We start from the raw sequence: 72,089 nt of genomic DNA, 5'->3' as shown, positions 1-72,089 counted from the left end.
TAAAACTGCCATTATAGTTTATGGTCACTATGTTTTTATGGCCATGAAAGCCAGTTCAAAATCCAAATAAAAACCAGTTTCGTCACACTGGAGGCACTTCTCCACCATCATCAAAAATCTAGGCATCTATATTATCTACCAATTTTACCCAATAGATGTAATTGCCAACAGATACCAGCTTTTTCCAGAAATCAAAGCCATTCTAAAAGGAACAAGAGGAGACTCCACTGAAGATACGTGAAAAAATATAACAAGGGCATGTGCTGAAAGGAATCTCTCAGGAAAAATGAGAAAGTAAGTCATGTAAATTCTACCTAGATGACTGACTCTCCTTAAGAGCCCAACCCTTAGGGTACGGGTTTAAAAGCATAAAGCTGTCAGATACACGTTGCTCCTGATGTTAGCCTGCATCTCCTCCCTACACCGGTATCTGGGAGGGAAGTTTACCCTGTGATAGATGTTCCCTTCCTGCTTAGCTCTCCGTTCACTCTTCATCAGCCTCCTGCTTATCACGTAGTTTCTGAGGCTGTGGAGCCAAGTCAGCCTTCCGAGGGAACAGCAGCCAGCTGAGGAACAGAGGTAGCCATCTGCAAAAGCTTATCTGTCTGGGGGAATGGATATTTACTGTCAGTCGAGTCAGGCGTGAAGCACAACATACATCAGCGGTGGTGGCAACGTTATTCATATAATATTTAATAAGTTTATGTCATTGGACCGAGTTTCATTAGGACTTGTTGCAATAAAACGACAACAATTCCTCCAGCACAAGGGCATCCAGCTGGAGGATACAGACTGTTGATTTAATGTTGGTGGAAACACAGGAGCCTAGAAGCCAAAACAAAAATAAGCCTGAGCAGTTTTAGAAAATCCCGCAGCCAAAAAGGGGCCAAGTGGACAACAACGAACACAGGCAACCTAGGAAAAGCTCATCTCACATTCAGTCATTCAGTTCACAGAGGTCCACCGAGCAATCACTATTGCAAAACAGTTGAGCCGATCTTTTTCCTTGGATTTTAATTAATAGCCTGTGTCTTCCATGTGGATTTTGCTTTTCAAAAAAAATGTGTCTTAAATACAAAGGCTGATTGGCACAATACTGTTTTTCCGTGACAGCACTTGACACAGTGCTTGGTATCCTATTTCCTATTTCTCACCAGTTTTTTCGGGTCTTTGCCAATGTTGGAACGTGACAGAATGCAGGAGTGCTCTAGCTTAAATAAAAAGACTTGGGTCCAAATCTCATTTTTTTGCTCCACTGTATAACTTGGGTAAGGTACCTAATTAACCATTCCCAACTCAGCGTAAGAATAAATATGCAAAAGTATACCAGCAATCAACAATTTGAAGATAGAAGGGTGAGAAAGATATCACCATTTAAAATAATTATTAGTTACCAAGATATAATCCAATTCAAAATACGTACAATTTGTGTAGATAAAAACTATGAACATCTCTTGAGAAATATAAAGAAAATAAGAATGCTTTTTCTGGTTGAGAATATTAATTCTTTGTAAGTTACTTTGTGAATTATAAAAATTCTAAAAAACATTTTTAATGAATTTTTAGAACTTAAAATAATTTTAAAGTTCATGTAAAGAATAAATAAATAAAAATAGGTGAAGAACTTTGGGAAAAACTCATTATAAGGAAGTTGCCCTATGAATTATAATAAAATATTATAAAACAAAAATCACTAAAATAATTTTGTGCCAATATAAATATGAAATATGGTCATCAATATTAATTTTGAGTAGTAGAAATATGAATGATTATTATGTTATTCTATGTTTTTTATATTTAAATTTTTTAAACATAATTTAAAACAGCTAGTAAGAAACCATAGTTATAGTTTAGAAAATGAATGAATGGATATAGACAACCCATATAAACTTTAATAAATGTAATAATTTAATATGTAATAAAACTAGCATCAGAGAATAGTGATGAATTGAAATATTCAAATTATGTCACTGATAAAACTAACTTTTATGTAGAAATGGTTATTCAGATTCTTCACTCCATATACTGAGATATATTTTAAGTTGCTGTCAGAAATTAATGTAAGAATAAAACTTTAAAATATGAGAAAATTCAAAAGAATGTCTTATTTCTGAAGGAAGAAATGTTTCCTTACCATAAAACTAATGGAAAAACTAAGCAACATTTTCATATATTTTAAATACCTTTATGTTTAGAACTTCTGTTTATCAAAAATATAAAGTTAAAAAACACAAAACACATTTGGAAAAATATATGGCACAACACTATAAAAAAGGAGAATTCTCAAAATGTAAAGAATTCATGGAAATCAAATAACAAAACATTATCTGAGAATCAGCAATATGAGAAGTGGACACCGCGAAAGTAATTAAACTAGGCCACTAAACCGAAGTGAAGACGCCTTAGCAGTTTATGTGAGGAAACCAAAGGAAACTTAAGCCTGAGTCAATTCCTGTAAATGCCTCAGGGTAAGAAATCAAAACTTAAGGATAAACAGTCACAAACAGCCAAGCAGGCTTTTCCAAATAAGGTAACCTTAAGCCAGAGCCAATCAAATTATTTCTTGCTTTGCTTCCCTGTCTTCTTCAAAAAAGCTTTTCCCTGAACTCAGCTGGTGGAGGATTCTTCACCACTTTGGGTTTGGCACTACCCAGTTTGAATCAATGTTTGCCCAAACAAACTCTTCAAAATGTCATGTGTCTTGGTTTATCTTTTGACAAGACAAATAGCCAATTTATGGAAGAGGAATTTCGTGTGTCTGATGGAAAGGATTCCACCTCATTTGTCATTTTTTAAAATGCAAATTGAAATAACAGTAAGCTATTGTTTTCACATAGTGAAAAACAAATATTAATCATTTTGGTAAGGGAGCCAGAACACACACATTTTTCTACAATACCTATCATAAGAATTAGTATAGCTTTATGGGAACAGTTTGTCAGTTTTAAGAGCCTTACCCTTTTGCTCAAGTAATAAATAATTCTAGAGATCCATTCTTAAAGAAATGGTCAGAAATGTGGTGAAAGATGTATATACAAAGATGTTCATTGCAGTAATATCAATCATAGCAACACTATCCAACAGTAAGAAAATGGCTATCTAAATTATGGTAGATACAATGGAAAGCCAAAATGTAATCATAGACATATATCTTTTGATAAGGAAAGGCAGACGCAATATACTGTTTAGTAAAACTAAGTATACAGAAGTAAAAAATAGATTGTAATCTTAATCATATAAAGCCAATCCCCAAAGTTTATATACTGTATGATTTCACTTACATAACATTCTTGAAATAACAAAATAATAGAAATAAAGGGCCTATTAGTGGTTGCCGGGAGTTAGGGATGAGACGTGACTTTAATGTTCATCACAGCTGTGTTTATAATAGCCAAAACCTGAAAGCAACCCAAATGCCCATAACAGGAGAGTGAGTGAACATACCGAGGTATACCCAAACAAATAGAACACTACTCAGAAATGAGAAAGGACCACTGATACACGCAACATAGATGGGCCTCAAAAACATTGAAATAGAAACCAGATTTTATTTACATGAAATCCAAGAGGCAAAATTAACCTTTAAAAGCAATCAGGGTGGGTGTGGAGGACTCAAGAGTAGAAATGGGTCTGTGAGAACTTTCATAAATAATTAAATTATCCGTATTATCCACAGTGGTTACAGAGGTCTACATAATTGTCAAACTCACTGAATTGAACACTTAAAATCTATTCTGTTTATGTCATGTTAAGTATATATTCATTTTTTAAAAAATGTAAGTGACAGGTGAGGTCAAGTGCAATCGCAGTATGACTTCACCTTGGTGTTTCCACACTAAGAGTTGAGGACTGTTGCCTCCCTAAACCTCCTCCAGGATTTGGATAACTCCAAGTTCGCCCCACAGCCCTTGAGTTATTTGTTTACTCAGTAAACATTTCTTGAATCCCTATTATGTGCCAGACACTATTGTAGGCATGTTCTTCCCTCCTCCTGGTATTTCAACGTTGGTGGAATCTGGAGGGGCAGTGTGCTTGGGAGCAGTGTCCTGGCTGTCCTGACCCAGCTCATCCTCACAGACCCAGAAGAAAAGACTGAAGGCATTAAAAGAGCAGAAATCGAGGGCTGACAAGCACGTGTTGCCCCAGGTCCTTTTGTTGTGACTAGTGATTAACTAGACACAGGTTAGTGAATATATTACTTCCTTCTGTAATACATGCCGTGACTGACCACACCCATTAGCCCTGTAGCCCCTTTAAAAACACAACAAAGATTCCACATAGGACTCCTGGCCTGGAGAAGAATGTCAAAGGTACCAGGTCCTGATGTGGAAAGAGAGAATGAAATTTTCAAAAGTTTCTTTGCTTCGTCTCCCTTCTCCCCCTTTTATTTACCTTTCCTTGTTTTCTTTCAATTTTTTTCCCTTCCCAAAACAAGTTTGTGCAACCTCTCATTTCCTGCCTTGTGTTTAAAACATTTTAAATATCATAAAATAGAATCTTATGTCCTTTAGAGGGCTTTACTCCCCTAAAAGAAAACACTGACATATGAACCCATTTTTTAAGTAAATAAAACCATACAAGAAGAGTCCCAATGGGAAAAGAAAGTATAAAATACAAGTTTTGAGAAATAAGACAAATCAGGGAAAGTATAGATGAGGGGAAACGGTGACCTTCTGTCAAAATTTCAAATGAGAAATGGAAAAGGGTAAAAACTATGAATGTCATTGCAGGCAATAAGTCATCAACAGGAATAGCAGCAATAAGGATGCACTCCCATAGCATGGAATAATTCTAAGGTTTAGAAGCAGAGGTCACATCTAACAAGAACAAAAAAGCTGCCAATGAAAACTACAAGCCTAATATTATCAGTCATCTCAATGGGTGCATGTAAAATCAGATATCATTGAAGTTTTAGGAAATAAACACCAGGAAAAAACATGCCACGATATTATTAGAAGCAACGGTTTCTTGACACTTGTCTGATTCACATATTTGGCAGGTAAGTGTCCCTACAGGACATGGCACAGGGTCTTAATGAGTTGCTTTGGTGATTAGACAATAACTGAATCACAAGTAGGGCCTAAATTTTCCAGCTATGGGTATAGGGACCCAGCTCCAGACCTAAGAAATACATCTTGTATTTTAAAAGATACCTTTAAATTTAAGAGTTCTCTAAATTATTTCATGGATCATCTTGAGCTAACAGCAGCTTAAATATCACTTCCCATTACATCAAACTAGCCTCCCTTCGAAGCAATGCATGCTTGATCTTTGTTGCTTAGTTTTTCATTTGACTCCAAGGTCGTTTAATATTGAATTTTTAAAATAATTTTGTGCTGTTAGGATCCATGCCATGAATTCAGAAAAGACAAATCAGCATACGATTTTTAAAGAGAAAAATCAGAAGTTTATGTTTTAATATGTGGAATACAATAAAGCTATTTGCAGATCATAATATGAGTATTGATTTATGGATTAGATGTCGTAGATAATCGTGCAAAGAGCTCAGCGGCCCCCAAATCATTATATAGGAGGCAAACGGTTTGTTTAGAATCCTCTTGGCCATGCCCAGCAGGAAACCACACCCCGAAAAGGGACAGAAAGCCTGCCTTCATAAACTCACTGTTTCACATACCAAAGATGGGATCATTTAATTTAACAGGAAACACACATTAGGCTAATATAGGAAGGTAACCGCACCTGTGATATTGAGAGTGTTACCACTCAAATGATTGAATGGAATTCTGGCCCATGCCACACAGTGCCAGCCTGTAACAATGGTGGCACGATTGTGAAACTGATATGCCATGGAAGACCCAGATTAATTTCATCTGTCCCTAAGGGTTCTTCTCTTTCTCTCTTATCTATGAGCACAGACAGTATTAAAAATCAGCATCCCAAAACTGGCTTACTAGCATTTGTGAGAGATATCAACATCATGTCAACAAAGATCGTAAGTCCATCAAAGTTGTCGAAGTGAGTAATTTAAGAAAAAGTAAAGGAGCTGTAATAATAGGGTTATCACATATATGTGTGAGTCAGCTCAGCACTATCCTATTTTGCCTTCATAGTGAATAATGTATTTCCACTGGTTATTGGGAAATAATCTATTTCTTAATAATTTTCTATTTTAAAATTCCATATTTTGTAAACTTGAATAAAAATGGAAAGATATTGCTGCATAAGAATGATCAGAAATAGGGACTGCTTTTTGACAACTATAATTTCAGAGAAATGGTCATACTTTAGCTTTGTTAGTAAATTAGCACGAACACTCTACAAGACAGAAGACAGTGGTAGAATAACAACATTGCAAGGCAGAGGAGGGCACCTAAAACACACTAACTCAGATTGATTTTTCTAGCATTCTATCAAAATTTATATATTAGTCTATAAAAGCTTTGATCGTGGCAAAATGCTTAAATGTACATTCTATTTCTTTCCTATGGAAAAGGCAAGGTTTTGATATAGAGAGATTGAGTTCAAATCCTGGTTTCCCTCTAATAAACTGGGCAATTTTAAATAACGGAGTTTTCTGAGGTTTGGTTCTCCCACCTATAAACAGAGGTAGTAACCCCTCCTTCAGAGGGGCAGCATGAAAATAACCCAGTGCTGGATGGAAAGTAGACACTCCATGGATGGTAGTTTCCTCTCCCCCGCCCCCCCCCACCACCGGCTAGGGATCAAGGTGTCTAAAACTTTTATGACTCCTCCACAAAGTAAGGAGTGCTGCATGCAATGGACACTCACTAATTGCTGAGGATGACATTGAAAACGTCTTAGCAAGACTGTGAATATGCAGACTTTAATCACTACTGCTCCCATGTAAACTGAATTTCTACAACATGATTACAACGATAGATCCACAAAAAGGATTAATGATCAAATTGAGGAGCAGTACATATTTATGGCTTATACTGAAATAAATTTTAATGGTTTTAGGGGAAAAATCTCTGAACTGGGTATCATTGATCAAGAGCTCTCCCTCCTCCCCCATTTTACTTAACTTATACCTAAGTTACAACTTAGAAGTAAATTAAATAATGCCCAAATATGCAGGCATACAGTGGACTAACAATAGAATTCCATATTGATTTGTTTGTCCAAAACACATAAAAAAGCAAATCTTATGGAGAGCTTTATGCTGTTAATAGCTTGCCTAATCACATCATTTGGAATACAACACTTTCCCTACTTTAAAGTGAGTGTGAAATCAATATTCTCTCCCTGCGCTATCTGTGCTGTGAGCACATGGTGCACTCATCATTTTCTGAAGTAATTTCAAGTCAAAATTGCATTGAAGTGCCACCTACATTGGCTTCATTCAGTCCTGCCATGAGATAATTGTTACAATATGAACTGCATTTGCATACATTAAAATACAGCAGAAAAAGTTGCCACTCTGCATGCTAAATAGTGTTTTTCTTAAACTCAAATATCTCAGGTGGTTCCCTTTTATTCCCCAAGCCCCGAAGTGCATTTTTCTACATTAAAAATTGCCTTCGTCCAGGCAATTATTTGCAAAAACCTGAACCAACAGTAACACCTTTGCTTCTTTGTGATATTGTCTCTATTTTTCTATGTCTGTTTCCAAGCTGCAAGGCTGCCATGAAAGCTGGATCTTTCCTGCCTTCGTATTCTCCTGACGCTTCCCTTTCACCTCAAGGCAGCCTGCTCTGTGGCAAAGGGCATGTGCTAATGATCCAAGTCGCATGTGAGAATATAAAGGAAAAAATGAAAAGGCGATAATCGCATTAATGAAATGAACAGGGAGGTTTCAGATAGAAGTCTGCAAGGCTTTGAATAGGAGCTCTGTTATCATTCACATACCTCTTCTGCTCCTTACCCGAGCTCCTGCCTGCAGCCTGCTTGATCCAGGACCACAGGCTGGTAGATGCTGCTAGCGTGAGATAGCACCAAAACCCACCCGTGGACACTGCTATTCATTAAGTGCACGGTTCTATATTTTAAACCACACCTCTGACTGCAGCTGGGTGTTTGCCTAATGGTAGAAAATTGAGAGTTGATGCAAATGAAGGCAGTTCCCCAGCAGGGAAAAAAATTAACTTATGGGACTTTGTGGTAATCGGTGGTTCTCAAGGTAGCTAGCACCCATGGTGCTCTTTAGGATGTAGGTCCATCACCCAGACGCTGAGTCAAGGCCTCCATTCTGATTACTCAGAGTGGAGGTTCTCCCGGCAGACTGCTCACTCGATGCCGTCCCGTGACTCTGGGAAGCCATCATTGTAAATGGAAATAAGAAGGGTCACAGCGAGAGACACAAGATACACTGTAAAACATGATGATGACATCACTCGTCACTCTTCTCCCTTGAGTAACATTCGCTAGAAACGGTCAAACACAAATCGTATTAGAGCATATACCACATCTAACTTACTCTGTCTTATGAGCACTCTAGAATCATGAATATATGGAGTTGAATGCCTGAGTCCCTGGGGAACCTAGTCCTATGTCCCATAGAGAATGTAACCTCCTTTCTCTAGTCTCGGTGGCTTCCAGCCAAGACAAAGAGCTTGTTCTTCCTCACAAATTCCAGCTTGAAACTGGAGATTTAAAAAAAAGTGGAGGAGATCCTCTTTGATGATTTCTCAGTGGTTCGAGACCACTGCTTCTCAAACTTGGCTGCACATTTGGAATCATATGGGAAGTTTTCAGAAATACAAAGGCCTTGGATTCCACATTCAGAGATTCCGGTTTACGTGACATGGGACACCTAGGCAAGGATGTACTAGACGATTTGATGGTACAGAAAAGCCCAGGAGCCACTGCATTGTACCGTTTTGGTTCTCAGATGGGACGTGTGTGCATGTGGCTCACCTGGGGGTCTTTTAAAATGCAGGCTTCATCTAGTAGGTCTCCACGGGTGTCTGAGACTGCAGGCTATTAGCAAGCTCCCAGGTGATGCCAACGCTCCTGATCTTCGGACCAACCTTTAAGCAGGAAGGCTTTAGACCCCTTGTAATGCAGGCAATGAGATCATGAATCCCCTGTATCAATTACCCGAAACCTTACCACAGCAGCAACCCATTCTGGTGAGTGAATAGCCATGGTGTATGCAAATGGCGTGCATGTACATGTACATACAGTTGAAAAAGACTGTCACTAGGCAGGCTCTAGGGGTTTTAGGCTAAATAAAAAAAATGCTACTGAGAATAGTCATAAATGCAAAGGCATTACTTGGGTGGTAATATATGTATCATAGTGCCTTTTGAAGTCTTATGTTTATGCGAATGACAAGCTCACCCAACCCATTTTGGCTCTTAGCCCCACAACTTTATCCCCGCGTTGCCAGTTCCAAAGCAGGATTTCATTTCATCTCATTCCATTTATTTATTTATTTAAATTTAACTGTTGTTCCAGTACCGTTTTCTGCCTTTTACTCCCATCCCCGCCAAACCCCCCAGCCCTCCTCACCTCCCTCCCATTTCCACCCCCTGTAGTTTTTGTCTGTGTGTCCTTTACACTTTAAATGGCATCTGCCTATCAGACTCCGACAGCCTCTCCTACCTTAATACTAAAATGCATATAGAGTATTTTATATCTATTAAATTATATAAAGGATTTTTCAAAACACAAAAATTCGTGTACTAGTGAAATCTAAAAGTGACCATCTATGCTAGTGATTGAGGAGAATTTACTGCTAACTAAAAGGTCAAAGGAGTCGGATTATGAACAAAAATACAGGGCTACCATGCTTTACCCCAATAACAATAGCTTCCCGTGTGCCATGTGCTTGTTTTGATATTATACACATGGTGGATCAAAAGTACCTTTACAGTTGTTCACATGAAAATAATGCAATAATTAATAAATAATAATACAAGAATAAATTCTGTTTCACATACAACTGTAAGCCTACTTTTGTCCTACCCTATCTCAATTTATCTAAATTGAGATAGGTGGATAGATAGATAAATCCTTCCAGACAGATAGATAGATAGATAGATAGAGGGCATATATAATATCTATATCTGTCTTTATCTCTAGCTTTCTCTCTACATTCTCATTTTATCCTAGAAGATATATCTTTACTACACCCATTTTGCATCTGAAAAAAACTGAAATACAGAGAAGTTAAGTAACTTGCCCAAGATCAAAGGCTTAAAAAGTGTTGAAGTCAGAATTGAAGTCCATATCTTCACGATCCTGATCTTTGTTTTTACCCTCCCTGTTGTGATGACTTTCACAGAGAGTAACCCCCTTTATGTCTGAAAGAAGTGTGGAAGCTACCCTGACCTTTCCTTCACTGTTTACCCCACACTTAGAAAAGCAGATTCTGTAATTTCCAGGGTTCTGAGTTGTCCCTCTAGGTACAGCAATGCTTTCTGAGACAATCAAATGGTTTACTGGATTCCCCACCTTCAGCTTGTCTAATTCCTTTAGAACACTTCAATTCCAAGTGGGCAGGAATCAAGAGGATTTAGGTGGTTGCAGGATTTCTAAATCAATTGTTTCCAGCAGGTCCCAGACAGACTGGACGTGGGGACAGGAGCAGCCCTGGGGCCCCGAAAAGACGTAGAATGATTGCTCTGAGGGTTTCTCATCCAAGGGAAGACAGGCAACATAGGAGGATTGGTTCTCAGCGTGCTGCCAAATGATGGAAATAGTTCGAGCCTCTGACAATTGAGGGACTTTGTTTTCTCTGGAGCCTCTGGTGTCTGCAAAACTTCAGCAGCTAGAACCTCGATTGATTTCTGAGGTCTGAATGTACTGCTGCTTCAGAGTACAGAAATACCAGAGAGAAATGCCAAGTCAATGGCTGATGCCAGAAAGACTTCTAAGATGTGCTTAGAAAATTAAGCCAAACAGTTTGAGTTTGAGTTCTGTCCTGGTGTCCAGGTGCTGAGAATTATCACAGTCAAAAATTAATGGTATTCACACTGAAATCAAGACTCAGCCATTGCTAATGATAACTCATTGTAACCCAGAAATAGACAGCAGCAGTCTCGCTGGGTTCAAAGTTCATCTTTGGAGCTGATGATAAAAATAATTCTAGATGATAAAACATTAGACCCTTGGTAATCAAACACAGAAACAAGAGAAATGCTCACTACCATTGTTGGTTTTTAACAAGATTTTATTGATTTATTTTAGGGAGAAAGGAAGATAGGGAGGAAGAGATAGAAACATCAATGTGCGAGAGAAATATCAGTTGGTTGCCTCTCACATGCACCCCAACCAGGGATCAGACCCACAACCCAGGCATGTGCCCTCACCGAGAATAGAACCAACAACCTTTGACTTTGTGGGACAATACTCAACCAACTGAGCCATGCCAGCCAGTGCTACCTAGCAATCTTACCCAACACACACAAAAATAAGAAGCAATGTGTATAAGCATTGCTAAGGAAAGGAATAGGGAAACTGTCTTGATAAAAATATGTATTTTCAAAATAACTACATTTAACATGTTTCATAGTGAAAGGCTGAATACTTCTAAGTTCAGAAAGAAAACGACTTAAGGCTCCCATCACACTTGTTAAGGAGAAGCAATGTAATACCTGGCTACTCAAAGTGTGGTCCAGAGACCAATAGCATGGGTGACACCTGGGGGCATGTTGGAAGTGCAGAATTGCAGGCTAAGTCCTTTAAACTGAACCAGAGTCTACACTGTAAAAAGACTATCAGGATCGTCCTCATGCACATCTGAGTCGTGTACCAGAACAAGCTTTGGAGCTAGACAGCCTTGGGTTTCAATCCCATCTTCACCAGTGTGTCCGTTTGGGCATGTCACCTATACTTTCCGGGTTTCAGAATCATCCTCCAAAAATGTAGAGAAAACTGTATCTCCCTGCCAGGTTATCCTAAGAGTAACGATAATGGACCTGGTAGCATCATGCTATAAAAGGTGCCAATGTTATTAAGAATATTCTTTTATGAAGCCTGAGACATATCTCCTATTTTCTTTATCATAACCATAACTTAATAGTGAGTATAAGTGCAAAGGTGTGAATGTGTAAAGAGAAAGCTAACTTTCCCCAAACTGATGGAATAGAAACAAAATCAAGAACTCAGGTCTCCTGAGTGCCAGACTATCACACACCGTGTTTGACTTCTCTAGACCCTTATCACAAAGCTCACACTCCCTGCTACCCAAGCTCTTTCCTGAACTGCTGAGCTATATATTCCTGGACATAATATCACAGTCATGGGTAATGTTAGTCTATGTGTACATAGACATAGTACGACTGTCATTTCTAAAGGCCAAATTGAGGCCTGCATAGGACATCTCCCTTCTCAATCTACCTCATTTGTCTTCCCAAACTAAAAAAAAAATAGTTCCTTATTTCAACCCTGTAGCCTGTTGGTTTACAAGTTGGCCCCCATACACAGAGGGTGGGGAGAGACTGGAGAAAGAGGCAGGTCACTCCAAACTGTAGGTGATGGCTTAAATAAACAAGGGAACTTGATTATGAGGGTTGTCTTCCACCCCAGGCTACCAGAACCTTAGAAGTTTATATAGGGGCCTTAACAGAATTTGGTCATGTACACAGTCCATATGGTCCCCAAAACTCCTTCCTTTTTCAAGCTTAAGTCTCTGAAACAGGTCCTAGTGTGGGAAGAGTGGGCAAGGTGTACATTCCAAGGACAGAGGAGGGGATGTGGGGCTTTGGCCTCCCCCACATCCAGCCTGCTCATCAACCAGCAGTCAGGCCTTCTCGATGACCTTATCCTACAATGACTCTGAAAAGAAATGCAAAATTACTTAATCAAAGTAAAAAAAAAGAGGGATGTCACAAGTGGAAAAGATGTGTTCTAGAACCCGCTTCAGCTCTAAATAGCAATGAGGAGACCAGAAAAATGAGTTCCATCCTTCATATTGGTCAACAGCAAAGAATTAATGAGACTAAGGAGTCAGAACAGGGCTTCTTACTTTTAATTCCAATTTTTCAGGAACCTTAAAGTCATCATGTTCTCTGCATGTCTGATTTATTACCTTCCTGCTGCTATTTTAGCCATTGTGCCCTTTTTGTCCTTAATGAGGATAGAGAACATTTGGTCACCAGTTATCTTTGTGAAAAGTTCTTGTGTCCTTATTCAATCATCCTTCAAGTTTGTCTTCAGCAGCTTTTCACAATTTTATCTTAGGAACAAACCGTTTTTCCTGCTACCTTCCACTCACACAAGATACCAAATCCATCTCCTCTTTTTATACTTGCCTTAAATCCCTTTCATTCCATGTTCAACTTATTCTGAGCATCTGAAAATGGTGATTTAGAAAGAGCTGTACACAATTTACAATAGCCAAGTGCTGGAAGCAACCTAAGTGCCCATCAGTAAATGAGTGGATCCAAAAACTGTGGTACATTTACACAATGGAATACTACACAGCAGAAAGAAAGAAGGAGCTCCTACCCTTAACGATAGCATGGATGGATCTGGAGAGCATTATACTAAGGGAAATAAGCCAGGCAGTGGAAGACAAATAAATACCATATGATCTCACCTATAAATGGAACGTAGTCAACAAAACAAACAAGCAAGCAAGATAGAACTAGAGACATTGAAATAAAGAACAGCCCTGGCTGGTGTGGCTCAGTGGATTGAGCACAGGCCCTCGAACCAAACAACCACAGTTCAATTCCCCGTCAGGGCACATGCCTGGGTTGCAGGCCAGTTCCCAGCAGGGGATACACGAGAGTCAACTATCCATTGATGTTTCTCTCCCTCTCTCCTTCCCTTCACCTCTAAAGATAAACAAATAAAATCTTTAAAAAAAGAAATAAAGAACAAACTGATAGTAACTAGAGGGTAGGGTATAATGCGGGGAAGGGGAAAGGGTCATCTAAGAACACGTGTAAAGGACGCATGGATAAAACCAAAGGTTTGTAAGATCAAGGGTGGGAGGTGGGGAAGGCTGAGGTGGGGAGGAAGGCTGGGGGAGAAATGGAGAGAATTGTACTTGAACAACAATAAAAAAAGAGAGAAAAGAAATAGGAAGGGCAGTATAGCTCTCATCTGCCGCTCTAACTAGGTGGCTCTCTTTATAACATGGAGGGACGGCCTCCTGGCCGGCCTGACACTTGATCCTGAGCTGTGCCAGGCGGTGCCAGGGCCCTTCATCACTTCTCAGTGCTGTGAGAAGTGATGCCCCAGGACAATGCCAGCCCTGTGCCCGTCCAACAGCATCCACAGTGACAGGAGGAAAACGAGGGCACCACAGCAAGTCTACATTAAAAAGCTGCATTTGTGTCCACAGAAATAGTTGCCTTTATTCTGAGATTACATCTTTCTTACTTCTGCTTTTTGGCAAATACTCTTTCTTTTGTTAGCATAGTGTAACGACATTGCCCCACTTCTTAAAAGTTCTTGCTTTGCAGAATTAAAATGCTGGCAACTCTTAGTCAACCTTTTTATCTTTGCTATTGGGGGGTGTTTTGTGTGTGTTTGGTTTCTTTCACTGCTCTGTGAAACCCCAGTCTGGGTGTAGACCTTAAGAGCGCACACCTTGACCGTGATGGTCAGAACTAGATAAGAATCGCTCCCCTGCTTCCTATAGATGAAGTAATCCCAGGCAAGTTGCTAAACCTCTCTAAGCTTTCATTTATTCATAGTGCAATGGAAATAACAATGCCTACATTATGGAAAAAGAAATAAATAAGTTAGTGTATGCTAAGTACATAGTATAATTTCTGGCACAGAATAATTAATTAATTAATAGTAAATATCATCATTAGTATACTCTCCTGAGGGGTACTTGGCCAAACACTTTTTAAAAAGCTGCCATCTGTTGTCAAGGTTTCACTGTTTTTCTGAAAGACTAACATCCTGTTAAACCCGGGATCTCACCTTCGATGGGAGGGCAGCCCTACAGGACTGAACTTCATAACTGGAGTAGAGCCAATGTATTAATCATGGCTTTTATTTTTCATATTTTAATATGCTCTAGGGTTCTGAGGTCCTTGTGGATCACAGGAGGGCCCCTACCCGAGCAGCTAATTCCTAGCCCCTTTGACATATAAGTCAACCCATTCAAAACCCATAACTCCAACCATTTCCTTTGGTTGAATCTCAAACACCAAGCCAGTATTTGTCCTGCCCTAAACCACCCCAGGGCCAGGTATGGGACAACTAGACCACTCCTATAGCCTCCAGCTTATTGAAATTACTCAGAGGAGCCAATCCTAGATGTCCACCTTGTCCTGCCTCACCGTCCTTGCAGAGACCACAGTAAAGTTTGTGTCCATGCTTTCCCTGCCCATTCTGTCCCCAGGACAGACGCCAGTGGGCGCTTCTCTATGGGGCCCTGTGGGCCACGCCTCCTGTTTCAAGGGAACTGTAAAGGCTTCTTCCTTCCTGGCAAGTGTCTCCTGATCTGCTGGCCTCACCATACCTGACTGACACAAATCCAAGAGACATTTTAATACAGTCAGCAAGTCGGGCTTGTCCCAGCTGATTCTTTTGGGCTATCTACCCTCTTACATTTGCATAAAAAGGTGCCATGGTCAAAGTGCTGCTGTATTTCTTACTAATAGATCACCCCCAACTCCACTCCAAGTCCATGCGGTACTAGATGTGAACACCCAGCGTGACTAGAGAATTGACTTGGCTTAACCTCCAAGGATAACTTCCGGGATTCGGCATCATCCTCGTGGGAAGTGGAGCCAAGTTGAGACCTACCTCTGAATTGCAGGAATAGGGTATTCACTTCGGAGAATTTTTGAAAACCAGATCTCAGTGATCTTACAACTGTCTCTCTATTTTCTTGGCATCAGTGACAACGCAGACCAAGCAGCACACAGAGGAGGAGAAGCCTGGTCTCTGTTAGGAACGCAAGCCACAGTGGAGCACAGTTCACATTTTGCTCATTTCCCGGCAAGAACTCATTTCTTAATATGACTTTCTATGCTTTGATGACACTACANAGTCGGGCTTGTCCCAGCTGATTCTTTTGGGCTGTCTACCCTCTTAAATTTGCATAAAAAGGTGCCATGGTCAAAGTGCTGCTGTATTTCTTACTAATAGATCACCCCCAACTCCACTCCAAGTCCATGCGGTACTAGATGTGAACGCCCAGCGTGACTAGAGAATTGACTTGGCTTAACCTCCAAGGATAACTTCCGGGATTCGGCATCATCCTCGTGGGAAGTGGAGCCAAGTTGAGACCTGCCTCTGAATTGCAGGAATAGGGTATTCACTTCGGAGAATTTTTGAAAACCAGATCTCAGTGATCTTACAACTGTCTCTCTATTTTCTTGGCATCAGTGACAACGCAGACCAAGCAGCACACAGAGGAGGAGAAGCCTGGTCTCTGTTAGGAACGCAAGCCACAGTGGAGCACAGTTCACATTTTGCTCATTTCCCGGCAAGAACTCATTTCTTAATATGACTTTCTATGCTTTGATGACACTACAGCTTCCTTTCAGTTCTTAAGTTCTGTGATTTTATGCCCATTACCATCGTTTTGTTTTCTCACCAGTTTTGATAGAGTTCACAGAGATAACATTAGGACATATGAGTCGTTATTGTTAACTAACAGACAGGAGTGAGAATAAGCAAAAAAAAATGTGCATTTGTTCCATTCAAAGAAATAATTTCATGAAGTTTAGATTCTTAAAGCATTGTTTCTTCCTATACCAATGACTCACCTAGGTAAAGTCTTCCTGTCCAAAATAAAAGTTCCTGGCAACCACCTAAGAAATTGCTTACTCTACAGTCAGACAATCCACTCCCACCTTGACAGCCATCAAGAAAGATAAAATGAAATTAAAAAAAAAGAAAGGTAAAATGGAACAGAGAATTTTAGTGGCTCTGAATTCCTCACTTTGTTGATTCATTCTGGACATTGACAAGAATAACCTGCTGGGAGATAGTGGCTCTGAATTCCTCACTTTGTTGATTCATTCTGGACATTGACAAGAATAACCTGCTGGGAGACCCCAATAAAAAGGCTGCCTTTACAGACACTTTGCCTTTCCCTTCATTTATAATTGACTTGAGCTTGTCAATAAAGCTTTCCAAAGGCCATTCACCACAATGGTCTTAGACAAGTATTTACATTCTTTCCTCCTCCCCTATCAAAAGCAAGACTATTCTTGCTACCTTACGGGGAAAAAATGAATAGGAGTAGAAGGCAATTGGAAACAGAGCATAGCTTTTCTATGCCAGTACGGTTTAAAAAGTTTCCTGCTCCAACAGCAAGACATCCTGGACAATAAGAACTTGTCCCGTGTCTTCGGCCCACTGTAGCTCTTGTGATGTGGTCTAAAGGAATTTCTAAAACAGAGTCCCAAAGTTCTTTTGCTCGTTGCTTCTCCTGCTGTGGCTATTATGTTGAGTATTCCATGGTGCTTTTCTTCTTCTTTTTATTTTTTATTTCTTTGGTAACAAATGAAATGAGGAATTACTGGACTAGGGCCCAGTTCCCCCCCCCCGCCAAAAGTCCATAAAACAGCTACACCAGCAAGCACACCCATTGTGCTTGTCTTGTCGGTCATCGTCACCATTTCTCACCATTTCTCGCACCCTGTCACCAGACACAGAGTAGCTCTTTTCTGTCCTTGTAATATTTACTTTATTTTACCTCACAACATATGCAGATAAAGATTAATTATACCCAGACTATGTAGTGTTGATCTTTTTTTAATTAGTAGAGTTCACTGTGCTTAGAGAATATGGCGATAAAATAGGATAGCATATGGATAAAATGATTAATCCATCATAAAATGTGTATGTTTCTCACCCCCCAAGAATTTCAGCTTAAGACACTTTTGTCATTTGAACAATTTCGCCTTGAAGTATAAGACAAGACAGCAGCTAATGTGAGCTAAAGTCCTGAAATTGCCTTAGCATCACTCGGAGGATGAAAACAACATGGCCTGTTTTTAATCACACTCAAGGTGTTTGTCCTATTAATCTAAAAATTAAACATGCAAACATGAATTGCACTGATGAAATATTACTATCTAGCATATTAGAAAAAGAAATAAAATTACTCTGGATATGAAGTTATGTGTGATGAACCCTTCTTGCAAACTCTTGCATGGTGGTTTCCCAGGTAACTGAGAGTCTGCAGATGTACAAACTAAAATGCAGATGTGTGCATTTCAAGGAACTAAATCCAGTTTTCATTCCTAATGAAGCCAATTGATGTTCAGCGTTTCACACAGAATACCGTGTCTCTCCAAAATGGAGTAAAAATCTGATCTCCTAAACATGAACGCTATTTGAAGCTCCTAAGCTGAATACTATTTGAAGATTAACATTTATTTATTCAATCAAATTTGATTTTTAAACCCATACAATATATGCTCTCCATAGACTGGCAACTAATGAACCACTAGGTAACCTTGTTGTCTGGTATTTCACCAGGGGCCCTGCTGAATCATCACCTTATAGGTTGCATGCCAACTCTGGAACAAACACAAATGTGTATTTCCTCTCCAAATGCCCCACTTCTGCCAGGAAACTAACAGATGCACCAACAAATGTTGCAAGTCTGCCTGTTAAACCTGGAGCTCATTGAATTTCTATTGCATTTCCCCAGCACAAGTGCATTTGGAGCAAAGAAAGAAATTAAAATGAAGTCAGGTGTCATTCAAGAAAATTACAGTCCCACGGAGGATAGTTTTGAGTTGCAGCTTTGAGTTGCCATGCTGTGCCTTTCGCAGCTGCCTACAGTTCTTGTCATTAATAATCAGTAAATAAGATCTGCAGGTGGGCCTAGGAGGCACCCGAGCCAAGAAGATGGTAGTTAGGGCTTCTGTCTCTAAGATGGGTGGCCAGGCTCATTTGTGCAGCCCAGCTTATGTTTCCACACAAAAGTGCAACCCTACTTAGCATAGCTTCAGGGAAGCTGCCACAATATAGGCAATGCTAATTACTGTAACCAACTGGCAACGATGCATCCAAAATTAAATGGCCTGTGACTGAGCAGATGAACAATTTTTATGGCCCAAAGATCAGGGAACAGGGATAGTTTGTTAAATTAACTGACAGCCTCTTTGGTCTAAGTAGGTGAGTTGAAGTCCCCGGAAAGCTGCTTTTGCGTGCAGTGGTGCACAGGAGTCTCTCCTGCGTAAGTGCCGTTCCCCCTGCAGTTTTATGTGGGAGCACCGCTACATTTAGTACATAAAACCCCCCAGTTCAATTCATAAATGACCAGGAGAAGCTATTCCGAATCCCCGTGGGACTGATCTTCCACACACAAAGGTCTGATCCCTTCAAATGTACCTGGAACTGATTTAAACAGGTGCATAGAGAGTTTTTGAGTAAACCTACAGAACCCCGCGTGAACGAAAGCTTCTAACTCCTGATTTCCAACACTGATCACACTTAGAAACCAAGCCCTTCACTAACCTATCAGAAGCTGCTGTAATTATAAGTTCATTCCCAGCTGTTAATACGCATCCAAGTCTTTCCGAAACTAAATAAATAGATCCCATAGAGATCAGAGCACAGCCTCAAAATTTTCCAGAGCATTGGTTTTAGCAAACAATCGTTTTCCACACCATAATTTAAGCCAAGATTCCTCAGCTTCAGCACTAGCAACATTTTGGGCTGTACAATTATTTATTCCTGGGGAGTAGGAGAGCAGGGTGGAGGGCAAGACTGTCCCATGTAGTTTAAGGTGTTAATGAACATTCCGACCTCTGCCTGCTAGATGTCAGTAGCAACCCTCATCCCCACGTTGTGACAATGAAAAATATTTTCAGGCACTGTCAAGTGAGCCCTGGAGAACAAAATCACCCTCTGGTTGAGAATCACTGGCCAACAGTTTAACAAACATGAAAGCTTATGATGCACCAGACCCTGTGAGGTGAGGGATAGCGAGTGAGTAAGAGTCAGGTTGGGAAATAACTTGTTCAAAGCACAAGGCAGCTGTGGCATGGAGGGGAGTGTAGTGTAACAAGGGATCCAAGCACATAAACAACATGTCAACAATATACGACCGAGGCTGAAACAGAAGGGTGTACAGGGTGCTGTGGAAACACAGAGGAGAGGCCACTTAACTCCTAAAGGTCCGATGTGAGTTTCTAGGGGAAACTGTGAACCAGGCTTGAAGAATGAGTAAAAGTCAGCCAGGTAAAGAAAGAAAGAGCATTTGGGGGGAACCCTGTTTGAAGGAAAGCACAGACACAGGAACAACAGTGTGTGAACACAAAAGTGTGAGCGGTGTGAGATAACTACATCCAGTTCTAATCGGTTCTAGTCACGGATACTAGTTTTAAAAGCACATTGAGGGTAGGGGGTTGGAAAGAAAGAGCATTGGGAGGTAGGAGCTGAGTATATCATGTTTTTTGATGTTGTAAGGAAGTGCTTTCTAATTACTAATTCAATAGACATTAGTTTACTGTGAACCAGACATTCAAAAGGTATATGTGAGACCCCCTGCTGTCTAGGTGCTCGCAGCTGGTGGGGTATGGGAAGTACAGGTGTAACCCAGGTACGTTCTAAACTACGAATGAGACTCAGTTCTGCGTGTTACTCCAGCCTCTAGAACTTTCCCTTCATGTACTGAATTTCACTAGCAAATATCAGAATTGCCAGATTTGTAAGACAGCCTTACAGAGAAATGTGGAGAAAGTGAAGACATACAGCCTGCAAGAAACTTAATTTTGTTGGGAAGATAAAACTCATAAAAAGATCATGAATCGTGCAACTTTAGAAAAATGCCAAAGAGGGACAGACTGTTAGAGCAGCAAAAGAGGCAGAAATCAGGGTAGACTTCCGTGGTCAGGAAAGAACTTGAGAAAGACACAGGATTTATTCTGATCTTAAAATACGGGTAGAATTAAAATAGTAGAAAGGGGGAAACATTTTAGAAAATGGGAGGAAATGGCAAGTATAATGACACCGATGTTGGCTTGTGCCCGGCTTCGCAAGGACAGTGAGGAGACACACCCGGGCAAAGCGATGTTTCTGCAGGGAGAAGGAGCTGCAGGCAGACAGGAGCAAGGTGCGGCGAACCTTCCAGCTGGAGGAACGGGGTGGAGGGTAGGGATGAGGTTGGACAGTGCTTGGTGTTTATGTCTATCATTGAATGACAGATAGAATGTTGATAAGAGTTAGGGGGAGATACATGGACGATGGCAAGGAGATGGGAGGTTACATCCAGTGTACACCCAGTGTGGTTGCATTCCTATTAGCTTTAGATGGTCTTAAGTGGTGGGTGAAGGGGATGTTCTACTTACCCACAGCTTTGTGGGGTTTTTTTGTATTTCATGGTAAATGTCATTGTGCTAACATACTAATTGCCACACAACTTACAAGAAGGTTTGTATTTTGTCAAAAAAAAAGTAAAGCCACGCTTCAATATATGTTATACATCTGCAACTAAATGTCAAACCTCTGGGAAACGACTTCTGCCATTCTCCTCCACTCATTCTGGCTTCAATAAAATGACATCCACTTTTCTCGGCCCCACAGAGGAGACAGTAAATAATGCCTCCCATCCACAGATGCCTCTGCCCCACGCCCCTTAGGGACTGTGTTGCCTGCAGCCAGCAGACTTAGGTGTATTCCTGCCTAGAGCAGGTAATAATCCAGCTGAGTAGTTAGCATCCTGAGGTTTAACTCCTTCTCTCCCACAGGCAGATGTGGTCCCCAAATTTGGGTGTACATAAGAATTGCATGGAGTCCTGCTGCCTAGAGATTGTGACGCAGAAAATAGGAGATTGGAGACAAAGATCTGTTTTTACCCAGGTGGTTCTAATGTAGAAACATGTTTTTAGAAAACATTTTAGTTTTTTGAAGGGTATTTTCAATATCTTTCTGGAATTTAAGTCCAGTTGTTCTTAGCTTTGACTTCTTATCCTCTCTAAATAAGCAAGTAAATTTATCAGACAAAAGGCAACCTTGTTGCCTCTAAAGTGCTTGGGTGATGACGCGAATGAATCAGGGTAGTCAATACTTTTTTAAAAACATCTTTTAAGGTTTTATTTATTTTTAGAGAGAGGAGAAGGGATGGAGAAAGAGAGGTAGAGAAACCTCAATGTGTGGTTGCCTCTTATGTGGCCCCCACCCGGGATCTGGCCTGCAAACCAGGCATGTGCCCTGACTGGGATCGAACCTGTGTCCCTTTGGTTCACAGTCTGTGCTCAGTCCACTGAGCTACACCAGCCAGGATGATAGACAATACTTTTAAGTCACTTGAAGTGTCCTTCAAGGAAATCTGCTACCAAAAAACACAAGGCCCAGAATCAAATATTCCATTCCTACATTAGTCACATTTTTCAAGAGATACAAGGGATTCTAAAAAGATGTCTTTCAAGGTCTCTGCTTTCACTGAATAGAAAATCCTCAAAATCCTTTGAAGTGGGTTGAGTGCCAGTTATAGGTGATCTCACGATCTGGTGACAGTTCCCATAGAGCTCTTGAAATTTAGCCGAGAGTGGGCAAAAAAATTGGCCTCGCTCCTGAACTTGAAAGCAAAAACTCCATCAAAATTGAAAACTTTTGCTCTGAAAAAAATACCTTAAGAAAACAAAAAGAGAAGCCACAAATGAGGGAAAAATATTTGTAAAGCCTGAGTCTGACTGCAGGTATATCTGGAGTATATACAAAACTCTTACAACTAAAAAAAGAAGGCAAGCAACTAATTTTAAAAATGGGGGAAAAATATTTGAACAGACACTTGACCAAACAAGTTATATGATGGTCAGAAGCACATTAAAGTGTCCTTTGGGGAAATGCAAATTAATGCCACAATAGCTACCGCTACACACCTATTAGAGTGACTAAACTCACAGAAGCCTAGCCGTACCAACTATTGGAGAGAACGTGGAGCAACTGGAGGTCCCACCCACTGCTGCTGGGACCGTAAAATCATAAACACTGTGGACAGCATGTTGGCAATTTCTTAAACATACAAACAAGCTAAAGTCTGTCAATGGCAGGAGGGTTGCTGTGTAGATAGTAATGACATATAAGACCTAAGAAATGCAAAATGAAGCCTCCTTTTCTTCTTGAAGCAAGAAGGAGAATCTACTGGCATTTTTCCTTCCTGGCAAGTGAAACACAGCACGCCAACCAGCGGAGAGGCCTGCCTTCTAGTGTGTGTCTCAGGATTGGCCTGCGAGGCTCCAAGTCCCGGAGTTTAGCCTTGCAGATTTCATGTCACTCCCCCTGGTACCGAGCACGCCTGTCCCTGGCCACAGCATGCCAGCGGAGGCTGTCAGTTGCAGCTGTTTCCCAGCTGTTTACAGCAGAGCTACACAGCTTCAGGCTGAGCTTCTGTGCGTTGTCCAGCCATCTGGTCGGATTTCTTCCTCCCATCCTCTATAAATCTAATGATTGTTTACATTTTGATGCTATTGGGAACGCCATAAAGTCTGATAGTCTCCTTAAGAGTTGAATTAGCTCTGTGGCCCCCAGAGTGGTATTAGGCATCCATCCCTCTTGGCGTAAACTGGCCTTAAGTTTAGGTCACGCAGCCCAGAAGGCATAGATGGCCCTTAACTCTGCATTCTGGGTGGATTCCAGGGCTCACTGAGTCGAACCCTTGGGTTCACTCTCGGGGCACGCCTGTTTTATTCACTTTGCTGTTCAAAGGGCACATGTCTTTTTGTTTCTAAAATGACCAGAGCCCCGATGAGAGCAAATGCTATAATCTCATTGGTCCCCATCTCCATCTACCAAAACCTCTCCTCAGCAAACCCGACCATTCTTCTAAGCCCATACCAAGGGAATTCCAGGATACCTTTCAATATCCTAGCATATTGAGGTTTGTCTTTTGTAGTCCTGGCTGCATGCAGCATATAGGCCATTCTGCCTTTTTATTCCACAATCCGATCCATTTTACACATGGTTGACAGGTCAGGTTTTCTGAAACGTGACTCTGATCGCACACTCCTTTGGTCGGAAATTTCCATTGGCTGCGAAGGGCTTGCAGAACAAAGCCCGGGGTCCTGGGGCCTCTATCACTGGCCTCAGCCCACCCGAGCCGCCTCTCTCCTGCTGCCCTCACCCAGCCTTTGCTCCAGCTGAACTGCACTGTGGGTCGTGCCTTCATGTGTTCCTGTCTCCATGACTTGACTGATGTGTCGTCTCCACACAGAATGTCCTTGCCCAGACTCCACATGCTTGTAAAAGACAGGTTCAAATGGCATTTTTCTATGAGGTTTCTTTTATACCCATTAAAAAAAAAACTTTTACACCATCCAATTTCCATTGCTACTCTTAATACTCTTGCCATTTTATTTTATTTTTAGGAGTTATTTGTGCAGAAATATCATCCTCCTGTTGAGCTACTAGCGTTTTAAGAATGGATAAAAGCCCATATTCCATTTATTTTTGTTCACCATGTCTTGAATATACTAAGGAATTAACAAACAATTCTTTCCAAGACGAGCTCCCTCTTGTCCTCCAAACAGAGACAACTGGGGCAGAATTTGTGAGAATTTGAGTCTTTGTCCCAACGTTGACTAGTTCTGTGTCCTAGGGCGGCCATTTAGCCTCAGCTTTCTCAGATGTAAGAGTAAAATGATATCATTTTCCCCGTCTTCTCACTGGGTCATAATGATGAGCTAATCAGATGATGTGTTGATAGAGCTTTGAAAGCTGCAAAATTCCACACAAGGCCTACATTCCCCAGAGTCGGCATCTGGTGTATGTGTTTGGAGTGCACACATTTTTATAACCGCATTGGAAACTTCAGGCACATAGAACCATTACAAAGTTAGAGTAACCCAGTGATTTCACACCTAGTACCTATAATGCCAGAGAAGCTTGGGAACTTGCCCCAAAATGGTGTCAGACACACAATTATAAGGAAGCCTAACTCTCAGTCTTTTGCCGTTCCATTATGCCATGCACAGTAGACACCCAGAAATACTTGTGGAACCAGCTAGAGTCCCTGGCATTCTGACTTATGGTTCAAAAGGCACAACAGACTGAGGATTCCCTTGGAACTTATATGACTGAGAAAATCATATCAAAATAGTAGGTAGCAGTAGCACACGTTCTGGGTCCTACCTTGTGCAAAGTCTCAACGCCTCTCTGAGCCTCCGACAGAGTGTAAACCCTAAGAGGGTGGGGACTTTGTGTCTTATCCATTGCTGTGTACCCAAACCCAGATCAGTGCCTGGCACCTATTAACGTTCAGCGTGTGTCTGTTAGATGAATGAATGAACTCCAGTTTTCTCTAAAGTAAAATAGCAACAACCTCACGAGGTTGTACTACTGCGATTTAAGTGGACAGAAGCCCCAGAACTCTTAACAGTGACTGGAATCCAGGAAGTGGAATCCCGCACACTGGCCACTGTTACTACCCTGAGAACAAAGCTCTCATCATCCCTTTCCATCGGAGGTGGGGGAAAGGAGAAGACTCCAAAACAATGGATTCTCTAACCTAAACACCCAGCCTCGGTCACAAAAGATTGAAAATCTAGCGAGACTCTAAAAGCATATTCTGTCCAATGTTGACTTCCCAGCTATGCCTCTACCAAACCAAGCATCGTCACTGAAGACCAGAGCTTGGAACAACTAGAGACAAACCAAGCCAAGGAACAAAAACTCTAACCGAGGGACTAACGAGGGCTCCCTGATGCCATGCACTAACAGGACATGTCAATTGCATTTCGTAAATTCGAGGAACCCCTTTTTGCCTACCAAATACCTCAGAAATTAAATGCAGAAGTAACTACATAAACTGGGCAGAAATAGGGCATGTAGGTTATACTCTTTTTGTATCAAAGGGAGATTTTATTAAATGCCACATGTATACCCACAGCTGATGACTGAAGGAGCATATTAAGTTACTTTTTCACAAATATTCACACATAGAAAATGAAAACATAGTCAGTGAACTATTTAGGCCAAATGACAGCAACAACGCATCATCATACAGGATAACCAATCTTCAAACAATATAATAAAATCTAATTAACAATAATATTGAATTTGACTACATTTAACATACCCTTGAGGATTCTAGAGGCATCTCCAAGACCCTTACAAGTCCTAGAATCATCATTAAGTTTTTCAGTTATAATTGTGTGATATTCATAGTGATTATCCAAGCTTCCTAATTATTTGAATTCTGTATAATAGGTATTTGTTATATAAGTATATAAAAGCAGGCATATAAATGGAGGGTATAAAAACACATATGCTATAAACATAGGATAAATACAGAATTTATACATTCCCTTAAGGCCTCGTTTTTCTTTTCTAGAGCATTGCCCCATGTTTCCATACAAAGCAGAGCATATTCTAAATAAAACGTTTTCAACAGTTTAAAAAAGGGCTTTAGACAGTACTTTAAAGGTTTCCATTTAGCATATGTTTTGACTCCTAACAACTTGTGCTTTTGTCCTTTTAAAAGTTTATTTTAAAACAATAATGTTTTATCCCTTGCAGATCCAACCATCTGAATAATGGGTAAAATGACAAAATAATGACAAAGCTACTCAAACATCAATGAATTCAAAATTCATTTCTAACAGCATCCTGTTATCATTCAATGAGATTGCATCTTCTGGTGATAATATATGAACACGCTAAACTTGAACTTTCCTATTTCATTACTGTTTAGATATAGATTTTAAATCAAGAGACAAGAGTCCTTCATGGAAAGGTTTGCAAATTGAAGTATACCAAGATATATATATTGTTTTTCAAAAATAAATTCCTGCAACAACAACAAAAAAACCCCACCTGATTTTAATTCTGAGCTTGTCCCACAACTTAGTTATGCACGACAAATATAAATTTAATGTTTACATAGTGTTTATCCTTCCAGGAAGAAAGTATCTATGTTAAAACCACAAAACTGACCCTGGCTGGTGTAACTCAGTGGATTGAGCGCGGGCCTGCGAACCACGAGATCGCGGTTCGATTCCCAGTTAGGGCACATGCCTGGGTTGCAGGCCGGTTCCCAGTGGGGGACTCTTGAGAGTCAACCATACATTGATGTTTCTCTCCTTTTCTCTCCTTCTCTCCTTCCCTTCCCCTCTAAAAATAAATAAATAAAATATTTTTAAAAATTAAAAAGTCTTTCAGGAAAAAAAACAAAAAAATCCCCACAAAACTGAATCTTGAGTGGACTTATAAAATTCAGTAATTGCCTCTGTATTTCACCACCACCACCCCCTTGCTGCCCAAGCTAGGAATTCTGGAATTTTCCTGACTGCCTTTGGCAGTCACAGAGCCAAACCCTTCCACCCATCTCACTAACAACAGAAGGCTGTCAGTCACCCAGCCAGTTCCTCTCTACGCACACAGTTACCACAGTTCTCAGAGCTCTGAGGCGCCTAACTGTCCCCTTCGGCTGATGGGTATTCTAACTACTCTTTCCTGGTGATGGAAAAACTTAGCTGATCCTTATCCTGAAAGAGACTTTCTCCTTAGGGTCAGACACACAGCCCTGTGTAGACCTCACAGCTTGCCCAGAATAAGCACCCCATAAGCGGTGGCTGTTATGGCTATGCTATCTTACTATATTTGATCGAGTTTAAATGGATCTCTAGCCCCAGAGTGAGTCAAGCCCCTTAAGGACAGACGCCATGCCTTGCTCAGCATAACATCCTCCAGGCATCACACACACTTTTTATAACATAGTGTATTCTTGACAAATGATTGTTGAATGAGCAGCCACTGAAACATAAGTTAGAAAATCCATTTATGGCATTCAATAGCTCTGCAGTTTGGCTCCCCCTCCGAACCTCAATTTTCTAACCATAAAACCGGAAGAATGGCAGGCTATCAGAGCTGTTATAAGAAACACATAGTACACACTCCAGAGATGTCTGCTGAGCTGAACCACTATTCTCTTCAATCACCTTTCTCGGCTCTGCTACAGTCACGTGCCTGAGGAGGAAATTCATCATAATAGTCTGACCCGTTCCTTTGCTTTGCCTCAGTTGTTTGCAAAGCCAGAGCAATAAGGCAGAGATTACTTTTTGAAAACATAAAATGTTTAACTATATGCATCATACAGAGGGAAGAAGAGGAAGGAAGAAGAGGAGGGAACGAAAGCGCCAAAGCTTCTTTGGTTGGTAACATACTTTCTTGCTTGGGGTGGGTGGGCTGGGGGAGGGAGGACCAGAGCATCTATTTGGCTCAAGTCTTACCTTTATCGCATGACTTAAATTTTGTCTTTTAACATTATCCCGAAAAATGTAAATACTTCATCTTAGACACACCTGCTATTAAAAGGAGACATCCATCATTCAGTCTAAATAGCTATAGTAGGGTACTATTGCTCAAACTTTTTACCATAAACCTCAGTAAAATATCTATTTTACATTACAGCCCAGCACAAAAAAAATATTTATCACTACCACAGTAATGAATTATATATTTGTGTCCAATTGAAAGTTTCTTAGAATGTTAGTTGCAGCCAGGACAGATGGAGGTAAAGGGGAGGGCATGGAAAAAAGTGGAGAAAATCAGTGTAAATTACTGAGGCCCTGTGGGCTGGAAGGGAGTGAATACAAATCCTACACAGAGGTTTTCAGCCAGTTTACCCTGGCTGGAGGGACAGAAGGTGAAGGAGTTTTTCACAGCTTGGTTACCCTGCTCTTCACCCACTAATTGGTTTTATGATGCATTAACGGGAGATGAAATCCACAGATTGAAAACAAAAACAAAACAACAATTTTATAAGATAGCTGTGCCTATAATGGCAGGAATTAATATTTATAATGAATACTATAATTATTTTTGGCAACATGAAAGTATATTGTATTATATTTTTTATCAAAGAAATTCATGTGCTAAATATAAATTTTCAAAATGCACAGTATTTGTGATATGATACTGGCATTATTTTCATTTTTAATATACTGAAGAATATTAAAAATAAATAAAAACCAGCAAAAACAAAGTGGCCCAGGCTTTTGACCTCTGAGAGGTTCTTCTCACACCCAATGACTTTAAACGAGGAAACTAAGTCGCCCCCTGAAAGTTAAACTTGCACATTTGACACATCCACTGGAGGAAAACAGACACTCTCTGAGGCCCAAAGGAGTAAAGTTGACTACAGCTAATTAGCAATAATGGCACATTTGCAGAACAAAATGAGGAAAGTGGGGAGCCACTAAGGCACAGGGACCCATCAGCATGTATACATGTGTGCATACCTGCACACCCTCTCATTTTCTTCAAAGATTGACATGTTGCTGCAGAGTTGAATATGCAAGAGGTTTTCCAGGAAGTGCCCTTGTGACCAAGGCCTGCAGAAGAGACGGGAAGGAAGTAGGACTGGGTCAAGGAAGAGTCGAGCTCGGATGCTGGCCCCTCAACACCTCAGCAGATTCCACGGGGAGCTCTAGACCTAAATGGCCCAGGAGAGTTGCTCTTCATTTACCAGGCCTTTATATCCCTACTTCCATCATTTACCAGATGTGGGCCAACCTAGGAAGGATATGACCTTGGTTGAGATAGTTCTTCCTCTGTAGCTGAGGCAAAGCCTGAAGGCGTGGGGGTTGAAGGATGTCTCAACAGCTAGGACACCAAGAGCTTTCTGAAAAAAGGAACAGAGTGGGTTATCTCTGGCTCTATGACACGTGTGGTCTGAGAAAGGGCTAGCACAGGCTCATCTTCACACACGGACAGCCCAGAAAGTCTCCCACAAAATGAACACTTAGAGGGCAGGCTATTCTATCAGTGAGGAAGGACTAGGATTTGTGGCCATTAAAATAAAAAATTTTAAAAAGGCGCTCCAAAATCTCAGTGGCTTATAACAGCAAAGACTTATTTCTAGCTCACATTTCAAGTCTGTTGCACAAGGTCTGAAGCTCCACTCCAGTTGTCTTCACTGGAGGACCCAGGCTTAGGGAGTACCTCTGCCAAAAGGCTTCCAGTACCTGTGGCAAAGGAGAAGGAGAAGGAGAAAGCAAGCACAGGTGCGCTCCTGAAGCTTCAAATTGGGAAAGAGCTGCATTACTTCTGCTCACATTTCACTGACCAAAGAAAGTCACCTGATCCAGCCCGACTTCGATACAACTCTGAATAGAACCCTTTTCCAGGATGTGGAAGAGAAACTGATTTGGTGAACAGTACTAGGATTTACCACAGCTAATCACCATTTAAGTTCATGAAGTCCAGAAATGATGGGTGTTATCACGAAGTCTGTAACTGCAGTGAGAGAAAATCGGAGATTTGTGTGAGGCCGTTAGGGGTGTGCTCACGAGAGCTGTGGCTGAATGCATTGAGCAGCTAATACACCAGATGAGAGGGCCAGGCAGGGCAGGCCTTCTATGCGCGCAGGGGCCAGAGAACAACTGGATGTCACTGTAAACGTAATCCATGGCAATAGCTGCAGGTTGAATTGTGTCCCCAGCCCCCAAGTTCATATTGAAGTCCTAATCCCCATATACCTCAGGATGTGAACTTTTAGAGAAAAAAGGTCACTACGTATGTAATTAAAGAAGTTAAAATGAGGTAGGGCAGACCCCCGATCCAGTATGAGAATCGCCCTTATAAAAAATAGAAATACGGACACAGACATGCATGCAGGGAGAACGCCTGCCATGTGAAGATGAAGGCAAAGGTCAGAGTGATGCTTTTATAAGCCAGGACACACCAAAGGTTGCCAGCAAACTACCAGAGGCAAGGGGAGAAACATGAAACAGATTCTTCCTTACAGACCTCAGAAGGAACTAGCCCCATTGACACCTTGATTTCAGACTTCTAGTTCCTAGAAATGTGAGATAAGAAATTATTAAGTGCTGACGAGGTTGTGGAGAAAAGGGAACCTTAGTGCACTGTTGGTGGGAATGCAGACTGGTGCAGCCACTGTGGAAAAGAGCGCAAAATTTCCTAAAAAAAACTAAAAATGGATCTGCCTTTTGACCCAGCAATTCCACTGTTAAGATTATATCTGAAGAACCCTGAAACACCAATCCAAAAGAACCTATGCACCCTGATGTTCATAGCAGCACAATTTACAATAGCCAAGTGCTAGAAGCAACCCAATTGCCCATCAGTAAATGAATGGATCCAAAAACTATGGTACATTTACACAATGGAATTCTATGCAGCAGAAAGAAAGCAGGAGCTTCTGCTCTTTCCGACAGCATGGATGGAACTGGAGAGCATTATGCTGAGTGAAATAAGCCAGGCGGTGAAAGACAAATACCATGTGATCTCACCCTTAACAGAAACCTAATCAATAAAATTAACAAGCAAGCAAAATATAATCAAAGACACTAGAATTGAGAATAGGCTGACAGTGACCAGAGGAGAGAAGGGAAGGGATTATAGGGAAAAAGGGTGAAGGCTTTGCAGGAACAATTATAAAGGACACATGGACAACGACAAGGTGGGTAGAAACAGGGGAGGGAGGTGGGGAGGGCTGGGGTGGTGGGGAAGGGTGAGGGGAAAAGGCAGAAAACTGTACTCGAACAACAATAAAAAAACAAATTAAAAAAAGACATTATTGTATAAACTACCCAGCTTTGGTAATTGGTTATGGCAGCTGTTGTAAACAAATACAGCTGTTACTGAACTCAGCCTCAGCGAGCAGTAACACTTGTCCACTGCAAGAAACAAATTCAATTACTCTATTAATTTATGGCGAATTGGAGTGCTTATTTGCTCATGCCCTTCCCCCCCCACCCCCACCCCGCAGTAACTTCCCGAGTCACGTGGCTGTAGCAAAGCCGCCACGCCTTCACTGTGAAGCCAAGCTGGAGAGTGAGAGGACTCTGGGTAAAGTGTCCCCAGACAAGTGTGATTATTTAACCATTAAATTACCACAGCTTCCGAATTGTCTTGTGGATGTGACAATGCAAAAGTGCTCACATAATGTCCTGCCTTGTTTGAATGGCAATCAGACCCTACTACTCAGAAGGAGTCCACTGACGGTGTGGAGGCCCCTTCAAGTTTCTGAGAATAGAAGGCCAATGGGCTAAGATAGGGGAATGAAGACAGTGGAAGTAGTTGGCAGAGTTAAAGGTGAGAGAAAGGTGCTTTTATCAGGATCCCCACAGCGGTTTATGAGACGATATCATCCACCACCTGCTCTGTGACGTGGATGCACCTTTTCCTCTAGGTTGAATTTAAATACTGTATTGCAGAAGGGGTCATTCCCTGGGCACAGTCCACAGGGCTCCTGCCCATGGCCTTGCTATTTTAGATAGATCTTTCTGTTTCTTGAAAAGAAGCATTTTGTGTGATGGTTTGAAAACACCATTCGTACATAAACACACACACACACACACACACACACACTTGTTCTTTAGAATCCTAAAAATAAATGCTCAGATAAGTTACCATACCTTCTAAAATGGCGATATGGAAATACCAATAGGACGAGATAGAGACGTAGAGCTAAAGAAGGGATAGACTGCCATCGTTTGCTGAGATTCACAGTGTGCTCAGCACTGTGCCACACGTGACTAACGGGCCTTCAGTCTCATTAGGGAGATGTTTTTCAAAAAGGCAGAGCCTAGTAGAGGCATCTCCACCACTGGGCATGGCTGAGGTAGGTGCTCGCCTTCTCTATTCCTGCAGGAATTAGCTCACTAGGTAACTGGTGATTTCTTAATACACTTGCCTTCCTGCATCTAGACAGTACACTTGACCGGGACAGGGCCGAATCTTTCAACATTTTAGCTTTAGTCCTAGTGCTTGGCCCACAGTAGATGTTAAATAAAGATTTAAAGAGTAAATGCATGAGGTAAAAAAAATGGTTGATCTAGATCATAAATGATAAAGAACTTGAAAGCCAGGGGGATTACGAGGAGGCTGGAGCAGACAGGGAAAGCATCATGGAGGAGATGAGACTGGAGCCTTGGTCATAATGAATGGTGTGAGGGGCCAGAAAAAGGAAAGTCATCGATCAAAGAGCAGGGGATGGCGGTGTGGGGAAATGAAGCCACAGCTCAAATAACACGTGTAGTAAATGACTCAGCTGCTCCAACGAGGACTGGGGGAGCTGAGTGTGACAGGAGGTATTGATGCCTTACCTGAAAGAGGTAAAGCAACTAGGCGGGACTCCAGCCAGCTGCCAGGGATGCCAGTGCCAAGGGCAGGGTGATTTTGTGGAAAGGGTGTCCTTGGACAGAATACAAATATTTATAGGGCTTCAGTAAATAGCATGAAAACAGGGGCCTGACTTAGAGTTCCAGGGGAGGATCTCACCTTGGAAGGTGTGCCCACACCTAAATTAAGGGTGGGAAGAAAAGCGATGTGTTCAGTCAGGCAACTTAAAGACAGAAACAGTCAGGGCCTCAGAGGTGGGCACCCTGTTCCGCTCCTTTGGCAAATCCCACAGCCTACGAATGTTCCTGTTAGGATGTTCCTGGAGGTGGTAGTTCCTTCATTTACTCTCTAGCAACAACCAGTTGTGAAGTACTGCTTAGCTTTAGATAGAACTAAAACATCTTTTTAAAATTACCTAATGTAAGATATTCACTCAACTTGCAACATTTTAAAATATTTAAAATCATAACTTTCTGTGTCCCAGTCCCAGGAGCTAACCACCAATAAGAGCACCACAAGGTAAATGACTGTAGAAATAATCATTTCAGGGTGGGCTGGAAGAGTTGTGTCATTTATACAGTGGCTCAGTAATAGTACAGTGACTGGCGCATCATTGGTAGTCAATAAGATATCTGTTGAAAGGCCCTAACTGGTGTGGCTCAGTGGGATGGGCGTTGTCCTGCAGACCGAAATGTCGCCAACCCAGTCGTTCGCTGGTTGGGGCACAGGCCTGGGTTGTGCGGGCTGAGTGTCTGGTTGGGGGCATGCCAGGGGTAAGCGATCAATGTTTCCCATCCATGTTTCTCTCCCTTTCCTTCTCCCTCTCTTCCCCTCTCTCTAAACATTCATAAATGCAATCTTTAAAAATTATACTTGTTGAAAGAGTAAATGCAGGCAGGGACCTTGTCTTATAGCTATATACTCAGACCAGTGTCTGAGCCCATAAAAATTATATTTTGGTGGAATAACTTATAACTAGTTACGCGTGTTTATTTCTTCTGCAACCCTGACCTTGTGATTACACACAAACTTGATGTGTGGATTCCATATTAAAACCTCAGCTGTTCCTTAAGGGATCAGGATTTGGTTCCAAGACAGTGTAGCATAGCTTTTCTACTAGAATGTAAGCTCCATGGGACCGAACTTTGATTTACTTGTTTTTTAATGTCTTCAATAAAAATACATTGAGTCAATGAATGCTCATTTCCAGCAGCCTATTCTAAAAAAAAAAAGTGCAAGGAAAAGCCGAGTTCCTCGGCTGTAATAACAAACGTACCATCAGACCTTTTTAGTTCATTTCCAGCTGGTGAGAAAATGGTACCATGTGAAGAAGACATCCATGCAACTGGGCCAGCACCTCTGATTAATTTTTAATCCAACTTTTATGAGTTTTCTCAGTGTTAACCACAATCCAAGTGGGGGTGTATACATTTAAAACAAAACAAAATGAAAAGATTGTCTTTCAGGAATGAAAAATAAATGTAACTTGAAATCAATATTTATGAAGTTGTGATTAATTGACTGATGACCAAATGATTGCAAAACGTCTGTCTAAACAACTACTCAAATTTATTAGCTTTGATCAAAAAAATTAAAAAACAATCTGAACTGGGTCAATGAAAGAATAATGCATTCCTAATCAATTTTTAATAGCACTTAAGATTTTGTATTTTTTTAAACTTGCTTTTAAATAATTTATCATAAAAATGATTCTGATTTAAACAAGGGGTAAAAGGTGTTCCATAGCTATGGGATGGTTTTCTTAGAAAAGAAATTCAATTATGACTGACTTTTTATTACTGAATTACTTTATTAATAATAATACATCTTGCACTTAACACAAAGGCATTGGGCCAACAATCCCAGAGTGTCCCAAACAGACCTAGGATGTCGCTCCAATACGAACGTTACCTGGTGGTTTACCTTATCTGTGCCTCACCTTCCTCACCTATGATAGAAAAGACCTCCATGAAAAACCCCAGGATCATTTCTGGTTCTAGAAGTTTATGATTCCAAGGACTTAGGAGGTTTAGCCTGTCCCCCATGTGGTGTCTGATAGAACTCCTCAGGTCACAGGACTCGCCCTAGGCTGCTAAAGCTTTGAGAAAGTGACAAAGCAGAAAGTCAGGGAGACATAATCTTTGTTTTCCTGTTAGAGTAATGGCAACATTATTTAACAATTTTGGTCAAATAGTGACTATTTATAACATTATTTGTTAAAAAGGGGGGGGGGATCCTTTTCACAGAGCAGAGGGAAGACATAGTGTTCAGCCTTCAACCACCTGCATTATTAAAAGCAAAGCCTGGGAATGGGCCTGGAATCAATCTGGACCTGGATGGAGTCCTAATCAGCTAGTATTGCTAACAATATTATTTAGATGTGTGTATATGCGTGTGTACTCACCCACAAAGCATTAGTAAGCAACAGATGTATGATACTATTTGTGCTTATGCATACAGTGATATATGAATTAAAATGTTTGTAAGGGTATGCTCTAGAATATTAATAGTGATTACCACACAGAATGGAGAAGAGAAGCATGAGTGTAGAGGAACTTCTACTTATTATTTTATACATGATTGGGCAGCTTAATTTTCATAAGGGGGGCCTTATTATTTTTATACTTAGCAAAAACAAATAGTCTTCCACTCTGAAGTGAAAAACAAGGAAAGGCAATATTTAAAAGAGCCTGGGCCTATTGAAGGAAAGTAGTTTGTAGCTAAAGAAAATTTAGTTTGTGAAATAGTCACTTAATACAAGATTCTGGATAAATCAGATACAATCCCTGACCTCAAGAAACAGAAAGTTCGTTGTGGGGGCCAACACATAAACAACCCACTATAATGCAATGTGATCAGCACAGAAATAGACACATGGACAGAGCATTAAACAGTACTGAGAAGATGTACCGATGATAGCAAATGTGGAAAGAGATGTTGGAAACACTCTAGAGTTGTCACATTCTACCTAAAATGTAGGTTGTGTTTTTTAAAGTCTATCTGTGTGACTGAGTGTTAACACCAATCACCAGGATGATTAGCAAGAAATGAACTAGTCCCAGCAGCAATGAAAAGGTCTTTTTTCAAAAATATGTCTTCGACACATCTTCCTGCTACACTGTTTCCAGGGATGGATGCCACAGGCAGAACATTCTCAGTTCTACATCCCACTCAGAGAGTGGGAATGGCAGGTCCTGAAATACCACCTTAGGGGTCAGAAAGGTGAGAACAGGGAATGGGCAGGATGAGAACGTAGAAGAACACAACAATAGGGGGAAAGGAACACAGTAAGAGGGGAAAACTTTAATGGCCTTGGGTAATGGTCTGGAGCTTTCTCACTCTGAAGCCTGAGGTCTGAAGCCAGGAATGTGCAAGATGCATTAGTAAGCATGTGGCTTCTAGTCCCCATATGAATGTGACTTCAAACAGCCAGGAAATAGCCAAACCAAATGACTTTCATGCAGGAACTGCGAAAAAGTGACTATTACACAGACGATCAATATGACTTTTTTGTCCAGTTCTCTAATTCCAAGCACGTGATAAACTCCCATACCTAGAAAATGAAGTTCCTGAGATGGTTGGAAGAATTCTCACTGTCACCCATGAGCATGTGTTGAACTGGACTTGGGCTTCTTCAAGTTAACTCTTATCTGCTCCAATATCATTACTGTCTGTTCCTTTTATAGACCTGATAGTAGGCATACACCGACATCATTTAATACACACTTTCACACACGTTTTACCAATGAGGAAGCTAAGAGGCAGAGGTTAAATAAATCCTCTGAAGCCAGGAGAACCAAGAAATTGTCCCCACAAGGATTTTCACCCGCTTTTAACCACGAAGCTGCTGCTTGTGATTTATATTGCATCTTTCCCCGAAAGATTAGTAAATGCAATTCCATTGGTTTTGTTTCTAAATTCCCTTCCTCGTTGATTCAATTTGCATAAATTGATCACACTGGCTCTTCCTCACTCGGAGCTGCAGTTCAGTTTCAAATGTGTTAGACTCAAGATTCATTTAGGAACTTGCGGAGTTTTTCACTTTCGCCTGAAGGAAATGGAAACAACCTCCCAGCATTCTCCTTCGGAGTTCAACAGCACTGGGGCACGTTGCATCTCCAACCGCGCACCTGAAATGAAGTCTTGGAAACGCTTCGAACTCCAGCGCGTTAGGGGAGTGAGGGTGGTTCACCCTCTCCACAGACTTTCTCACCTGCGGATGCAAATAAGCGTCTGCGTCTCAGACCCTTCAACCTCATTTTAGGTAGAAACCCCACAGGGGCCAGCCGTGAAAGCGCGTCTTCGAGGAAGCTGAGATTAAATAGATCCGCAACGTTTCAGAAACAGATACAGAGACAGTCGCAGTTCGTTGCTTTTCAGTTACATTGCATCGTCTACGAGTACAAAGAGAGCTGAGAGTGGCAGAAAGTTTTTTTGGAATATTAAAATGGAGAGATCTTTTCTCGTTTTGTCTGCACTGACTGCTTGCTGACTTGAGTAGGGTTTTATCTTTAAACAGAAAACTCTCCCCCACCCCACCATTCGGGAAAGATGGGGAGATTTAAAATTGCCTTTACTTATTTCTTCTCCTCTCCCCACTATGACTTTTCCATCTAAACTTTCAAGATCCTCGATCCCCCAGGGATCGAGGGGGTAGTAAACTGCCTTCCCCTCCATTCTCACAAATATTGAAGCTTCAAGCTTCCGAACGGGGGGGGGGAGTTGTTTTGTTTTGTTTTGTTTTGTTTTGTTTTGTTTTGTTTTGTTTTGTTTTAAGTGAAAGGGATGAAGGAAGGAAGAGAAAAGCCTGGGCGCGCGCACGCCTCCCGAGCGCGTTTTCGTTTCCCGTCCCGGCGGGCCGTGGCCCTGCCGGGCCGCCGTAGCCGGCCTCGTACCGCCCCAGTCGCTGCGAGGCTCCGCGGGCGGCGGGACTTCCGTGTTGGCGGGATTCTGAACGCTGCCATGGCTCACACCGTGCAGAACGTTACATTGTCGCTCACTCTGCCCATCACGTGCCACATTTGCTTGGGGAAGGTAATGGGTGATTCCGGGCACAGCTGCTGAACGGGGTCGGGTGTGAAGTCGCCCGCTGGAGTCCAGGGCGGTCTCCGCGTGTAGCGGCGAGACGGGTGAAGACGCCCACCCGGTTCTCCGGCGTTGGGAGGCTGCGTCCTGGGGGACCGAGGGAGCGCACGATGATTGATGGGTTCATCCGTGCACCTTTCGGAGGGGGTGACGGCGGCCTGGGGTCTGAAAGAAGGGCGGCGAGGCGGCCCTGCCACTCCGGCGGCCTCACCCGGCCGAGGCCGGCGTGGACGGGGGCTTGGTCATTAAAGGATCGCAGCAACGTTGTCCGCCCCCCGTGAAAGCCCCGTATCGCGCGTGGTGAAGTCAATGAAAGCACATTTCCTGGAGACCCCGCTTGAGATTTCTTCGTCCCCTGCACAGCTAGAGTGTTCGTGTTCGCGTTCGCGGCCCTGCAGTGCTTTTCCATTTCCAAAATCATTCTCCTTTGCCTTGAGTTCCTTTTGCTCTAGGTTCAGCATTAGAAAAGCGAAAAGCACGTGCCGCTGAATGGTGTTTAGAATGAGAGATATGGCCTTTAATTCCAAGAACAGATCTGTCTCGAGACAGAATCCCCTCTCTTTGTGATGCAAGAGGTGAAGCCTAAAGCTTGAAATGAGGTGGAGAAAGTAGTTCTGCCTTCGACCTTGGCCAAAAGGCCGAGAAGCAATAGAAAAAGCAGCTCTGAATTCGATCTGGAGTTTTAAATATTCTGATGCATTTGTCTCCACTTTCTTTTCCGTTTGTGTCTCTCATTCGTTTTTTACAATAGCATTTCTTCTCCGTCTAGATCCAGAAGAGAGAAGATTCTGTGAACAATTAATTTTTCCCCCCACTCTGAACTGTTGTCACCTGTGTGGGGTGTGTTCACCCCAGATTTAGGCTGCTTCTACAGCCACAGGTTTAGATTTAAGAAATACAAACTTCAGCCCTGGCTGGTGTGGCTCAGTGGATTGAGCTCGAGCCTGCGATCCACACGATCGCGGTTCGATTCCCAGTCAGGGCACATGCCTGGGTTGCAGGCCAGTTCCCAGCAAGGGACTCACGAGAAGCAACCATACATTGATATCTCTCTCCTTCTCTCCTTCCCTTCCTCTCCAAAGATAAATAAATAAAAAAAGGAATATAAACTTCATAGAGCAAGTATTTGTGTGCGGGCCAATATGATCGACTGCGTTAGGTGTTTGGAGTTCTGTGTGAATTTACTAAATTCAGGAAATAGTAGGAAGTCAGACTTGGGAGAAGTTAATAACTCTTGATGCCAATCGGTGAGATGCCAACAAAGTAGCAAATGTGATGTGAGAACATACAGGTGGGGGGTAGCTTGATCACTTCTGACTGGAGAGATGAAGGATGCTGTCTTGGAGGGTGGTACTTGAACTGGCGGTTGCTACCACTGTCTAGTATGTGGCTGGGAGGAGGAGGAGGAGGAGGAGGAGGGGATGTTTTGTTTGAGTCTACATTTGGCCCTTAACGTGAAATCCCCACAAAGATGTGTTAAATTCTGAGTGAATTTCCTCCAACAGTAGCCTTAAAGGCTGATAAAAAGGATCCTTGGGAAATACTTTTTAACTGGCCTTAACTGTATAGTTGTATCTACTTTCCATTAGTTAATCGGTTGTCTTTTGCTATTGTATTGAAAATGTGTTCTGTCTGGTTGATTTTCCCATACCTATGTATTTTGTGTGTTTAACAAAACTTAGGCTTAATGGAATATAGTGACTTGAAGATTACAGGATGCTTTTGTATGTGTTTAATTACTTCATTTACACATCTCACCAGGGCTGTGACAGGGAGTGGGCAGGTTTCCCCATTTTTGAAAGAAGAAAACTAAGGCTTAGAGTCTCTGAACCTCTATTGCTGATGCTTATCTTCAGTACCTTCTTAAAAACTCACTTTAGCTCAACCAGGATGGCAGACACTTTTGGTATCTCTTATTTCCCTGTATTAGTTAAGCTTTATTCTAAAATTAAATCTGATAATAAAAGATTGACGATTTGTAAATAGGCATTTTTCTCCTGTCTTATGGAAGCAGAAAAGTGTGGTAATTTTAGGCCTGAGTTCTATGTTCAGACTGCATGAGTTCCAATCTAGGCCCTTCTACTTACTAGTTATATGACCTTATATAGAACAAGTTGCTTAATCTTTTTCAGAGCAGTTACCTATAAAAGGGGAATGATAATAGTATCAACACCCATCCTTGTGGTTATCAGGATGGGTGATAACCACATAGATACAGCAATCCGTGTGCCGTGTTTAGCATAAAATCTGGCACATAATACTATTCAACAAATGAATAGTATTCCACTGTGGGCGTGGAGGCAGGCCATCAGACTGAGGAAACCAGCCTTTTCTAGCAACTGTTCTTCCCAGGTGCTTTGTGAGGCCAGTGCACTCACTAGATAAAGTTTTGCATTCCCAGCAGAGTGGGACCTGATTGTCCTGGAAATGGCCACAGTTCCCAGGGGTTTTCAGGGGGTTTTAACTGGGTCCGTATGACTTTTGCCTTTTGCAGAGCTGAAACATGTCTCATCTGCTTTTGCTCCTCTCCGCCCCACAGACACCTCCATTTATGGGGTTCGGGAGATGACATGCCTGCAGTAGCACCAGGTTCCCAGTGCCACTTCACCTTCCCCGACACAGCATGTCCGCTGCCTCTGAGATCTGCCTTCACGTGCCTCTTCCAGGTCATCATTCTGGTGCTGCCCTTATCATCTGTCCCAAAATCTCAGCATCAGCAATCTTCTCTTTTGTTCCACAGAATGAAGGGGCCATTATTTCTGGAGTGTCACTGTGGGGGGAAAGGTACATAGTGCTTTAAAGGAGATGGGGGTGTGGTAGACCTTAAATGTGAAGAAATAATATAGATGCTGATTGGGGTGAGGGGGTAGGGAAGAATGGGAGGAAGGTAGTAGGGATAGTCTAAGTATGCAGATGGTTAATACTTTGTCTTTTGAATGCAAATGTAGTATTCAAATATAGGAAAGTTTAGACAACTTGCACGTCTGCCTCAGTTTTAAAGGTGGATTCTCTGGGCCTCAAATGTTTAGTAGCCTTGCCAGTGTTGTAAGTAAGAGCTCTGTGTGGCCAGAAGAAGTTAAGTGCACAGCCTGTGCGATGATTCATGTATAACATTTTTCTTGCCTATTTCTCCTTAATTTTTTTCTCATATGTTGAGAAAAACATATGAACACATTTGTATTCAGGAATGATCTGAAATCATCTGGCCCAAAATATGTGTTTGGTGACATTTTGATCCTGCCACTAGAATGCTGTAAACCAGTTTAATCTCAGATAATGCCAAATATTTATCTCTTCAGTTAAGATTCAAGCAGTGAAACCAAATTGTTGTTGCATGTAGTACTTTTCTGCCCATCTTTCTGTTTTGCCACGAGTGACAGCTAAACATGACCCACAATCAGTTTTATTAAAATAGGAAAAGTTACAGGTTTGTAGGGTTAATCATTCTGCACCTGGGGCTGTCCCCTGCATAAGCCCACTCCAGTGGGAGAGCCCACTTTCACATCTTGCTCTGTTTTCTTCTCCTCCTCACTAGCCTCAGGGGCATGACCCTAAGACACCACTTCCACATGCTTACTCCACAGGAGTTTGGAATTGCACATGTCACTTACCCTTGCCATTGTCATCTTGCATTTTTTATTTCATAAGAGTACTGTTTTATTGGCAAAGATCTCATTTGAGATTAAATTAGATACAGAATCTAATAACAGGCAAATTATGACCTTATGTAACCTGGGAAGGTCTTATTAAAGAACTTTATGTGTGTGTTTTGGTGTTGTACTTAGCAGGATCTGATTGAGGAAGAAGAGTGGACAGGCATTGAGAGAGGGAATAGATTCTTTGTATTTTGCTCCTGTAGGTTACAGTCAACTGAGTAATCTGTACTATAATTTGGTTTAGTACTTCTTTCTCCTATATAGGTTTCTATACTCCTAAGCCAAATTTATCATCTGATAAGTACTTGATCCAAAGAAATGAATTAGTCACCTGTTTCAAAGACCCAACACAGTGACAGGGACAGTACCAGATATTGAACACTGAAAACGATTCTCCTGTAGATGACATTGCCAGTGGCTCTCAGTAGACAGAGTCAAGTAGTCTGCCTGCTTGTTCTTGTGTATCATTTTGACAGATTAAATGGAAAGATTAAACTTCCATTTTCTCAGTTTCACAGTGGCCATTGACTTTTTGCTCCTTGAAATGCATTTCGGAGCATTATCTCAGGCTTTCATTTTAATATATCCAAATTGACTTTTGTTTTAGAGTGTGTGAGGCATTGTGTCAGGTGCTGTAGACGAATACAAAGATAAACAGGACACTGTTGCTGCCCCCAAGGATCCTGAAATCTAATCCTGAAGGCTGCGTGTAAACACTGTCCTCAGTACAGCACAGCACAGGAAGAACTGCCCATTAAATCAGTGCATCAGGAGCACCCCTATGAGGATCAGACAGAGACCCGGCACTTCTGTGAAGGATTAGTGAAGGCCTGACACAGGAGATAGCATTTCATTTTCATCTTCAAAGGTGGAAGGGATTTTATTTTGATTGGGGAAGCTGGAGCCCAGCAGGATAGAGCAAGGTGAGAAATGAGAGCACAGTAAGCTGAGGGAGGGGTGTAGAAGGGGACTAAATGGTGATAAACAGGGAGCCTCTGCTATTGGTAAGCTTTTCGGTGAGCATCAGGTTGACCTGTGTGGTTGAATTGCAGGTTATGGTAAGTATTGAAATAGCAGATCAAGGGAAATAGTTATTTAAGAACCAGATTATGTTGCTCTTGAATGCTATCCTTAAAACTGAAGGGCAACTCCAGAGTTACAGTTTTTACCTTCAGTCATAGTTGATAGGCTTAAGTGATTAATGTATGTGGGAATCGGTTATTCCAGGAACTGGAATGCATGACCTCTGTGACTCAAGGTAACAAGCAATTCAACCTTTGTGCTCTAGGAGATCTGCAAGAGATGAAGATGGGATGGAGATGGTTTGTGAGCCATTGTGCTCCAGGGAGGGAAGTCTCAGAGTCAGAAAAAGAATTGTTGATCAGCAGATACAGAAATACTAGGAAAATTTAGACAGTACAGGACTCTTATCTGATTAACCTTTTCCCAAACCCCTTACTACCCTTTCCTTCTCCCTATAGAAAAAAGATTTTAAGCAACACCTGAATGGAAAGTGTACTAGGTTAAACTATAGTTTTCAGAGGCAGAAACTGATGGCCCTTGTAACTAAAGGGCTTAACTGAGGTCCAGCAACTCAGTAAGTGGCAGACTGGAGTTGGCCCCAGGTTTATTTCTCCATGCTTACCCTCTGCCACTTTGTGAGGTCCACTTACAAAGAATTCTTGGAAGTTGTTGCCATAGAAGATATGTTAACACCACATGATGTGTGAGATTAAGAAAGAAATAGAACAATGTCAGATAAGATGACCAAAGACAGCACATTAGAGAAAGCAGCTGCACCACCTTCAGGGTTTTGACTACAAGCATTTGAGTCTGTGATCCTCTTCCCATCATACCTCCTCTCTAGCAATATGCCAGCCCTACCCAGGCCTGTCCGTGGACTCGGTGACTCTCTCACGCTTTCACTGGCATTACTATTCAAGTAGTCATTTCCCTCATTAGCCATGGTCATTTATTATTATCAGTTCCTTGTCTCTCTTCCTCCTTGGCAAAACTGCTACTCTTACTTTCCGTCTGAACCCGAGTGGCTAAAAGTTGGTAAGAAAAATACACACCTAATGTTAATGGGTCTTTACATTCAAAACCACAGACCTCAAATTGGAACTCAGCAGTGCTTGGCAGTCCCTCTCCATGTCCCTAGGACGTGTACTTTCTCACTGTTTAAGGTAGCTGCTTGCTTCTCCCATTTTCTCAAGTTGATTTCTTTCTCTGCTTCTCACTTTCGGCCGGTAACCTCACCTCATATTTTGTGATAAAGTATAAGCAATTAGAACGGTTGCAACATGAGTCTCTAATCTTTCTATCAACAGATCTCCCACCGCCTTTGTGTTCTCAGACCCTCAGTCTTCCTTTGTGTTACTTCCTCAGTGGAAGACAGTCTCGCTCCTGATTTTGTGAACCACCCCCCCCCCCTTGTGCTTTAGATCTCATTCTCTTTACCTCTTGGGATTTGGCTGTGTGTGGCTCAGACCCCTCCCCCACAGGTAAAGGAGGGGCTCAGTCCACGAAGACGGCCCTTCACTTCAGAAGCTAGTCTCAAGTGCAGTTTGGTACTGGTACTTCTGGCTGGCTGACCCTAAGTCAGAGGTTCCAACAGCCCCCTCCATGGGTTTGATTAATTTGTTAGAACAGCTCATAACACTCAAGAAAACCCATTTACCCAGTGGATTATCTGTTTATTACAAGGGGTATTAAAGGATATGAGTCAACAGCCAGGTGAAGAGATAAATAGGGTGAAGTCTCAAAGGAATTTCTGTCCTGTTGGAACTTGGGGCCCGTCATCATGTCATGAGGAAGCGCTCTGGTGCTCTGAAAAAGGGCTGCCAAGCTGTCCTGTGTTTTGTTTTTAATTTTAATTTGTTGGGGTGATACTGGTTAATAAAATTATAAAGTTATGTCGGTTGCAGGTGCACAGTTCTATACATCATCTGTGTATCATACTGTGTGTTCATCACCCCAAGTCAAGTCTCCTTCCATCTGTCCTTTTGGGTTTTTATGGAGGTGTCTTTACTAGTTATGACTGAGCAAGTCATTGGCCATTGTCGACTGATCAGTCTCAAGCCTTTCTCCCCCCTTTGGAAATCGGAGATAAGACTGAAAGTTCCAATCCTCTAACCTCAAAGTTGGCTTCTACTGGCAGCCAGCCCCCAACTTGAAACATGGAACAGACTGACAGCTGTCAGGGGAAAGGGAAACTGGTTGGAAGAAGCTGAAGGGATTAATTAGCATGAGAACGTATATGCGTAACCCATAGACACAGGCAACAGTGTGGTGATGGCCGGGGGGAAGTGGGGCAAGGGAGGGCTGGGTGAAGGTGGGCAAAGGGGGAAAAATGGGGACAGGTGTAATAGTGTCATCAACCAAAATAATGTTAAAAAGAACGTCACCTCGTTGCCATGGCCACTCAGTTGGTTAGAGCGGTATCCCTACACCAAGGTTGCAGGTTTGATCCCCAGTCACGGCATATGCAGGAATCAACCAATGAATACATAAATAAGTGGAACAACAAATTGGTGTTTCTCTCTGTCTCTTCTGCACCTCTCTATTTAAAAAAAAAGTCACTTCATTAACATAATAAGAGACACCATTATTGCTCTCATCACTTAGAAAATTCTTTGAGGTTTGGGAGCTGTGAGCCAGGAACTAGGGATAAAGACCAAATGCCTGAAACATGTATTTAGATTATCCCAATGACAAAATATATAGCTGATAAATCACAACACCATGCTTCCAGGTAAGCAGCGACTCCTTGCTGTTGGTAGAGGACTTTGGAAGAAGAGTTTGAGTACTTTATGGTCATTTATTTTAATTAGTCTAATCAATCAGTTGAGCTGACAGAAGTGGAATTGGTTTCTCCGAGAAGAAACTTAAATCCATGCTGAATTACCTTCTCTGTTTAGATTTCTTCTGCTAGTGTTCATGGTCAAGGGAACATCTACATTTTGGAAGCCAAACTAAGACCAGTGAGCACTTGGTAGTGAGACTTCAACTCACACTTGTCTGGCGTGGATCACTGTACACACCTCAGTGATTTCTTTGAGGGTAGGGACCCCTTTAAAATGAACACTTGTCTTCTGAGTATTTACACACTGAGGTGGACAAGCTTTTTCTCTGCAGAGAGTGGTTTGTGGTGGTTCTGTCTCTTCTTTCTTCCTCTGCTTCCCCTTGATCTTCCAGTCCCAGATGCAGAAGGACTCTGCAATAGTATTGGTACTATTAAAATAGAAAGATATTGAGCCCTGACTGATGTAGCTCAGTGGATTGAGTACAGGCCTGCGAACCCAAGGATCGCAGTTTGATTCCCAGTCAGGGCACTTGCCTGGGTTGCAGGCCAGTTCCCAGCAGGGGACACAAGAGAGGCAACCATACATTGATGTTTCTCTCCCTCTCTCCTTCCCCTCTAAAGATAAATAAATAAAATCTTAAAAAAAGATAAAACAGAAAGATATTGAAAATGGCTATGAAGTGTTTTGAGTCCCACAGGAAAAGTACCATGTAAATCAAATGAAGGCCTAAGCATTTCTTGTTTTTCTTGTTAAATGTGTGCTGTTTGAAGAACATTAAGTCATTATTCCCTCTGTCAAGTTCCCCAACTTGAATTGAATATTAAATATTGTCTTAGTAGGAATTACTTCATTCACCAAACTTTCACTGAGTACCTACTGTGTCCTAAGCTGTCTTCTGGGCACCAGGGATTTAGGAATGACTGAAACTAGGGAAGCTCTTGTGTCCATGGAGCCTCCATCCTAATAAGGGAGACAGACAACATGTATGTGCATGAATACATTGTACCAGGTAGAAAACCAAAGCAGTTCCCCTCTTCTGTTTTCCCTCTGGAGAGAGAGAAAATGAATACGTGAACAACCAAAGTACAATGTCAGGTAAAAACTAAAGCAACTTCTCTCTTCAGTTCCTCTGATTAAACAGCTAAACACAGTCAAAACACCTAGTTAACCCTGAGCTAGCCACCTACGTTTCTCACACCCGGGTTTTCTTGTTTGTGAAGTATATTTGCTCTGTTTGCTTCACAGAGTTATTTAAAAACAAACCAAACCGAAACAGAAAAAGCATGTGAAAGTCCTTTGTAAAATATATGACTGTATAAATGTTCATTATTACTACTATTTGTACTTGTGTTAATGGAGTCAGAGATTTGTGCGTGAAATACATTTCAGCATTGTGTGCTGTTTAGATTATGTGCCGCTGAGAGTGGTACCCATGGCTTTGAGGGTTGTTTCCTGCCTGTTTGGTCTGGGAGACTTTCTAGTAAGATGTCAATACTTAATTGTCAGTTGCTGCTGCTCTGTAATACGGTAGAATCAGTTGAGGGAGGGATTCAAATATTAGATGAGTGCTTGGATTAAATGATATTTAAAGATCATTCTGTTTCTCTCTTCATAATTCTAAAATAGAAGAGTTGAATATGTCCCAGCTTTAGCGGAACAAAATGTCTTTTTTTTTTTTGAACATAAAAGTGGTTAGGAACAGTAAAACCATTTCATAATGCAGGGTGGGGCAAAAGTAGGTTTACAGTTGTGAGTACATGAAGCATAGTTTATTCCTGTGTTGTTATATATTATTATATTCTCAGTATGAATGACTGTAAACCTACCTGCGCCCTACCCCACATGTCCACACTTTTAGTGTCTGTGCGGAACCTGTTGGGATTCTGACTGTGACCGTTGCCTAGTATTAAAAGTATTGTTTTTTTTTAAAGGTACGCCAGCCTGTCATATGCATCAACAACCATGTATTTTGTTCAGTTTGTATCGATTTGTGGTTGAAGAACAACAGCCAGTGTCCAGCTTGCAGAGTCCCCATCACGCCTGAAAATCCTTGCAAAGAGATTATTGGTAAGGGCCTATTTTATAAACACAAAGAAATAGATCTGAAACAATCTCTAAGGAGTGTATGTTTGGAGGAAGACTGAAATGGACAGTGTTCAGTGATGTTATTTTTACCAGCATCATACCGGATGGATTGGTCATTTGTATAATCTGTCAGTGGAGCGTTTGAGGAACTCGGGGCCTTATGGGAAGTCTTAGCGCTTCCTGGAACTTACATTCTGGTAGGGGTTGTGCATGTGGACCAAAATATTACTGGTTTAAAGCAGCAGATGCTAACGGCAAAGGAAAGGCCCAGAGTGTTCAGGCAAGAAAGTTCACCCAGCAACATCATCAAGAAAGGTTTCATCAAGCACGTGGACTTTAAGTTGGAGGTTTAAGGATGGATGAAATTTCAACTGCTAGAGAGCAGGGAGGGCTTTTTAGGCAGAGGGAATGGGGGTAGCATAAACTAATGTTTAGAGGTAGGAACACAAAAAGCATGTTCTTGGAAATTATCACTAGGGTAGTTTGGGTATGACTACTAAAATAAGACTGAAAAGGTAGGTTGATTTTTCAGTGCAGAGAATCTTGAGTGACAAATTAGGTCTGGGACTTGCTCTTTGATGAGAAGGATGAGGTGGGCATGGTGGTTTTGAGTAAGGAAGTTGCATGATCCAAAACGTGCTCGAGGAACATTGCTGGGTGAACCTATATAGGGGTTGGGCTGCAGTGGAGAGATAGCATGTGATAGGAAGGTTCTTGCCCAGGTGAGAGAGAATGTGAGAGTGGATTAAGGGTAAAAAAGGAACATCTAGTACCGTGATAATGTAGGTAAGGGGGGGAATAAAACTTAAACTAGAAAATCATTGAAAAATAAAATATTTAAAGAGTTTTTTTCATGGTGGATTTTTATTCTGCATTTCTCTTAGATCACAAAAATTAAAATAATCTTTATTTGTTTTTGATTTGGGAAAAATTGAAAATGAATCTGTCAATAGCTGTGTATAGGAAACACTTTTCAGAAAACTGAAGAGGTTACTGCGTTAGTCCCAAATGAGTGCAAATGGATTTAAATAAGACTTTGGCAGTGGAAGGAAGATACATGCTAGGATGAAAGGACTGGTGGGGCTTCGGAAACAAGAGATGTGAAGGAGAAGTCAGAGATGGCTCCTGGTTCTTCCTTGGGTGCCTGGTAGGGGAGTATTTCTCTGCTGTGCTGCTTGCTGTAGTGCTGGCCCCTCTGCCTCTAGTTTTGTCCCTGGACTGAATGTCTTCTCTTGCAAAATAAAAGATTAGATCAGCGATTTTCAGCTGGTGCGCCACAAGAATTTTTAAAGTATGTGATACCTAAAATATGCGAAAAGAGTCAGGGGCACTGACCTCTTTCCCCTTAGATCGCCCAGTTGAAAAAATGACAACAGCCAACACAACAATAGCCGTCCAGTGTGAATGGATCAAAATTATACCTGTTTTTTCTTTTGTCAGATCAGCAAAAAATACTGCTTTTGGTATACTGCAGAATTTTAGTAATTAGTTTATGTGTGCCATGAGATGAAAAAGGTTGAAAATTGCTGGGTTAGAATACTGAAAGAATTTGAGTGTATTTTTTTCTGGCATCTTCTTTTCACATCCCTTCTTCTGCCTTCATTCATTCACTCACTCATTCATTCATATCTAAATGATGTGCCATAAATTCTTTCGGTATAAAATCGTTCATCTCTCCTTGCACTTGGATAGAACAGAGCATCTGTAAAGTGCCTGTGCTACCACGATGCTAAGAAGGCCGCCAGAGCGTCAGGGCAGAGCTCTCAGGAAGAATCCGTGACTGGCACACAGTGATGCTGTGACCCGTAGTCTGTGGTGGCTCGGTTGTTACACTCGGTGATGGCCACCTGGATCTTTTCAGTGTGTTACCAGTAACTAGCTGTGTTTGAATGAATAAATTGATTGTAATAAAGTATATCGTAATATGTACGTATTATATGTTATCATATATGGACAATATATATTTGATAATTATGAAAATGTAGATGCATTATTTATATAATATATTGATTAAATATAAATGTAATAGTTGGTTTTAGCATTATTTAAGAATTGTCTGGTATTCAAAATTTGCAGTAGTCCAGTTGTGATAATCAATAAAATACAGCGTTTACCTTTAACAGGTTTACTTAGGTTAGTAAACTCAACATGATATTTTACTCGAAGATATTGGTCATGGTGTTGTTTGATATTTGTCTTTTCTCAGGGTTGAGGTAGAGAAAAGGCTTAGATGGCAGCCCTAAGTGTGTATATAAGTAGAAATTAAGCTGGGAAACCGTATAAAACAGCAAGAAAAAGGTTCGTTTTCATTCTGCCCAAATTAGAATGAAAAGCTAGATTTTTTTCCCCCATGTAGGAGGGACAAGTGAAAGTGAACCTATGCTGAGCCATACCATACGGAAGCACCTTCGGAAAACTAGACTTGAGTTACTCCACAAAGAATATGAGGTAAATAATAATTAAAATTGAAAGTGATGATAACATTGAATTCAAGGTAAAATTGAGTTATCTCAGTCTGAACTTCTTAGATTAAACATTCAGTGAAATCGTATTTAAATGTTAATTTAAAAATCTCTTATTTGATACATTTTTTAACCTATTTTAAATAGAGGTAAGGAACAGACAGAAGCCTTTTCTTTTTTCACTTTCCTTTAATTTAAACTCTGTCTTCAGTAGACACATCATTTTGTAATTATTTGCACCCTCAGAAAGTTGGGAGATACCAGAAACCCTCTTTTGCAAGTCAGTCTTCCAGCCCCTAGGAGGCGCTGTGAGTACTCTGGTAAAGTGTGACTGCAGTCTCGTTTTGTTTTTGTTTCCGCTTGTAAATTCGCTGATAACTGTGCAGCTGAGCAGTTCTGGTAATGTAAATGGACCTGTGTCAGCTACCAGCAAAGAGATTTCTGGCCTGAAATATGGTATTTCGTAATTTTTTGCATGTATATAGTGTTTTTTAAATAAAAAAATATTTGTATTTAAGGTGTACAGTGTGCTGTTTTGATACACATGTGTAGTGAAATCATTATGTCAGTCAAGCTAATGAACACGCCGTCTCCTCAGCAGATTCCCAGTGTACAACACATTATCACTAACTATAGTCGTCATGCTGTGTATTGGCTCTCTAAACTTAATTATCCTACATAATTGCAGCATTGTGCCTTTCACCTGTCTCCCCACTTCTCTGACCTTCCCGTTTCCCTTATCTCCCCACCACTGCTTAACTCTCTGCTTCTGTGTGTTTGACTTCTCCGCGTTCCACCTATAAGTGAGGTCATACAGCAGTTTTCTTTCTATGAAGAAAGAAAACTTTAATGTGATAGAATTTTTCCAAATTAGCTTCATGCTTGTGAAATACATCTACTTTTGAATAGTAAACATTAAGCCCAGTTCTTCTATGTCGACTGAAGGGAGGATATTATTTATCTCTTTTTAATACAAAATATCTTCAATGTATAGTCAGAGGTGTCCAACCTTTTGGTGTCTCTGGGTCATGCTGGAGGAAGAGTTGTCTTGGGCAGCACACTAAATATGCGCTTAATGAAAACAAACAAAAATCTCATGATGTTTTAAATAAATTTACGATTTTGTTTTGGGCTGCATTCACAGCCATCCTGGGCTGCGTGCAGGTTGGACACCCCATGAAAACTACTTTAGCTGCTTCAAAAATTTTTTGAAATAAATTGGGGCTTAAAGAAATGACTAAATAAATGTTCATTCAGATATGTGTTTTTCTGCTTATATTTATGTATTCATTAATATACTCAAACAGTGATTTTATCATTTTATAATGCTATTTAACTTGAAATGTATTGTAATTTACAATTGTAAGTAGTACTATGTATGTTAATTCTAAATTGTGTTCTTTTTTTTTTCTTGAGATTTTATTTATTTCAGAAGGGAAGGGAGGGAGAAAGGGAGAGAAACATCAATGCATGGTTGCCACTCACACACCCCCCACTGGGGACCTGGCCCACAACCCAGGCACGTGCCCTGATTGGGAATTGAACCAGTGACCCTTTGGTTCGCGGGCTGGCGCTCAGTCCACTGAGCCACATCAGCCAGGGCTACAATGTATTCTTATATACTTAATATTGGGTTGGCCAAAAAGTCCGTTTAATTTTTTTTTGTAAAATAAAAGATGCATTTTCCATTTTCACTAATAACTTTATTGATTTGGATGTTTTGAGTAGGTCAGCTTTCTCCGGATATTGGCTTCTAGTGGGTAGGGGCCAGGGGAGCTGCTGAACATCTTCCCATGCATGAGACTGCCCCACAGCCCAGAATTACTTGTTTCTGTATGTCAGTAGTACCAAGAAACTTTGCAAACCTTTCGACACAGTCTGTCAGTTACAACACCTTCTCCATATACTGCACAAATCTTTTTTTGCATTTTAGTTGCATTTTTACCCTTCTTAAAATAATAAAGCATAATATGCTGAAAATGTATATTTCCTTCCATCTTCAATATTAAAATGGCTGCACAAAAATTCATCAATTTTGGTAACTTTTATTTTAAATGCACGCTGATATGACAGCTCTCACAATACAATCTTAACAAAATTGTTTCAAATGAAGTTAAAGACAACTAAGCACTCCTAGAGCAATAGTGTGGAAAACAAACAAACAAATTTCTGGCCAACCTGATAAATACTTATCATACTAAGTACTAATCAGATTAATCTTTTTAAAAAAAACACTGGCACATTGAGGTACTTGGAGATTATTTTCTAATTGCAGAATTTCTTATAGTATTAGTTTAAAAAGAACTATGTTATAGATGAATAAATGGTATCACAGGAAAGAATTCTAGCCCAAATGTTTAATGATTGGATTTAAGATAGTAAGCAGTTCTGGATGGGAAGCAGACTGGGAGTAGTCACAGGGCTGCCTGAAGGACAGAATGTGGAAAGGTGAAGGTTAACTACAGGTGTTATTCTGAAATGGAAAGTAGAAGGAAACAGTGTGTGGTTTCAACTCCTACTTTCAGTGTGGAAGTGAAAATATAAATACCAGACAGAACTATAATAGATTACCTTCATCAACACTGTATTTTTAAGCGTCCCTTAGTAGGGAAAGCAATTAAATATGCCTTAGAATTTTGTTCTGAGGAATCAGCTTTCTTGTTGAATTCATGTAACTTTTGTTTCCTGGATATCTTAAATAGAATCAAAGATTTGACCTTTTTTTTTTATTTAAAGAACAAGCTAGCATTGAAATTTTTTTGTTTAATTTTCACCCAAAGATATGTTCATTGATTTTAGAGAGAGAGAAGGGGTGGAGACAGACAGACAGACAGACATTGATGCGAGAAAGACACATCTATCAGTTTCCTCCCATTGTGTGTCTTGCCCGGGGATTGAACCTGCAACCTTCTGGTGTACGAACAGCAGAGCCACCCAACCAGGGCTGTCACTGAATTTAAAGGAGAGCAGTAGGAATAGTGGATTTTATGAATCAAAATACATTGGGAGAACTTCAACTGTTTGTGACTCTCTGCCTACAAAACTATTTTTTGATACATAATGAATCTGTGTACCTACAGAATTTTGAGTATAAAATTAAAGAACACATTGGTCTCAGGTTAGCATATGTATGTGCTTGCTGTTTTATCTACCTAATGGCTCTGGAACCCTTTTTCAGGATGAAATAGATTGTCTGCAGCGAGAGGTAGAAGAGCTTAAGAGTAAAAATCTCAGCCTGGAGTCACAGATCAAGACTATTCTAGATCCTTTAACCTTGGTGCAGAGCAGCCAAAATGAAGACAAAATTCCAGTTGCAGATAATGCAAGTAAAAGTGACCCAGGAACTATAGGAGAGTGGGAGAAAAAACTCAGAACAGCTCATGAAATCTATGAAAAAGTGAAAGATGATGTGGACAAGTTAAAAGAGGTAAGTTGTGATTGTTTTTAAAATTCTAGTATGTGTAGTTTTTTTCTGCATTTTGTATGTTTCTATTGGTGTCTTATTTTCATAAAAAATAAAAACCACCTTTTGCATATAACAAAAAATAAATAAAATTCTATCGTATGTAGTTTTAAAATATTCTATTGTAGTTGTTTTAAAATTCTATACCATTTTGGGAACTCTCAAACGTGTAAATCGCATGTATCTTGACTCATTCATCAGATGCTTGGTGGGGAGAGGACAGAAACCCCTGAATGAGCATTGATAAGCAATAGGAAACCTTTTTCTCCTTAAGTGTCATTAGCTGCCAAGAAATATCAGGTGGTTCCATTTGTGACTATAACTGGAGACTGTAATGCTTCTATATGAGTTTGCATCTTCTTGTAGGAGAGTGACATGCATTTAAAGGATGTGTTTCTATTTCCCTTTGTGGTTTACCTTACCTTGTTTTAAGCTTATGTAAGTGACTGCCCTGTAGGCGTAAAAACAAATACATAGCCATTTCCCTACCTATAAAATGAAAGTCTTGGACCATATTTTTTCTAGTGCTACCATCCTCTGATATTTCAGATTGTAAATAGTTAAAGGCTTAATGGCTAATTCTAAGGCAGCTGATTATAGCTCTCTAGACTACTTTATGCAAAAGAATATTATGCCTTACAAAATGGGCTCATTTTTAAAAGTTATTCTTCCACCTGTTCAGCAAGGTAGAGAAAGCATAGGTGAAAAAGCCAGACCTAGGGTTTTCCAGTGGAGAGAGGAGATGAGATACACGCAGGCCGCCCTAGAGATTAGGATCAGGTGCTGTGGGGCCTTGTTGGCCAAAGGGCCCATCCGTTGGCTTGACTTCCGGTGTATCCGCAGTCGAGTCCGGTTGCGCTGAATGGGGAGATCTCATGGTCCACAGCCACCCCTTCAATCTATGTGCATTTCCTTAAAATACTGTCACTGTGCTGGGTCACCGAAGCCTGCCCCCTAAAATCATTAATGAGCTCCATATGATGGTTAAAAGTATGACCACGTACTCTGTCAAATCTTTGGTGAGGGTAAGTAGCAGAGAAATGTATGTAACTTACTGTAAATACTGAGATATTTTCACCACCGCCCCCCCCCCCCCCAAAGTGCTGATTGGGCTTAGAGAAGGTCCAGGTAAGAGAAAGAAGCACACTTGCTGCTTTTAGAGAATAAAAAGAACTGCAGACATCATTGCACTGAGTTTTTTACAAGTTTAGGGGAAGTGTGTAGTTTCTTCGGTCCTGATGGCCAACGTTAATTAGCAGGACCAGAGGGCGCAGAAGGAAAGCCGCTGGGAAGCTCTGGGTTTACCAGTCTACCAGGTCCCCTTCAACTTCCCTTCTTCTCGAGCCCTCAGTAAGTTTTGTGTGGTTTCCTTTATAATTATTAAACTTGATTTAAGTTTTTGGCAATAAATGTTTCTTAAAGCATGAGGGTTGGGATGAAAACTCTACTCTGGGCTCCTAAGAGTAGGGTGGGGTATGTGAGTACATAAAACACAGTTTTCAGATTTTCTTTGATTTTTTTAAAATGCCACATGTCAAAGTTAATACACAGAGCTACCCTGAGACCTCAGAGTTATGTGGGATATTTAATAAGCTCATTTTGGATGCCTAGTTGTGATATTAGGTAATGCTAGGCAGTAAACCAGGGCATAAATGAATTTAAAAAGATGGACTGCAGAGAAGAACAAACTAATACCATACTATAAATCAAATACAGGAGTATGAAAGGTTCAGAATAAAGGACTCCTTAGAATGAGTGAAATGGACTTTTTCCCTCACATTTTCAGAGTGTCAAACCATTATGAGGCTACATTACCCAGTCAGTGTTGAGAATGCAAAATAGCTGAAGACTTCATTATTTTTTTAGATGCAACAAATAGGCAGAACTCTGCCATTTGTAATCTTTACCCTCCTAACCTTCTTGAACCTGAAAATGTCTCCTGATAGTTGAGCAAGTAGCCAGCCCATAAAGAGAATATTGGAGAGGCACAGGACTGGGGAGAGACCTTGAAGTGTAGCGATACAAAACAGGAGTGCTGGCCAAAGGTAATCTCAAGTGAGTTTCTAATTTAAGCTTATCCCCAGCAGAAACCATTGACTAAGTGCCTCCTCCTCTGTGATGCTGTGCTTGAGAGCTTAATTCGTTGTCTGTGTCTATGAGGAAGTAAATGCCTTGCCTTCTGTCTTCAGAGGGGCAGTAATGGGGTTTATCAGTCACTGAAAGAATTAACCCCCGACTGTCCTGGTTGGTTGACAACCAGGAAGACAAGCATGTGTTCAGAGCCCAAAAGGGACCGGGGTGAATCTAAGAGTGAGGCTTGGTGCCCCAAAGTTCTCTGCCTTGCTTTTCTTGTCCTTCTCTTGGGGCATTGGGTGGGCAAGTAATACAGACAGAAGTTCTGGAATTTAGTCAAAAACACTGGTCAAATTTCTGAAATCTGTTTTTAAGTCTTCTTTGTTGGCAACAGTTCTTATGTCCTGTTCATTTTAAATGAGAATGTTCTAGTGTAACAAAGAATTTCTCCTGCCAGGTGAGTGAGATTGGTTTCTACTCTGGGGAGTCTTACTCTTCTTTGGAATTCAAAAATGCAATGACTAGAGAAGTTAAACGGAGTCACTTTTAAGAAAACTCTAAAATCTAAGCACCCTAACTTTTCAGGTTGTCCAGAACTAACATTGAGCTTCTAGATTTTCCAGTAATTGATGTTTGGTTAAGCAATTTTTAGGTATCATTAGATACCTAAAATTCAAAAGAGAAAATTATTCTCAGGTGTTTTTTTTTTAATAAAAAGGGAATCCATAGAATTTATTAGAAAATATTAACTCAATCTTAAGGGTCCCAGAAGTTGTGAGCCAGGACTTTGGGAAAGCTCTTTGCAGTTGGGGGGTGGGGAGTGGGAAGCAAGGGGTTTAATCATATCAGATTCATTTTCACTAAAAAACTTTTTAAGTAGCAACCAAAAATAAATCTTATAGCTTAAGAATTAACTCTTGGCATTAGTTTTGCAAATAATTGCATGTAGTATAATGTTACGAGGCTTAGAATATTCAGTTATGTGAAAAAGGAAAAAAATTGTCATTAGTATAGTCCCTTAATGACTGACTAGCATAGCCCCATTTATTTCCCTGGGTAGGAGATTTGCAAAGTGCTTGGGGAATGCGGGTTTAAAATGCTTGGTTTTATTCACAGTTTCATGAGTCATTCCCAGTGGTGACTTTAAGTTTCTGAAGGCCATGTTTCAGCATTCAGTTTTCTAATAGTATCAGTCTAAAAAATACTGATGGCTCATACTATAAATTTTACAAGGCACTTTTATTTTAGCTTGTGCTTAATTATTTTTATTTCTTTTTTTAAGGCAAATAAAAAACTGAAATTGGAAAATGGTGGCCTGGTGAGGGAGAACTTACGACTGAAGGCTGAAGTTGATAACAGATCACCCCAGAAGTATGTGTTTTGTTCATAGAACAATGTTTCAGATTATATAAATGTTTTAGAATAAGCCGTTCTCATATACATTTTTCATCTAATTCTTTTTTTAAACTTTCACCAATATTTTATTTAATTCTTGTTCAAGTACAGTTTTCTGTCTTATATTACCAGCCCTGCCCCCCACAGGGAGTGCTCCCCCCTCCCTCCCATTTCTGCCCCCCACCCTTAGTTATTGTCCATGTGTCCTTTATACTTGTTCATGTGAGTCCATCCCCTTTTCCCCTGTGATTCTCTCCCCTCTCCCCTCTGGACCCTGTCAGCCTGTTCCGTAGTTGAGTGTCAGTGGTCACATTTTGCTTGCTTGTTTGTTTGTTTTGTTGTTTAGATTCCTGTTAACGGTGATATCATATGGTATTTGTCTTTCACTGCCTGGCTTATTTCGCTCAGCATAATGCTTTCCACTTCCATCCATGATGTTGCAAAGGGTAGGAGCTCCTTCTTCCTTTCTGCAGCATAGAATTCCATTGTGTAAATGTACCAAAGCTTTTTGATCCATTCATTTACTGATGGGCATCTAGGTTGCTTCCAACTCTTGGCTATTGTAAATTGTGCTGCTATGAACATCAGGGTGCATAGGTTCTTTTGGATTGGTGTTTCAGGGTTCTTAGGATATACTCCTAACAGTGGAATTGCTGAGTCAAAAAGAAACTTGGGCACCAACTTACACCATACACCAAAATAAATTCGAGGTGGATAAAAGACTTAAATATAAGCTGTGAAACCATTAAAGCCCTGGAGGAGAGCATTGGCAGGAAAATCTCAGATATTCCACGCAGCAATATTTTTACTGATACGTCCCCTAGAGCAAGGGACATAAAGGAAAGAATAAACAAATGGGATCTCATCAAAATTGCTTCTGCATGGCTAAGGAAAACAGTATCAAGATAAAAAGAGAAGTAACAGTTTGGGAAAACATATTTGCCAATGATACCTCAGACAAAGGTTTAATTTCATCTAACTCTTGAAACATGTAAGTTCCAGTAGAATGTCTTGCCTTTAAAAGTCAAGTGTGTAGTTATGTTACTGGTAAAATCTTAGTTAAGGCTAATTTCCTTCTCTAACTAGCAAGTGCATTGTTTCGTGACCTAAAACCGACAAACTTCACTTGGTTTTATATATAAATGCTTAAGAGTGCTAACAGAGAGTAAGGAGAGAACATAATGTCCTTTAGAAGTTTTCTGAGATAATCCTGATATTAGTTAACGTTCATTTAGTGCTTCCTCTTCGTCAGGTAAGGAGGCACAGAGAGATTACATTCGTGTATTGGAATCCGCACAGCCAGTTTGTTGTATAATCAGGATCTGAGCCTGGGCGGTCCGCCCCAGAGCACAGGCTCTGTTCCGTTACCCTGAAAACCGCTGTACTTTTACACCACCCAACACATGGAAGAGCCTACCTGAAATAGAATTTGAGGCATTGGTTGTTGGATTTTGGACTGATTTGAACCGTTAAGTGATTCCATTCTTCCATTATGATGGGATAGTTTTCATTCCATTCCAGAATGTGAGAGATTGCAAGTATTGACTAACATTTTGTTTGTTTACAATTACGAGAAACAGCGAAGACTCAGAGTTGAAAATGGAGAAAAGATGGGGGATAGAGCACTTAAGGTTTTCCTTCTTCTAGGAAGAAAAATGGCAAGTGAAAAGAGAATATGACCCTCCTCCCCCTCTGAGGCGTGTGAATCAGAACTCCACACTTCCTCCCATCCGACGGCTGGACCTCCTTTCTTCCTAGTGGGGAGAGACAAGGCCAAGTGGCAGTGGCAGTGTTTCCTACTGGAAATAGCGCTCTGCTTGTCATTTGAAAAGGAGACAGTGTTGCCTTTAGTAAACAAAATGTACTGTTGGGAGGTGGTAGCAGTAAACCATAATTGCTCAAAACAGAGATAACCAACCAATAGCAAAAGAAACATAGCTTTTACTTTTAAATAGTTCCCCCCCCCCCATGTACTCCAACCTCATTTGCTTTCACTTCAGATAATGTCCTACTTTGACAAATTAGTGAAATAAGCTTAGGAAGTGTTGCTGTTATGTAGTGGTTTTGAACCTCTTCTCCTCTCATTTATTGGCAGCTCGCCTTGCCAGTCATAGTAATGCTTGTCCATTAGCCATTTCCCACAGCATGCTGAATGGAACCAAAGCTATTTTGTTTGTAGCTTTTATTTCTTGAAAGGCTGCCCACCAGATTTCAGATTTAATGCCGGCCAGTGTGTGTGTTTAAATACCCCGGGCCGCAGCCTGACAGGTAACTGAAGAACCTCACCTGAAGAAGCCTGGCTTCTGTTCTACCAAACAGCTGCATGTCTGAATCCCACAGAACTTTAGGAGTTGCTGCCTTTAAGTTCCTTTCCTTTCCTTCGTGGTAAGGGGAGAGTTTCACTTTAAAAAAAAGATTTGAACTGCCCCGTTTCAGATCAATTTGCAAATGCATTGAGGTATTAAATGCGTTGCATTTGATTTATAGCTTTGTTTACTCTGTATCACCGAACCCCAGTGGGATTCAGAGAGAAGCTGACCACAGCTGAAAATACCAGATCTGGTTCATCTGAGGAGAGCTTCTGTTTCTATTGAAAAGAATATGAAGACTCAAGAGTTTAAAAGTACATGCAAGCAACTAAAAACCGTCCGTTCTGTTTTGCTCCCTTGGTTAGGAAGCCCTTGACCAATTATTTGTCCCCTTTCTACTTGGTTAGATGTCAAGGCATGCTTTTAAACACAGCCCTCGTTTCTGATGTAGCCTTCAAGTTATGCAGATGTATTTTACGGATCATTCAGGAGAGTGGTTTGTAAGTTTCTGTCCTGCTGTGAAGTGGGGGCGATAGTAGCCCCCTACTTACAGTAAGGGTTGAATGAATGGAAACCTGAAATGCGCTTAGAGCCCTTGATTAACGCTCATCTGTTGGCTGTCTGCCTCCTTCATTCTAGAGTTTAAGCCCCATGAGGGTAAGGACCCAGTTGCCATCTCCTTCTCTTGGAAGACCCTGGCACCTAAAAGGCACGTGATAAATATTTGTTGAATAATTAAATGAATAGATAAATAACATTCAATAAATTAACCCCTTGGAGCCATTTTCTTTATGTGAAATGTGGATAGTGTGGTATTGTGAGGATTAAAGGAAAGGATTTTATGTCTTTGGCAGAAGGCGTAGCACAAAGAACTGGTAGGGGTGTGTGTGTGGGTGTGTGTGTGTGTAAGCATTTGTGTCCATTATCCATCCCAGGCCAGCTTGTTTATCTTCTTGCTTTGTTCCTATTCTCTTTCATGACTTGACAACTCATCTGGTTGGCTAAGGTAGAAACTGCAGGCTTCCTGTTTCCCCACCCCTCTCCTTGTCCCACACCTAATTGGGCCACGTCCTCCATCTTTCCTACCTCTGAAATGCCTTGCAATCTGTCTTCTCATTCCCCCTAGTTTAGAACCACGTGATTTTTTTCTTTTTTTGCTTAGCTTATTTAACAACTTTCAACTGCTTGCTCTTTTCTACTCTCAACCCTCAAGCATCTTCTTTATTGTTACCTGAATTCCAGAATATAAATTTGATCGACTCATTCCCCTGCTTAATAAGCTTTGGTGATTCCACATAGCCTGCAAACTAAAACCCAAATTTCTTAGAGTAATATGTGAGACTCCTTATTAATATGACCTTAGCTTAGCTGTCTTGTCTCCTCTCCAGGCTCCCCCTTCTCGTACTCTGCTTTGGCCATGCTGAGTCTCTCACTGCACCCAGGCTTGCCACGCCCTGCCGTGTCTTCATGTGTTTGCACATGCCTTTTCCTTTGCCTTCCCTGGTCCTCCCCATCAGCCTGTTATCTGGAGGCCCTCCATGATGTCCCTAGACAGTGCAAACATTTCCTCTTGCTCTTCCCATCGTCGTTCTGTCATATTGTTTTAAAGATCACATTGTATACTGAGTGGGTCCATGACTGTAACACTCAGTTAATCTCTCAGTTCCTTAGAGCTAAGACATATTTTTAAATGCATCCATGTATGAATGTATATGAAATAGATGTGTGTGCGCACGTGTGCCTTCTCTGGGGCCTGGCAGAAGGAAGGAGTCCTTATACTTTAATGTTCTATACTGTCGTTTAGTTGGAAATAACTGGGAACTTAAGATTTTGAGCTTTGTGAAACTTAAGACATGAAGGGTGTAAGAGGGCAGGAAATCAGATTCCTGGCCTTTTCTCCCAACGAGGAGAGCAGAAGGGTTTCCCGAAGTTTTCCTAAGCTGTAGTAGAGATTGGGAGTTAGAAAGCGAAAAGAGCAGGCAAGGTTAGGGCTTGCCTGGCTCCTGGATGAGGCGTCTTGTCTGAGGCCCCTTTCTTGAACCGGGTTTTCCTGCCCTTGTCTGTCTCCCTGCTGACTCTGAGCTGTGGCCCCTTCCCATTCACAGGCCTGCTCTTCCTAAACTGGGTTTTATGACAGGCCTGGACCACTGTCACTGCTCCTGGCTCTTGGCTTTTTCAGCAGCACCTCTGGTCTTGTTGGCCTTGGCTGTTGGCCCTCCTTGACCTGCTGTGGCCTTTTTTGTTTCTCGCGAGTCTGCTCTGACAAATGCCATGATTCCTGGTATTTGACCCTAGCCTGATCCAATGAGTGATTCTGCTATGCCCTTTGGTTTTCCCGGAAGGGGAACTTGGAGACTGTCAGGGGAGCCTGATGATACCCTGGGGCCAGACTGTGACAGCCAGCTGTGCTCAGGCCCCTCGGCAGCCTGAGGGGCCCTTCTCTGGATATTCAGCTAATTGGGGATGGACAGTTACTGCAGTTTTCTGTCAACTTGTCTTTATTGTATTGATAAGATATTTTAGGAGCCTGCAGTGCATGCTAATGACTAAGCAGTAGGGTTGTCAGAAAGAGTATGAACCGCTTGAGAAAAGGATAGTGTCTTCTACTCCTTTTGTTTTCCTTCCTTAGAGCCCCTCAGTGTACATTCGTCCTCAGTGACTGTCGTCTCAGTAATAATTACAGGGTGGCTGGGTCACAGTTTTTTGTTTTGTTTTATTTTACTTCTGATCGTTCCTCATGCTGAGAGAGGTTGGTTTAACTATTTAAAAAAATGTATGTGTAGATAGATACTAGTCCAGAAATTTTAAAGTTCTCTTCTTTCACTCAACAGTACTTTTTTTTTACACTATTGATATTTTGTTGTTAAAAATACTGTATTTTGGAAAAAGATGTATGTCCTTTATTCCTCTTAGAACTGTAAAGAAGATATGACATAGCATATCGTAAGGTTCCCTCTATGAAAGATTAGGATCCCCATTAATGTCAGGCAAACTTCAAGTCTGATCTTTTTGGTCAGAAAATTAGGGTACTTTTGCATGGAATTGTAATGAGATATACTTTTCAAATGTAATGGAATTCATTCCACAGTAAAAGTGCGTATGTGTACATGGGTCTGGCCTTCTTAGAGTCTTGCCACAAAAGAGAACCGTTCTTCTCCAGTTTACGTATACTGCCCAATACTTCAGGTGTTTCTGTTAAGAATCTCTAGGTATCTTTGCAAGAATTTTCAACACTACAATTTTTTTTACTACAAATGCCTAATTAGTTTAATAAAATAAACATACATACAAATATTTCCTTGAAATTAGGTTAATAATATAAGCTATTATATTTAAATTCTGCTCTCCATTTGAAAGCTTGGAAAAGCAAATTCTCCCTTAATTTTTGATACAGCTTTTGGTAGGTGGAGGAAGAATGTTTTCAAGGGCCCCGATTCTTTGTCTCGTTCCACAGTACATGTGGACTTTGTCTTTAAGGGGGAAATTGTAGCATTTTTTTCTCTACAAATATTGAAGCATTTTATATTTTGTGATTAAGCAAAGATGCAGCATAACATAGCTTGTATTTTTGTATTTACATTTTTGCTTACTTCCCCTACGTAGCATTGTTTCCTGGTAGTTGAAAATGCCTGCTGATTGTGCATGAGGTCGACGGGATGATGGTATATACTTTCTATATTTAGCTCACTAAAGTTGGAGATTTCAGTTCCTAGTTCTGGTTTAAATTTAGTCCTCATATCTCTGGTTAAAATAGATACCCTTTTGGGGTTGGCATTTGCCAGGATGATCTATTTGGGCTATAGTTTCTTGCAAGGCTACTTTAAAAAAATGATCTTTGGAAGTTTCAAAATATTCTTGAGCTTGAGTCTAAAGCATAGTTGCTGTTTGATAAATATCTACTTTGTGCATCCCTGTCTTGTCTTCCCACATTTTTTTTCTCTCCATGTTTCTATTAGCAAATAGACAAAGTCCACATGTACTGTATTAATAAATACTGCACTGATGCTGATCCCTTGAGTATGTATACAGACTTTGTTCTCAGTACACCGAGTTTGCATTTTATACTACGCCACAGTATAATAGGTGCTGACATTGCTTAAGAAGGGGTCTAATGTTCATACCCTTCACATGGGTTCAGACATGGTCTTTGGATTCAGACTTGAATTCAAATCCTTTTCCTGCTGCCCACTTTCTGCATAACCTTGAACAAGAGACAGCCTTTTAAAGCTTCTCGTTTCTCATTTTTAAAATAAGAATAACAGGTTTTGCTTCAAACAACTGACATGACGATTAGATTAAATAAAATATGTATCAAATGTATGGCAACGGGCTTGGCGTAAGTAAATATTCAGTAAGTTGTGGCTGCTGCTATTATTACTGTCATCATCATTATCGATATTTGTCACACTGCTGTTAACTATTTCTGCACATACTCTTGGCAAGTTCATCCAAGGTTCGCTTTTCTTGTTTCATTATAGGCCAAGGAACAAAAACTTTGTCTTGCATCTTCAGGAGGAAAGAATGCCTTCCTCTTCTCTCTGAGTATGCTTCATATTATTTATAATATATTTTTGTGGAACCAACTTACATAACTAGAACTGGCCATAGACAGTACCTTTATGAATAACAAATTCTCTAGGAATACAACATTTTCATAGCTACTTAATTTTAAAAAGAAAAAACTCTGTTAAGGAAACACTGGCAACTCATTTAGTTCAGCAGTGGATAAAAATGTACAGGCCACTTCTTAAAGGTCCGTAGTAGTTTAAAGACATATGTTCCCTTCACCCCCAGCTCCTGACATGAGGATGAAATTGGCATGGTAATGCACGGACAGTCCTTTGGAAGCAGGTGAGCCAGACCGGCCTCCCCTACCACATACCGCTCTGAGCTCCTTACAGCCCTGGTCCTCCTCGTTCCCTGAAACATGCGCCCTTATCCATCCTCTACACATCGCACCAGGCAGAGCACAGCCCTGGGACCTCCCCTTCTGCTTCCCATTCCTGTCAGAAGTCCAGGTCCTGAAAAGCTCATTTTACAAGCTACTCACTTAAGTTAGGTGTAATCAAAAAGAAGAGCTTGCAGATTTAAGGAATATTTAACTAGGGGGTTATGCTGTAGGAAAAAATTCTTAGGAAAGGGAAAAGAACAATGGAAAGTTCTTCCCTCTGAAACTCTACCTCTCTTCATGGTTAACATAAAGAAGGTGCTTTTCCAGTGGGAATGAACAGATAGACAGTTGTAGCTGTGCAGACAGGCAGCTCCAGGATAGAGTCCACTCTGTGAATGGGTCACTCTTTCCTGGGGTGCGTGGTGGCTCTTTAAAAAACATTTCAGACTCACATGAACTTATGTGGTTTTCGCACATGCCAGCCATTGTTGCTGTAGTGCAGGTAGTCTGTGCTCACTTTGGCAGCACATCCATTACCACTGGTGACCCACTTTGCACAGTTATATAGGAGCATACAACTGGTGTTTAGGCTGAAATGGTGCAAAGCAATCTTAGTAATCAGTGGGGAAAATATAATTGTTCTATAACCTTTAACAATTTTTGTCAAAACATTAAATCTGTTAGTCAGCTATAAATGTATATGGAAATGAAAAAATAATAAACCTAATATTTATTTAGTAAGCTAATGTTTATATAGTACTGTTTAAAACAAACATTAAGAAAGTCTTTTTTCCTTTTTTTAAAAAAATTGACTTATTGATTGTCGAGAGGGAGGAAGGAGGGAGAGCGAGAGAGAGAAAAACATCGATTTGTTATTCCACTTATTTATGCATTCATTGGTTGATTCTTGTGTGTGCCTTGACCTGGGATTGAGCCCACAACCTTGACTTACCAGGATGATGCCCTAACCAACTGTGCTAGCCAGTCAGAGCTGTGTTTAATTCTTTGTAAAAAAATTACGGAGTGCCCTGGCTGGTGCAGCTCAGTGGATTGAGCGTGGACTATGAACCCAATGGTCACCAGTTCTATTCCCAGTTGGGGCACATGCCTGGGTTGTGGGCCAGGTCCCCTGGGGGCCATGTGAGAGGCAACCACACATTGATGTTTCCCTCTCTTTCTCCCCCTCCTTCCCCTCTCTCTAAAAATAAATAAAACCTTTAAAATATATATTATTACAAATTATGGAGAATAATCTAAATAGTGCTTGCTGCCTTATTGAATAACTTACATATTAAACTAGCCTCTTCTCTAATGATTTAATGAACTGTCATACTCCCGAGTTTGCATAGCTCCCAACACCGTATCCTCCGTACTTTCAGGGCTGTGAAATATCTCCACAGCTCTTTCATGTGAAATTTTTGCCAGCTTGTCACTTCCTCTAGATACCTTTCGTCTTTTCGTCACAACCACTTTCCTCATTTATGTCAGTAAATTTGCCTGTCCCGAGTTCTGCTAGTATGTGTAGGACCTCTCAAATGGTGACAGTTTCAACATTCCCATGATCAGCTATTCTTCTATGACTACGTTACATTTGATTCTCATTTTACTACTGGTGTTAATCACTTTTTCTTTCTTTGTTGCACTTTCTACTTTGTAGGCTAATTCTGTCTTTTGATTGTCCATTTTTGTAAAATGTCTTATGACAGCACAACTACATGTTCTGTATGTGAACTGAAGGGTATCACAGTGACCAGTCAGTTTCAGACTTTGAAAGAAATGATCTGATTTGTCACTGATCGTAATACACATCTGTTATTTACATAGTGTTTTGTGAAGCTGAGTGTTTACATAGTGTTTATTGAGAAGCTGGCTGTAACTGGACCATGTTGTTGAATGACTGGCGTTACTTAATCAAGCTGCTAACTGAAATTTGTGCATATGAACCACGTGGAGCAAGGACATGGACATTGAAGATCTGTCAGGCGAGGTCGCAAAAGCTGGTCCAGATCCAAAGATTGCTGTCACTTTGTTTCACAATTATTTTAGCTGGCAAGTCAGAAAATGTGTAGAAGGTGCAAGGGAGGCAGCGTCCCCCTTTTTCCTCGAGATGATGTTTCTGGAGTGTGGTGGTCTCAGCCACGCGCTGCGCTTGCTGCATTTTCTCTTTGGTTGGGGATGCCTTTGAGCACTAGAGAGGGAAAAAAAATTACTTGTTTTCACAACCAGTTAATGGCAGCATAGCACGAGCTGTTAGTTCTTGTGATGCTTGGTTCTGGAGTTCATTCTTTTACAACATTTGCATTCTTCTGACCCCTTCAAACCTAATTCTGTTCCTCCTGTGTGATGGGCTATAAGTAAATGTGGTCCTGGGAACTTTTCTTTGTTGGAAGTGCTCTTAAAATAGTTACAGTGCCTCAAAGGTGAAACCAATAGGACTTTTCATTTCTCTTACTTCCAGTCCGGACAAGGGCAGTCTTACTCTTCTGCAGCTTATTGGACAAGGGAGCCCTCAACCAGAATGTACACATCAGTGAACACTGCATGGAAAATCCTTTAAGCTTCTCTGGATTCTGATATTAGCTGTAGCTCCCACATTGCTCTACGATGTTTTCTCTAACATAATGAAGCCTTTGGCCATCACTGCTACTTGGAAAATCAAAGCCTTTTGGTCTCTAATGGAATGTTGATGAAAATACTCCCATTTTGAAATTTACTCAGGAAAAGGAAATGCGGTAAATGATGTGAGAAATCCCTCTGACAACGCCTTGTTGTTGCTTCACTTACTGACGTGTACACTGGAAGCAGTATCTGGCATTAGTGTGAGGAGGAGAGTATTAAAACCCAAAGTTAAATAAGCTCTTATCCTCATTGTCTTCTTCCTTGGAAGTTTAGCATCATATATGCATTCCTGACTGTTATTTCTATATGACCAAGTGAATTGCTCTTTGCCAAATTTAATATAGACATCCAGGGTAAGCTAAAAATTCATGCTACTCATATCAAGAGTCTCATCTATTTGCATTCCTTTGCTAAGGTGAAAGTAAAAGACTTTTTTGAAGTATTTTATTTTATTTTTTATGTTAAACTTTTAAGGTTTTTATTTATTTATCTTTAGAGGGGAAGAGAAGGAGAGAGGGAGAGAAATATCAATGTATGGTTGCCTCTCGTGCATCCCCTGATGGGAACTGGCCTGAAACCCAGGCATGTGCCCTGACTGGGAATCAAACCAGCGACCCTTTGTTTCACAGGCTGGCACTCAACCCACTGAACCATACCAGCCAGAGTAGCGTTGCTGTATTTCAAAATAAGAAAAAAGTAACATTAATTCAAGAAATATTTAGTGAGGGATTGTTGTATACCAGGAATTGTTTTAGGGAGCTAGCGGTAGGAATAAGTTGGTCCAACTCCTTGCTTTCCTGGAGCTTATACTCTAATAGGGGAGAGAAGGACAGCAGATGAGTAAATTACAGGGACTGATTCACTGATCAGTTCTGTGGCTTTCACTGTGCATTTCTGTGCACTTCTCCCATAATAGCATGGAAGTATGGAAATGGAACTTTGGGGACTTGAGGGCAGTGACCTTCAGACACCAGCCAGCTTCATTGGTGACTTCTGCGTGCGTGTTCTCACATGTGCTCCGTGGCCGACCTCTGCTGTTAGTTCTCATGGCATTTCAGCTTTATTTCAGAAGTCACACAAAAAGTAGGGTTAGGGCTCTCATTCTGACTTCGACTCAGAACCAGTTTTTAACTCCTTTTAAAAATGCATAGGGGCAGACATAGCATCTTACAGTGGCATTATGTTTGAAATTCTAGGCTAAAGCCTGAAATAAAAAGCTGCTAATATTTTAAGAAATGCCTCTTATTTGTCACTCATCTTTCCTTATATAAGCTTCTGAGTTCCTTTTGGTAACAAACTTATCTAGTAACATTATTTGATTTTAAATCATTTGATATTTTTCGGCTGAGGATAAAAATCGCACTTAAGAAAAAACATTTTATCTTGGTAAGCAAATTTAAGGCTGTCACTTTTGCTGTGTGCATTAAATAAACTGCTGCACAGTTTTTCATTTAAAAATATGTGGACTATTTGATTATGCCAGAGTAGTTACACCAAGAACTCAAATTTTGTGCTGAATGCACTAAAGAGCTTTGCCCACTTTTCAAATTTTTCTTACAGAAACTACAGCTCTGTTAAATACGACACTTGTAAACCAAAATATTTTTCTTCAACCAGGAAGGAAACACTTCCATCTTTCATTCAACCAAATACTTGAAGTCGCAGCAGAAAATTTTGCATTTAAAACAGAGGGGCTCGTTATTGTAGTTGCTTTTGTTTTCGTGATGCCTATGGCTTTTTGCTTTGCTTTTTAGAGGTTGGAGGGAGGAGGCTCTTTCTGAGAGTTCAGTTAATTGCAGTGAGGAGATCAATATTCAGCAACAAGTCTTTTAAGGCCCTTTCTGACCTTGAGAGTTTATGAATCTATATTCACTTTTGCCCCTGCTTTCTTCCTTTAGTGATGAGAGCCAGGGTCGTAGTGAGGGCGAGCGGGAGAGTGAATTGAGCTGCTGCGCAGGAGGAGGCGGTAGGCGGGGAGGGGGGGCCACAGAACGGACGCAGGCGGTGACTGAGAGGTGCCCTTACTGCTGAGGGTTCCTTCTCTGTGGTCGTTGTTTTTAACACTGAGTATGCTTTACTAGTTGGCATTATTTTTGTTATTAGGGAAAAAAAGAAAGAGAAAGATAAACCCAGAGATAAAAATCCATTTCAAGAAGTCACCTTTTCAAGTACCTTCCTCCAAAGAGACAACCCCTGAATTCTTCATGGATCAGTATTTAATTAATCAAAGCGGTGACTAAGAAAAGAACTTTTGTAGAGCGAAGTTATTTTTTAGGGTGTTAGAATATAAGGCTTATGTTTATTGGCTCATTGAAGCAGTTTTCCAAAAGATAAATTTCCCCGGTGGTCCGATGGGGTTTAAGGAGACCTTTTATGTCCCTTAAAGCTGGAAGAGTCTGTTGCTCTTTGTATCCTGTGCTCCAGATGCCCCACCAGCCTGAGATACATGCTCAAAAATTGTTTTCTGGACCGAGCCCAGTGCCCATTCTTAAGGAAATACTGAAAACAAGATAATCCCCAGTAAAAGGAATGGATTTTTGATGTGTTCTTTTTCAGTGGCTCTCCAGAATCCTCCTCCGAAAACGTGAAGATGTTTTTATGCATAACGTATTGGAACCAGAAGCACTGACTTTATATTTCAAAGTTGGAGGAAATGAGATTGATGTTTCACAAAATTGTAAAATGCCAAAAATAAGTAGAACTGAAATGGATAGAGCCCAGTGTTCAGAAAGGCCAAGTAAAAGCTTCCGATCAGAGTGGCTGTAATTGAAAGGGTCCAAATACGTATTTAAAACTGTCCCTGCTGCGACTGCTAAGATTTCTGAATTTCAAATTGGTATTTTATGTTTGACAAGGTGACATTGTATAAGAAATATATTTTAAAACACTGCTGCACGATAGGAAAATGATTGAATGTAAATATTTCAAGATGTGGACCACTGTTCAAATGTTATCATAAATCTTTGCCATTGTGTTAACTCTTCACGCATATTGAGCTGAGTTGATGGAGCTCGCTCTTGGAAGGGAAATCTTCGGTGAGTTTCTGCCTCTCCTCTACCACTGGTCTGATTTGACCACAAAGCATTCTATTAGATCCTTCGGTTTTTTAGGATGCTATATCAGGCATGGCTTTTGTCCTGTTCATTGACTGGTCTGAAGTATGACTTGTGTGAAATTAGGGTGTGCTGAGACAGTTGACATTCTTAAACTTTGAAAAAAAAATAGGGAAGAAGAAGGCCTGAGCTGTAAGGCTAACTATTCTTCTGTTCCTTGCAGGTTTGGAAGGTTTACAGTAGCTGCTCTTCAGTCCAAAGTAGAACAGTACGAACGTGAAACCAGTCGCCTCAAGAAAGCCCTGGAACGGAGTGATAAGTATATAGAGGAGCTAGAATCTCAGATCGCACAGCTAAAAAACTCAAGTGAAGAGAAGGAGGCTATGAATTCCATTTGCCAGAGAGCACTTTCTATAGATGGCAAGGGGAGCAACGGCAGTGAGGAGGATGCGCCATCCAAGAATCAAGGAGGATGTGCCATCCAAGATGCTGCCAGAAAGCAGCTCGGCTCATCGACCTCGAGTTCTCACCTGGCACAGCCTTCTAACAGCTCTGCCCGGCAGGAAAGCTCCAGCAAAACAGACCTGAAATGTTCTAAGAACAAAGATCTGTATCAGAAGCAGGTGGAAATAATGTTGGGTGTGACAGATGCAAGCATGGAGACTTACTTGGAAAGAGACTGGGGTAGTAAGCCAAGTGACTGTGCACCCTACAAAGATGAACTTTATGATCTTCCAGCTCCTTGTACGCCTTTGTCCCTGAGTTGCCTTCAGCTCAATACCCCAGAAAATAGAGAGAGCTCCATGGTCAAAGCAGGAGGTTCCAAAAAGCACTCACACCATCTCAGAAAATTGGTCTTTGATGATTTTTGTGATTCTCCAAATGTCTGTAGCAAAGATTCTTCAGAAGACGATAAAAGTGAAACTGAAAAGAAACCAGAATGTTTTACTTCCCCAAAGGCAGGGTTTTGGGATTGTTGTTCCACAAGCTATGCCCAGAGCTTGGATTTTGAAAGCTCAGAGGGGAACACAATTGCGAATTCTGTTGGGGAACTTTCTTCAAAACTGAGTGAGAAATCAGGCTCCTGTTTATCCAAGAGGCTGAATTCTCTTCGCTCTTTGGAAATGAATCGGACACGAACATCCAGCGAAGCCTCAATGGACGCAGCTTACCTTGACAAAATCTCTGAGCTGGATTCAATGATGTCTGAGTCAGACAACAGCAAGAGCCCGTGTAGTAACGGTTTTAAGCCACTGGATTTGGACGGGTTATTGAAGTCCTCCCAAGGCAGTGAATTTCTGGAGGAGCCAGATAAGTTGGAAGAAAGAACTAAGCCAGACCTTTCCAAAGGTTCTCTAACTACTGATCAGTTAGAAAATGGAAATGAGTGGAAACCCTCTTCTTTTTTCCTCCTCTCTCCACCTGACCAAGAAATGAGTGAAGATTTTTCACTCCACCCCAGTTCTAACTCAGGAACTAATGAAATCAAACCCCCAAGCTCTTTGTTTCAGACTGAGTTTTCCCAAGGTGTTCTGTTGAGTGGTTCACATCAGCTATTTGAAGATCAAAGTTTTGGGTCATCTTTGTTTAAGATGTCCTCAGAGATGCATGGTCTTCACAACCACCTTCAGTCTCCCTGGTCTGCGTCTTTTGTGCCTGAGAAGAGAAATAAAAATGTGAATCAGTCAACAAAAAGAAAAATCCAGAGCAGCCTTTCAAATGCCAGCCCTTCAAAAGCAACTAAAAGTTGACTCATTAGAAAGGTGTCATTTGTATTTCTGTCCTTAGAACAATATAAATGTTTAAAGTTACTTTTCCCTTCATAAAGGTTCTGTATGATTTTGAATTGATAGTTTTTAGTCAAGTGTCAAGTCAGAATATGATGGATTAGCCTGTACTGGCCAGGGGTGTCCGACCTGTGGCCTGCAGCCCATAGGCTGCGTGCAGCCCAGGGTGGCTCTGAATGCAGCCCAGCACAAAATTGTAAATTTACTTAAAAGCTTTTTTTTTGTTCATCCATTTTTATTAGTGTTTGTGTATTTAATGTGCGATCCAAGACAACTCTTCTTCCAGTGTGGCCCAGAGGTGCCAAAAGGTTGGACACCCCTGCCAGTGTACCCAAAAATACTTTTGTTCATTCCGAAGAATTTGTTCTTTTTCATTTTTATTTGGGAATCTTTTTGACCAGAAGATAGGCAGAGAGTTTCTTTTCAGTAACTATTATACGTATCTGGTTTGGATATGTTTTGTTTCCAGTCTTGATTTTTTGATAACCATTAGATACAATGGTTATAACTGTT

The 72,089-nt window shown here is 40.9% G+C and overlaps 1 protein-coding gene across 1 annotated transcript; it reads left to right on the top strand.

Moving 5' to 3' along the window:
* Positions 1 to 37,765: 37,765 nt before the first annotated feature.
* Positions 37,766 to 71,793, top strand: OBI1 (ORC ubiquitin ligase 1). The gene is made up of 6 exons (XM_037059383.1): positions 37,766 to 37,926; positions 47,371 to 47,506; positions 49,881 to 49,972; positions 53,165 to 53,413; positions 56,805 to 56,893; positions 70,013 to 71,793. Exons 1-6 carry the CDS (start codon positions 37,855 to 37,857, stop codon positions 71,538 to 71,540), a joined length of 2,166 nt encoding a protein of 721 aa, XP_036915278.1. The 5' UTR covers positions 37,766 to 37,854; the 3' UTR covers positions 71,541 to 71,793.
* Positions 71,794 to 72,089: the final 296 nt, after the last annotated feature.

Source organism: Sturnira hondurensis, unplaced genomic scaffold (genome assembly GCF_014824575.4).
Source record: "Sturnira hondurensis isolate 20B ecotype Veracruz unplaced genomic scaffold, ASM1482457v3 Scaffold0010812, whole genome shotgun sequence".
Classification (NCBI taxonomy): domain Eukaryota; kingdom Metazoa; phylum Chordata; class Mammalia; order Chiroptera; family Phyllostomidae; genus Sturnira; species Sturnira hondurensis.
Note: the sequence above shows the minus strand (reverse complement) of the source record. Positions and strands in the feature narration are given on the sequence as shown.

Coding starts and splice junctions, on each gene's coding strand:
- OBI1 (XM_037059383.1), top strand. CDS start 37,855: ATGGCTCACACCGTGCAGAACGTTACATTGTCGCTCACTCTGCCCATC. Junction 53,414..56,804: donor ATGTGGACAAGTTAAAAGAG/GTAAGTTGTGAT, acceptor TCTTTTTTTAAG/GCAAATAAAAAACTGAAATT. Junction 56,894..70,012: donor GATAACAGATCACCCCAGAA/GTATGTGTTTTG, acceptor TGTTCCTTGCAG/GTTTGGAAGGTTTACAGTAG.